Genomic DNA, 60,948 nt, shown 5'->3' with positions numbered 1-60,948 from the left:
CTCCCTAATCATGGTATGGCCGGTGTTAAAGTAAATTAAAAATTTATTAAAAAGAAGTAGTATGTATTTGTTTGAATAGAAGTCAAACGGATGACACCACATGTGCCTTCATCATCATCGAGCACGTGTTCAAGAAATGTGGACAACGTTTGTTTTGTTTTGTTTTGTTTTGTTTGTTTTATCAAAATGATAGGATCCCGATTGTAGAAGAAGGAAAGTCAAAAAGGAAAAAAAAAAAAAAGAGAGACAACAATAAGGATGAAATTGCTTACCTGTATCATACCAATCATGGATTTATTAAGAGCCTTTTACAATAAAATATATAGAACTAAAATAAGTAGGTGGAGTAGGTCAAGTCAGGGTCAATTACTTTTCTTAGACTTCCAGTCTCTTGACAAATGGAAGAACCAAAAATTAAAAAGATATACATCTTACAAACGTAATATTTATTATTAATGAATTTCCTGCTCTTCCATTAAAAAAAATGAATGTAGAAATGTTAAAATTAAGAAATACTTCATTTGTTCCAAATTGTTGCTCCTATTTACTATTTGGAACCTCTCAAAAAGTTGGTTATATCTTTTAATCTATAATATTTTTTTGTATCAAATATGAATCTTTTTTTGATAGATCTCCATTAATTTTATAAAACAAAACTTTTAAAATTATAAAAAATATTATAGATTATGACATATAGACAATTATTTGAGTGATACAAAAAGTAAAATTAGAGCAATAATTTGGAATAGATGGACTAAAAAACATGAATGTAGCATTGTTGTGCTCCCATTTCAGCTCCCTCTTGAAGCTCTAAGATGGTTGTGGATGGTGATTTCACAAAAATCAAGATCATTAAGTAATGTAGATATATATAAATATTCTCTCTCTAAAAAATACCCTTCTCTTTCTAAAAACCCCCATTCTCTCTCCGGTGCTGGCGTGTGTATCCCTCTCTGGTGTGTGTTTCGATCGAGTGTTGTTGAGCGGCAGAGTTCAAGCTCCCAGTGCTTAGGCTCTGGTGCCGGCGTGTGGGTTTGGTTTCTGATCCGTATCCTCCTTATTAGCTCAAATATGGACAATGGTGGCTGACGGTTGACAATAACGACAAGGATGGGGTTTGGGTTTTATTTTACCGTCTTGTTTTTCTTACTTTGGCTCTATCTTCGGCTGGTTTCCCTATATAGTCTGTCGATTTTTCTGGTCTGGTTTTCCCCAGATCCGGTGGGTAATAATTTTTCTTAGTTTGCTTATTTCATGTTTTGACCATGGATATGGTATTGTGCCCGCCGTGGTCGTGTTACACCAGCTGACGTTTGGCTTTCAATAGAAAATCTGTGGAAGAGGTTTTCATTTCATCGGTCTTTTTGATGTTAGCTCTGATATGGTTTCTCTGCCACCCTAAGGCAACTTAATTAGTGTCTAGATTAATTGCTAATTCCACTATTGCTGAATTTTATTCTCAGTCGTATAGAGAGTTTGAGGCTTGCGTTTATGATTTAAACATAAGTTCATCTCTTTGTGTTCATTGTATATCGTTAGTTTATGAAACTTAGTTGTAACTCCTTCTCTCAGTATTCAAATGAAAACCTGTGTAAGTGCCGGAAAGCTTTTATTGAATGCAAAGTTGTGCTTTAGAAAGAAAAAAAAAACTAATGCATGTGGATATTACTAGTAGAAGAGTACCAGGCGGACCGGGCCCACTGTAGGGCTCGCTAAGGCCCTTTGGGTATACAGTATTTTAGAGGAATTTTTCGTTATGAGGTCAGAAGAGTTTCCTAAATTTTTGATATTTTGCAGAATCAATAGGGATGTAAACTGTTTGGTTTGAACCGGCCGTATAGGCATTCTTTTAAATCAAACTGGACATGTCGATTTGGATATTTTACAAAACAAGCCAAATATTAGAGTTTCGGCTTGGCTTGGTTTGGTTTGACCAATTTTTGGTTTGTTACTCATGTCGTATTTTATATAAATAAAAAAAATAGAATTTGGATCACATGTAGGCATGTAAGAAATACCGATTAAACCGCCGTTACCAAACCAAACCAAACCTATGAGTTTTGACTATTTATTGGTAGTAGTATCGGTCGATTTTGGTACTCAATAATTAAAAACTGATTAAATGGGTTTGGTTTATTTTTAAAAAAAATTAGACCGAGCCGAATCACCTATATATATATATATATATATAACATATATATATATATATGTATGTATATATATGTATGTATGTATCCCTACATACAATATAAAATGCCTTACTATATAAAATACCCTATTGGCCTACCGTTTTCTTCACTGATCTCTTGCTATGGGTTTATTAAAGTAGAGCACATATATACATATATATCTCTAGTCTGGATTCATTCCGGATTGGAAGCTGTATGTACGTATGTATCCCTACATACAATATAAAATGCCCTACTATATAAAATACCCTACTGTCCTACCGTTTTCTTCGCTGGTCTCTTGCTATGGGTTTATTAAAGTAGAGCACATATATATATACATATATATCTCCAGTCTAGCTTCATTCCGGATTGGAAGGTGACGAACCAGACCAATTAACTATATTTTTTTGGGTTTTTATTTTAATATAGGTTTTGAGGGAGGGTTTTGGGATAGTAAGTAGAGAGAGATAAAAAGATGGGAGAAATAAGTTAAGAGATATTTATTAAATATATACCATGTAGAAAGAGAGAAAGATTTTGAGACCTCAAAAGTACAAACCTTTCGCAGTAGAGCACTATCAATCTATACTTTATGCACTCTTTCTTAATCGCCGCCTTCATGAATTTTAGTAATTTTAGATGTTTTATTTAGACACATTCACGTTCATGTCACCGATTTTGCTCATGCTTATGCACATGCATTACGTGACTTAGCTAGAGAGGAAAATTAATAGAATAAATATTAATCATGAAATATATGGAACGCATATAATTCCAAACAATTTGATTTAAATTCAAAAACAAAAGGAGCCAAAAAGCAAAAAACACGGTCAATAGTAAATTTAATGAGTCGAGTGTTAAACGAGTAGTACGTTGCATTCTCTTTTACTTGTACGTGGCAATTTCTTTCGACCCGTCCGTATTCGATCCAATCTCCGTCCCAAACAAATTGGCAATTTGGAGATTAGGTAGGATATGGGAATTTTTTTTGAAAATTTTCGGGGATCGGGGTTAGAGGCGGGAACAGACATATCATTTATCCGAATCAGTTCCCCATTTCTTACCCGCCCTTAGACCTGGGTAACAGGTCGAGTCAGGGCCGTGTTAGTCGGGTTCGTGTCACAAATCACCCAACTCGAACCCAACCCAACAAGAATTCGTGTTTCTCGAGTCGTGTCATTTTCGTGTTTCGTGTCAGAAATGCTCAACCCTAACCCGTTAACTTCGTGTCCGGTTCGTGTCGTGTTATCGTGTCTGTTGCCCAACTCTATATAGAATTACAAATATACCATATATTATGTATATACGTTCATGTTAATGGGTGACACAGATTAGTAACCGTGTTAATCATGTCAATTTCGTGTCTTGCGTATTCAACTAGAACCCAACCCATTTAGAATTCGTGTTCTCGAGTCGTGTCATTTTCGTGTTTCGTGTCAGAAATGTTCAACCCTAACCCGCTAACTTCGTGTCCGGTTCGTATCGTGTTATCGTGTCTCGTGTCCGTTGCCCAGCTCTACCCGCCCTGCCCCATCCCCGATTCCCCAAAATATTTTTAGGCTTAGTTTGGATGATAGAAATCTTGAGGAGGAATAAGAGTGTGACACCATACTTTCATGATTCCGTTGAAAGGAATAAAAATAGGAATGTGATGCCACACTCAGAATTTCCATATTTGGGAGAAACAGAAATATGATTGTGATTCATGACAACACATCCAACCAGAAATCACATTACCAGATTGAATGAGAATCTGATTTCTCCCTTACCCCATGAGAATTTTAGATTCCTGGCTCAATCAACAAAAAAAGTAAATATTGTCTTGGATAAATTTCCGAAATAGTTGATTCATGCATAAGATTACTGAATTAATTCAAACACTTGAATGAAATTACTTCAGGCATTGTATTCCTAGGAATTTCATTCCTACTAATCATATTCCTATTCCTATTCCTATTCTCACTCAATAAAATTTCTAGGAATTTGATTCCTAATAATCACATTCATATTCCTGCTGACGATTCTGGTCATCCAAACTGAGCCTTATAGGGTTATTTTTCTAGGGTTATACTAACTAATTATTTCCTGTTCTCATGAGTTTCTCCTCTCCCCTCAACAGACAGAGGTAATTCAGCTTATGTCTGCTTGGAATTGTGAAGGATGCTTAATTTGGATGATATGTTTGGTGGGTCTTTTTTGTTTTTGTTCAGAACTATATATGCAATTCAACTCATCTCTGTGTTTTTTTTTCATGTTTATTATCGTGGAGGACAGTGGTACTATTAAATAGTACTAGTACTGAAAGCTCTTTTGTTTATTTTCTTTGATGTTTTCTTGACTTCCATGAATTTTGATGCCACTGTCTTTACACTTAATGATAAACCGTGAAGTACAGTATCAGTAAACTCCTAAATGATGATCGAATAATTTCGAATGTGACTGCACGTAACAATTCCCGTTGGGGATCGTGGAAGGGTACGAGGATGACTCTATACAAATTAAAAGTTGAATTAATGGAGCTATATTAAGACTGTGTTTGCTTTTGGTCTTTAAAACTAACTTATCTCTTTGCGCATGGTCCCAATAAATTTTCTTTACCCTCATTTTTCTATCTATCTCAGAAACTCAAACCAAACAGATTAAGTCCAAATTACTTTATTTTGAAGGAATATTCTAATTAACTAGAGCGTTTCTACTCCAATCCCCTCTCATATGTCACTCTCCGTTGTAAAAAGATTGTCCATTCCGGAAAATGAGAAGTCGAGAACAAAAATAAAGTATTTTTGTTGGAAGAACTTCAAACTTTTTGCCGCTTGTTACTATATCATTGGCCTCTGTATCTCGATTTCTAATCTTCATTTAAAAAACATCTCATAGGCTACTTTCATACAAAATTCAATTGCTTCTCTTTTTATATTCAAATTGTACGCGGTTAGCAAATCTTTTCTTCATACTCTATAAAGAGGAAGAACTATTCTAGATTGCTTTAGATATCAGAATTTAGAATATATATAGTTTCAGATTCAGCTGCAAATTCTAGATTTTGGATTTTAGAATATTGATTAACCTACCGTGAAAATTGGTGTTGTTTACTGCAAAGAATTAACAATCAATTTTAAATTCTTAAAATGCACCACAAACTCGGCTTCTCTAGAATCATATTTTAGATCCTTCCATCTGATTCTAGATCCCTTCTCGGATGGAAGGAATCCCTAGAATCCAAACTCGGTTGATAAGAATTTTCGACAAATACTCATAATAGCTTTTTAAAGGCTAAAATCTCAATTATACTACTAGAAGTATTCATAAGCATACACTTTTTAATTAGTACATGAGAATTCTTTTATAGAATTTTTTTGATTTACAATTATAGGGGTTGTATGAATCCGGGGTGCGTGTTGTCCTTAGGGACAACATCCATGCGCGTTGTCACTCCCAAAACGATGTAGTTTTGGAACAAGCCTACATGGAGAACACCACCCTGTTTGGCACTCATTTTTTGCCTTCCACCCACCAAAACGACGCTGTTTCGGTGGTACAGAAAAAACCCCCAAACCTGAACGAGAGAGAAACTTATACACGGAGGAGTTATTCACGGCTCTGCACAATCTCATCCGTCCATTTCGACAATCAATGGCTGAGATGTGTTTTTAATTTTGATTGGTAAAAAATATTTTTTACCGGTCATAATTGATTTTCAATCCGAACCGTCCAAAATACTTTTGAACGCGCAAGATTAGGCCCCCGTAAACTTAGTTTATGAAATCCTCCGTAAAAAACTTATTCTCAATCTGAGCACTTTGATTGCAAAATGGAAGATGCCGTTGATTTTATGGTAAAAAAATCTGTATTTCATAGCAGATAACACTTTTTTTCTTTACCAAATCTGAACACTTTCTTAGCAGATATGTCGTTGATTGCAAAACCCAAATCCTTCAATTGGCTAAACCAAAATCTGTATTGCATGCAGTGGTTGTTTTGGTGGTTGGAAGGCAAAAATGAGTGCCAGACAGGGTGTTGTTCTCCATGTGGACTTGTTCCAAAACTACATCGTTTTGGGAGGGACAACACGCATGTTGTCCCTTGTGTGTGTGTGTAACATAAAGTATATATTTCAAGAGAAAAACTATTCTAGTTTTTTTAAAATTCGGACCATTGATTGTCAAAATAGACGGCTGAAATTGCGCAGAGCCGTGAATAAATTTCTCTCATATTTCAAATTTTAGTAAGTCGAATTTAAGAATTAAATAAGGTTTTCATAGAAGTTATCCGTTATATAAGAGAAAAAAGGTAAAAACAATAGAGTAATACTCCGGTAGACAGGGTAAAAGGATCAAAATATAGTATTCCGATTGTACTTCTAACCACTACTCTACTGTTTATGCTTTTTTTTTTTTTTTTGCCACGGCGATATACATCAGCGGGGGTTAGTGGGAGTGTTAGAGTTAGCACGGGGAGACCAGAAGCTAACCATAGCCCTGGTCCCCTAAAGGACCTGCCCTCTGTGGGGCTCGAACCCAAGACCTTCCACAAAGGAGAGACAATAACTGATCAACTGCACTAAGTTTATGCTTGTACACCAAAATACTTTACAGATCTTGATAGTTAATATGGAGTATAATATATAATCAAAATCTATTATGCCTATATAATCTAATCATTCTGAGATTCCGGTGATTCTTCATCAAATTATGATTGGGTAGACAAATTCTAGGAACCATTCATTGAATGATCATATGGATTTCGGATCGATAATGCCTCAACGAGTGCAACGGGAAAATCTATTTAACTATTTTTCAACTCCTTGAATGCATCATATACTATATAAATATATAAGATTTTCATTATCAATAGACGTTGAGAACATTGCAGGGGTAGTGATTTTCATTTCCTTTTATTTTATATCATAATCTTTTAAATCTTTTATCCATTTTGTTAGGTTTGTCTCACATCGCTCATTTAAACCATTAAAACTTGATTAATATATTCTAGAGGTTACTCCACCTATAGCCAATTAGTTTTAGGTTACCCTCCAAGAATTTAACAATCCTTTCTCATTAACAATCCTTTCTCATTACCAATTTCAATCATAATTCCATCTCCTTACGAATATCATCCATCTGTCACTGTTATCAAACGGAGCCTTAAAATCTTTTATTCATTTTGTTAGGCTTGTCTCACATCACTCATTTAAGCCACCTAAACTTGGTTAATATATTCTAGACATTACTCCACCTATAGCCAATTGGTTTTAGGTTACCCCGGCCTCCAAAAATTTAACATGATATTAGAACTAGGACCTGGATGGTTTCACCTCTCATGAGAAAGTCTCTGTCATCTCTTTCACCCAAGTCAATCTCTCAGCTCATGGTCTCTTAGTCTGTCACCTCTACGTGCATCTAGGTTACACGTGATGTGGGATCCCACATTTTCATTTAAGCCACCCAAACTTGGTTAATATTTTTTTAGAGATTATTCACCTATTGCCAATTGGTTTTAGATTGGAACCCTACAAGAAATTTAACACAATTGAAATTATAATATTATCCTTTTGCTTGATCAATTTTGCATGTCTAAAAGAGTATTGTTGAAAATTCACATTGATGAAGACAAAATAAGAGTGCACATCAAAATGAGGAGTATGAAAATCAGTCACAGGGGATGTTGTCGAGCAGCATTAATTTCTATAAAGCAGTGCCAAGCGGTCGATTCAACCGTTCATCTTGGTATAGACGACTCGAATTGAATCTAAGCGCATATAAATCTGAACCGTCCATTGCTGAGATAAATGGCCAGATTGGTTGCTCTGCACCCGCTTTGCAGGATGCTGCTTGGCAGCATCTCCCATTCTGAAGAGGGAGAAATTTCGGATAGGGAAGATGATGTTTCCCTTCCATTGGAGTTCTAGGTCTCGTTTGTTTGCTTTTGGGTTCTGTTTAGATTTTTTGTATTTTGAGTTTTGGCTTTTCGTTTTGTTCGGATACTTCTTTCTGGTTGGTTTGGCTTGGCTGTTGGGGGTTATTTTTTGGTCTTTGGGATAGTTAGGTGTTTTGGTGTGCTGTCTCTTTGGGTTTTTGTTGGATGTTTTGGCTGCGGTGTCTCTTTGATATTTCGGTTGGCGTCTTGCTTTCCTTTCGGTCTTGGGTGGAATCTTGCCGGTGTGCCCTCGATCCGTTTAATTTTTGTAATATCTTATAAAGATTAATAAATTTCTTTTGCTAAGAAAAAATAAATGTATGTCCATTTAATTTTTGGATGAACTCAAAATTTCTTTTTCCCCTTGTTTTTTTTTTGCAATAACATAACTTTTCAAAAACGTTGAAGGGTAGTGTTGAACTATTAAATATTTTTAGGTGTCATCATTGTGTTCCCTAAGACAATCGAATTATCAAAATTGGACAATTAAATCGGGAAGAAGCAGTGGCGGCTACATCTTCTGCCAAAATTTTCTTTTGTCATAAAATACATGTGAAATTTTCAGTTTTATTTTAGTTTAGCCCTTCTTAAACACCCTATCCAAAATATTTGAACATTCAACCCAAAGATCAGGCCACAAAACAATCCAATTTATAAAACTCAAGAATTTGATAAAATTTTGTGTAAATATAGTTGTGATTTTTAAAGACAGTAGAGATTTTTAAACACCTTTATAATAATTTCTGGAGTCATCACTGTGAGGGATTTTCTCAGTAAAGTAGGGTGTTACAGACCTGTTTACGCGTACTTATTTTTATGCAACATGCCTTATCATGCTTCGATAAGTAGCTTCAAACTTAAGCAAGGTCGTAATTACAAGGAGAATACTAGAGACCAGATGTAGATTGGGAACATCGATCGATCAGTTTTCCTGACCAATCAAAATGATGTTTTGTAATTAAGGTATTAAACAAATCAAAGCAGACAAGAAAGGTAAATTTCATATCAACCGCATAATTATATGCCATTAAGTAGCTAATCTTAAATGTGAAGAAGGCCAAATACTAGTAATTAATTAAAGCATATCTGCCCATCATTGTCGAGGTTACATCATGCGAAAGGTCTGAATTTCGATGAAATTTCCCCTGATGCTGCCATCACATGTTGTTTCATTTTACTAGTAATTTAATTCATTTAGTCAATGCTTTCCCATTACTCTATGCTTTCTTCATTTAGATTAATTTAATTTAATTACTGCTGAATCTGTACTAGTACTACGTACTATCAAATGCAGTAGCTACGGACTAGCTAGCTTACATCAATCGTGGAATACTACCTAATAATAATAATAATTTAAAGGCTTTTTAGAAAGAGAAAGTGAAAGTGTTGGACATATTCCATATCAATCCCAAGAAATTTCTTGATTCATTCAAACTTGGTTTGTACGGTTACAATTAAAGAGGTTAGTTTGTAACTTCATATGAATTTCGTTGAGAGAGAGAGAGAGAGAGAGAGAGAGCCCCACGTTTAAAGGTTAAAGAAAAGAGAAGGAAATTGGAAGGGACGGAGAAGACTACTTTTTGTTTTGAGAGAACGACAAGAAAAGGATGGCGAAGTGAATCTATGAGTGAAAAGAAAATGCACATGGCCTCCATTTTATGATTTGAAAATGAACTGACCTCCGTTGAAAGCTATTGTGTGTATCCCCTTTATCTTTTCTTCTGTTTACGGTTGCCATCAATTTATTTACTTCACTTAATTGTCCGATGCATGTCAGCAAATTTTCTCTTGTAAAAGACCATAATATAACCCAACCAATTATAATAATTCGAGGCCAGGATACACTTGACGCGTGTGCACAGTCAGCTGTTCGACTCGAAAGTCCAAGGAAAAGTAAAATACTATGAATCAATTGCGTAGCGGCTACAACTTGGAGTCCCTGTTTTCAACCCTCATTTTTTGGGGACACGTAGCAGTATTGTCTCCTAAATGGCATTCAAGCAATCGCGTCTGTACATTAGAGAAAGAAATTCAGTAAACTTCAAGAAAAACAAAGAAAAGAATAATGGAATGGAAGAAGACGTAATCAAGTGAGAGGAAAAAAAAGACCTTAAGTAAAAAATACTTGAAGACGTGCAGTTATAGAGTGGGAGTTAAATGGAAGTTACAGATGGGAAAGTGTAACTATTGGTATTCCATGTTTATCCCTAGGAGTTGTTAGTTACGGATGAGAGAAGACGTATTACATTGTGAAATTCGTTTTTTGTTTCGGTCAATTTTCGAGAAGTTTAATGAAAAATCAAACTATCTTTCAATAAGACTCAAATGTTTTACAGAAAAAAAAATAAAAAAATTTCTCCAAACACACTCTAATTTCTTGTTCAACAAAAGTTCGATATTCGAGGAATACCCAAGGGTCCTAGTTGCAGTATTAACGTTGATTTTTTTCTATGAACTATTCCCTCCGTCCCAATTTGTTTGTTCAATCTCGAGTTTCTAACTTATTAAGAAAATCAAATATGATCTATTGATTTGGAAATTTAGATAATCTAATCTGTTGATTTTAAAATTGGACAATCAATTTGAGACATGTATAAATAAATAAAAAGGATTAATAAATTGGGAAGTAGGGAATATTACTAATACTCAACCTTTATGGCAGTGGTAGTATTTTATTTAACAAAGAAGAATATTTGCAACAAGAATAAAATCTTAAGCCACTTCCATCTATACTAGTAAAGCTTCTCCTCTTTTTTTTTGATCCGACAAAGGCACGTTGAGCGTACTTTCCATACAGGCCACGGGACAAACACTGCCGACATTGTACTATATGTAAGTAGTGTGTATCTTCTTTCCATCTTCTTGACTTGACCGGAAGTACAATAATAAGTTAAATTAGCATCTCCCACTATAATAACACGCAATCTCCGATAATTGGCGCGCGGGTCTCGCGATTGATTATGCCGTGATCTTAGAGCATCATTACGTGATGATTCAGTGACCTCTATAACCACACTTCTTGAAGAACTCATTCTTGATCTCTTTATATAGCGACGATATACTCCATAGTGGTGGTTGGGGTCTTTAATTAGTATTCGCGTATGTGACGGTGCTTTAAAATCAAATAATATTTTACTCAATTTTCAACCCATGTAACTTTTTCTATAGTAATTGGTTTCAATCTCGTCATTGCATTCGTGGCGGCGCAGGTCATATTTCCCAACAATCGATTTTTTAAAAGATGATCAGCAAGTTGATCAACAACAGAAGATGAAAAAGATGGAGCAAGATTCTATGTAAATTTAACTAATCCCCACAACTGTAAAATACACTTTGTAAACCACCCCCCACCCCACTTTACATTAAGTGTTACTTTGCATCCTTCTCTTTTAAATTTCGAAATTCCAATTCGCACACTTTATGTCAATTTGCAGTATACCTCCTGTTCATAAATCCGTTAGATAAGTGATGGAAAATAATTTTGTTAGTTGCATATGACATATCTAAAGATATAACCGTCTTTATTTAATAATTTTATCGTGAAACTCACTTGATACATTTAAAAAAAAGTTCCTCTTTAACAAAAACAAAAACTAGAAAGCTAATTGTGTATTCATATATAAGAAACATATACTGTAGTAATATATGAAAGTACATTAAAAGGTTTAAAATGTGTATGGATAATTGTATTATTCTTTCATTTTTATAATATAGACACCTCATCGATTGTCAATAACTTGAAAATTTAATTTCTGAACTCTAGCGTACCGTTACTTGTCACAATGATTCACTTTGCACAATTTAGAGGTGTGCTGCGGAGTTATTCATCAAAAATATACAAAATTTTCTTTTCTTTTTCCTCATGGAGAGGATTTAATATATGTACTTGTTGATCTATGTTTATAAGGTTTCAGGTTTGCTTTATCTTAATGTCTCATATTTGACCATAAGAATTAACCCGAAGTGTATGCAAACTGGCCAGCTTATAAACTTTTAAAATAAAGGTACGGGAATGGGGATTACAAGACTAACCCAACATGCATGCAAATTGTCCCAAAACACTTGGATTTACACACACATATAATATATATATATATATATATATATATATAGAGAGAGAGAGAGAGAGAGAGAGAGAGAGAGAGTTCACACACACACACACACATATATATATACAGAGAGAGAGAGAGAGAGAGAGAGAGAGTTCACACACACACACACACACACACACACACACACACATATATATATATATATATATATATATAGAGAGAGAGAGAGAGAGAGAGAGAGAGAGAGAGAGAGAGAGAGAGTTGTAAAGTGCAAGTGAGCCAAATTAAACTTCGGAGAATCTTACTCCTATAAAGATATACTCCCTCCGTCCCGATTTGTTTATCCTCTTTTTGACTTTTACATATTCCAAATTGATTGTCCATTTTAAAATTAATAGGTCAGACTATGTAAATTTTTAAATCAATGGATCAAACTTTATTTTCTTAATAAATTGAAAACTCGAAATTGGACAAACAAATCAAAACAGAGAGGAGTATACCATCACGTTTGAGTTAATACGGTCCCACTTCCTGGTAAAGGGTTTATTTTTATGTTATCATTTAATCTCTCACCTCTCTTAACTGGCCTCCCTATATAAACCAATCAACCCACTTCATTTTCTCCTACAAAAAAACCAAACCAAAGCTGGCTTGTGCCTAGTAAGTACAAGTCTATAATACAACACGAGTACTGAGCTGCTTACTCAAACTCAATCCACCATGACACCTCAAACGGACACCCTCTGGGTTTTCGCTCTAGCTTTCAAATCCCAACCCTTCACTCCACTCAATTTCCTATGCTGCCTCTTTCTAACTGCTTTGTTTTTCCTAGTCTTGTCCTTGATTTACTGGGCTCACCCCGGTGGTCACGCTTGGGGCAAGCACAGGTTCAGAAAAGGCTTGTTGACCATGAAGCCTATGGGCAACCCCATCCCCGGTCCGAGAGGGGTCCCGGTGATAGGCAGCATGTACCTCATGTCTGGTCTGGCCCACCACCGGCTCGCAGACGCAGCCGAGAAATGCAACGCCAAGCGCTTGATGGCTTTCAGCTTAGGGGAAACGAGAGTTATCGTTGCGTGCAATCCAGACGTAGCGAAAGAGATTCTAAACAGCCCGGTTTTCGCTTATCGTCCGGTCAAGGAGTCGGCTTTTGGCCTCATGTTCAACAGGTCTATCGGGTTCTCCCCTTACGGAATTTACTGGCGTACCCTCCGGCGAATCGCGGCCACTCACCTATTCAGTTTGAAGCAAATCAAAGCCTCCGAGAGCCAAAGGTTTAATATTGCTCAACAGATGGTGAAAATGTTGGGTGCTGCCGACGCTGGGGTTGTACGCGTCCGCGATGTACTCAAGCGGGCCTCGCTCGACAACATGATGTGCTCGGTCTTCGGGCGGAGTTACGGACTCGGGTCGAATACTCCGGAAACCGAGGAGCTGATGAAGTTAGTTGACGAAGGGTATGACCTCCTGGGAATACTCAACTGGTCCGACCATTTGCCTTGGTTGGGTGATTTTGACCTGCAGAAGGTTCGGGTCAGGTGCTCCGAACTCGTCCCGAAAGTGAACCGGTTCGTGGGCCGAATCATAGCAGAGCACCGGGAGAGGCCGGGCCATGGAAGCGATTTCGTCGACGTTTTGATCTCCCTGCAAGGACCCGATAGACTTTCGGACTCGGACATGATTGCTGTTCTTTGGGTAAGCATGCAAATACTCCAGTAATTTTCTTTATTTTTACTGTTTAATTTATTTATTTAAAAGAAGAATAGGCTTGCTGCTCACACGCGCTTAAATAGATTATTTATTTATAACTTCCAAAGTAACTACTTTAATTTAATTATGTGTACGAAGGAGTATGTATACTTTGTTTGTTTTCTTTTGGTAATGCTATTGTTTTCATCTACAAGCTTGCAATATTTTTTTAAAGGGCAAAGTTCATTTTCACCTCATGTGGTTTTAGCTATGTGCGGATACACTTACTATGATTTAAAAGTGTGCACATAACCCATGTGGTTTTAAAATTGTGCGGATAAACCCTCTGTTGTCATATTTTTCATCCATATTAACAGAGGTATATTTCACACGCCTCTAGAATGTAATCTAAGTAGTTCATAATGTATTAAATAAAAAATAAAGTATCTCTATAAAAAAATAATCTCAATCAGGTATTAATAACTTAGTGATCTAATTTTTAGTAAATTCAAATTTGAAATTTTTATTTCATAACAAAATCGATTCGACCATAAGTTTTTCATTTTTTGATTGACTTGAATTTTGGCATAGATGTTGTACTCGTCAAATTTTATAATATCAACGTTTTGGATTCAATTTTTGGTATAGGAGATGGTGTGATTAGATTTAAAAAAGAAGAAAAATCAAGGGACATGATGAGGGTACGTATATCGGTCTTTTAATATGGATGGAAAACATAACGGCAGGAGGTCTATCCGCACATTTTCAAAATCACAGGAGGTTATGTGCACACTTTTAAACCATATGGGGTGTATCCACACATGGCTCATACCACAGAGGGTCAAAGTGGACTTTGCCTTTTTTTAAACTTGGTTTGATTGGTTTGTTTGCAATATGCAAGCAGCGCGGTTAATTATTTAAGTTTAGTTTGTTTATAGAATGAGTCAATTCCAAACGAGCTTTACTTGAACAGATTACAACCCCGTCTTCATTAACTGAGAATTTTTAAATATCACTAGTCAAAAAAGGTTAGTAGTAACTTGTCCGAGCACTGTTCTTAATCTTAACGAGCTACAATAACTGTTCGAGTTCAGTTTGTTTATATTATAATAACAACCAGATATCGAACAAGCTTTTAATGAGTGCGCACTGTTTGGTTCGTTTATCAACTTTAATTTTCTAACAGTAAAGTCTATGAGTAATGCAATTATTCTTAATAGAATTTTGGTATCGCATTTTTTTATACTTAATTTCGAAAGGAAACCCTTATTATTGAGCTATTATATTAAAATACCAGTATAATTCTAGTTGAAATATTCTTGCGTTTGGATTACTTTCTTTAATGAAAAACAAGGGAGTAAGTTTATTATTATTAACATAAAACAGAGGAGAATATAAAAAACTTTGTAACGTAGAAAATGGTCTAGTTGACCATATACAACGTACCTTTCATTTGTCGGAAGCTATTTATTACAAAATTACAAGTAGTAGTCCAAAAATATCTCTAAATGTCAATGTTATATTATCATTCTGCTCTGTAAAATTTAAAATTGAATTGCACCTTTAAACACATCTCTGAGTGTCCAAAAGAGCTCACGCGTTCTTTAAACTGAATTTGAGTGTTGCAGGAGATGATATTTAGAGGAAGTGATACGGTGGCGGTTCTGATAGAGTGGATATTGGCAAGAATAGTGCTTCATCCCAATGTCCAATCAAGGGTCCACGATGAGCTAGACAGAGTCGTCGGCCAATCACGTGCCATATCGGAGAATGATATAACAAACTTGGTCTATCTACCCGCAGTAATAAAGGAAGTGTTAAGGTTACACCCTCCAAGCCCGCTGTTATCTTGGGCGCGCCTGGCAATAACGGACACAACCGTTGATGGCCACCACATCCCTCAGGGGACCACAGCCATGGCCAACATATGGGCCATCATGCGGGACCCAAATGTGTGGTCAGACCCACTTGAATTTAAGCCAGAGAGGTTCGTCAATTGCAGTACTACCACGGGGGTTGAGATGGAGTTCTCGATTTTGGGATCAGACCTAAGGCTCGCTCCCTTTGGATCGGGTAGTCGGGTTTGCCCCGGCAAGGCCATGGGGATGACCACCGTCAGCTTTTGGGTGGCCTCGCTTTTGCACGAGTTCGATTGGTTGCCGTTGGATGAGACGACTGGTGTTAATCTAACGGAGGTGCTTAAGTTGTCGTGCGAGATGGCGGAGCCGCTCACTGTTAAGGTGCGCCCAAGGTGCATAAGAACTTTATAAGAAATTGTTCTTCTGATCAGTATTTAGAAGTGCTAGGAAAATCGAATAAGTTAGAAATGACTGTGCTTTAGAAAAACCTTCTAAGTACTCTCCCCCTACTAAAATGCCCTGTCTAGGCTTCTGTTTATGCTTTTCTATCATAGGTTTTTTCTCCCTCTAATAATGTCCTTTTTCATACTTGGCTTTGAATGTATCATATTGTGCAGTTGTATAAACAGGGTGAATGCAATTGAAGTTTCGGTTCTCTCTCTCTCTCTCTCTCTCTCTCTCTCTCTCTCGATATTTTACCATTGTTTTATGTTCGGTTTATTTTAATCCAATGTGCTGGTAATCCTTACGAGAAGCAAAAATAAACTGCTCTTAATAAAGCTTGTCAGAAAAGAGACACAGTATGTTTATAAAGAAAATTGATTTTAACACCATCCTTTTATCTAAGTGCAAGTTTTTTTTTTTTTGGTCTTTATTCACGTAGAAGTGCAGAACTATCTTTAATATATTTTCCCCTTCACACGTAAAAAGGATAATCATGTAATTTTACACTACTACAAAACAAAATAAAAAGTACTCCCTCCGTCCCTTTTTAAATGTCCTACTTCGTAATTTCAACTTATTAAAAAAACATCATCATTATACCTTTCACATCAACTTTTTCATTCACTTTCCCTACTTACCCATCATCATTACACTTTTTACTCACTAACTTTTCAAAATGGAATCTACTTTTAGGAAAAAAATAGACAATGTACCAACTTTTACCCACTAACTTTACCAAATGGACATTTATTAAGGGACAGCCCAAAATGGAATACTGGACTATAATAATGGGACGGAGGGAGTAATGCATTTGGATAAAAGAGGAGTATGAAAATCAATTCCTTGATAAAATAGAAATTTATTTTTAACAAAGCCAACTCCATTTCAAAACCTGAAAGGAATAAAAGATTTCATTAAAAAATGCAGGAATGAACCAAAATTACAAACATCTAGACGTGAACATATACTCTAACAAGCTCAATGACGCATAATGCGAAAGCAGACCAACAACAAAGTCGGGCATAGGGCCAGTTAAAGACGCGGTAGTTGAGGATCCTAAAAAACAATCCGCTCAAACCATGAAAAGGCACACAAATGAACCAGAAGAGAGCCACTCCACAAAGGGAAGGGAGGGGAATGACATCAATAACAAAAACAAAATAAAATCCAACACCACACTTATTCAATAATCTCCGCCCAGAAACCAAAGACTCAAAAACTACAGCTTGAGTCACCGGTCCGGAAAAGAGCGGAGGATGGGAAATCTGAAACCCAAGGTGGGAGGAGGAGATTCCGACACAGGGGAAGGAGGAGCGGCAAGATGGTGGAGGCGATCAGCAAGGGGAAAGGGATTGGAGTCGAGCAAATTTTTTAATTTCCTTCGGATCCCTTGAAATTTTTATACTACTGGAGTATCAATCATTTTGACTACTGAAATTTCATTTTGACTAGTGAAATTTGAAAATTAAAATTATGACCAAAAAAAAATGCTAATGAGTAATGACTAGAGGTTTTCAACGAAAGCATATTTCCCACCTTTCTTTCAAAAACTCCTGGCAAACAAAGTTCCTTGGACGCTATTCACATCTCTCCATTCAATTTTTAAGAGAATCACTATTGTCTATTCCATACTCCATAAGAGCAAACTGTGTAATTTTCTATTTCTCTTGCTCCCTCCTCTCCTCTCCTCTCCTTTCCTATCAACACCTCTCATCCACTCCGCCTCTAACTGCCTCCCAAACGTCTCTTTTCCACCATTCCTACCCTTTCCCCCCCTCCTCCAACCATAGCATCTTTTTCCATCGCCTCTCCTCTTGAAATTTAGAGGAGGTTTGTGCTTTGAGATCAAGAATTCGTAGCATGCCTGCGCAAATCATATTTCACTTGAAATGACAGCTTGGTATACGATTATTCTGCTGCAATTTTACCAAAGGAAGCACAAAAATATGCCCTCACAATTGGACCATGAATTCACTCAGCAAATTATGAAAATTCAGCCAATAGTCATCTTAAAATACAAAAACAAGCAGGTGGTCCATTACAGCAAAGCAGAAAGCAGTTTCAAAACTTTAAATCTCCAACCAATAAGCAGTCAAGCTGTTTAAATTACCAAACTGAACTAGTTCATCAATCACATCTACTTGATCTTCTTCTTCGGCCTCAACTGCAATTTCAAAAATAAATATAATTTGCTAAGAAAGATGAGCAACCTCAAGGAAAAAAATAATACAAGTGGAAGGAGATGGGTGTAAAATATGTCATAAGCACCTGGTTGCTGTGTCCACACTTTTTCTTCCTGCAGTTAACAGCACGTGGATGCAGGCGAGCGTAACACCTGAAACACACAAATCCCGAATTCATATCTGTTTTGATAAGTGCAATGCATCAGTAATTATGACAACTCAATACATAAACAACATAAAAAGAGAATGTGACATATGACTGTTTGGTAACCTTAGATTTAGGACTAGCTGACTCGCTGTCATTGTATTTTGGAAAAAGAGGAGTCCACTTAGACCATAAGCTCTAGACGATGTTCTGTTCTGCGTAATAAAATTGCAGTCTACAAGAAAAGAGCAGATTTCTTGACAATAAAATTCGATTGCTCAGCAGAACCCAGAGGCAACTCTTTCCATGAAACATTGTGCCTATACCATTTCAAATTGGAAGGAATGCAGAGGACAACAGAAGATCAAGTGCTTCTAGGTACAGCTTGTATTAGTATTGGGCGGGTTGGACCGTTGAAGTAAGGCCTTTTGGGAAGTTGGTAGGCACAGAGATTTGCTCAAGATCACCGAAGTAGAAGAGGTCCAAGCAAAAACAACTACAGTTGAGGGAAGGAGTGGCAGCGGGATACTTTACTCTTTCCACAGATTGGGAACTAAGAAAGAGATAAAGAGGAGTTTTACTCGAGCAACGGATCATTTGACTAGCAAAAGGGTTGTGGAAGCTTCCTAGAGATATCTTGTAACCCAATGCACACAAAAACTCTAGGAAAAAACATCATCCGACCACTACCAATCTACCATTTGGCCACCATCTTGGTACATATCGACAAAGAAAGGCCCAGAGGAAAAAAACATCATCCGTCTACTACCATTGCCCATGAGCTTGGTACATATCAAGTCATCAACAAAGAAAGCCTCATAGGAAGCTTGCGTTTTGATAACAAATCGCCAATCGACGTTGACCAACAACCCAGATACTAGTAGAGAAACCCACGAGCTTCCCATGTGAAAGGATGTAAAAAAAGGCATGAAGAGTAGAACAAAATTTCTTATACAAAATACACAACCACCCAACAGAAAAAGGTACACAAGACTAGACACATTGGCGACGCCAGTAGCTTGGCTATAAGGTCAGCCGACACCATGGAAATACAAAGAATTCATGAGATTACTAAAATACATTAAAACAACTCTTTAGACTTGCACAACTGCCTCTCATTTCTCTCCTTCATCTCCATTTAAATACTTCGGTTTTAATTGTATACCACCCTGGTTTGTTCCCTCCTTTTGAAGCTATGTCTATTTTGGTAAAGGTCATAACAAGGATAGACTGCAACATGATTGATGCAATGTTCCAACCACTACCAACAATTTGTGTTATAGTTAGAGAATCAAGCAGAAATTCTTGGTATGAAAAACATACTTGCGGCAAATCATCTTGTCCTGGTTGTACTTCCGTGCCAACGCCATCAATGACGGCTCGATAATCCCACCGCGAAGCCTCAGAACCAGATGCAGTGTTGACTCTATAGAAAATTGCAATAAATGATTCCATTACGTAAACCCCTGAATAACAATATAAATCTAATTTATAAATCTGTGTATATATTATACCTTTCTGTATGTTGTAGTCGGCAAGGGTACGGCCATCTTCGAGCTGTTTTCCGGCAAAGATCAGTCGCTGCTGGTCCGGCGGAATACCTAACAAGTTCATTAAACCATAACCCGATTCAAGAAATAGAAAAATGACCACAAACAAAACCCTAATAAAAAAATTTGTGATTCATGTTCTTGGATACGAACGGAAGACGAAATGAGATTAACAATAGTAGTACCTTCCTTGTCCTGGATCTTGGCCTTGACATTGTCGATTGTGTCACTCGATTCGACCTCGAGCGTGATCGTCTTCCCGGTTAAGGTTTTCACGAAAATCTGCATTTTCACTCTTTCGCTCTCTACGCGGCGCCTGCTCTCACAGCCTATCGACGTTTATACGTGCCTTCGAGATTAGGGTTTAGGTTAAATATGGGCTATGCGGGTTTTTCTTGGCATGGGCCTGTCCATGGTGAATCTCTTCTGGTCATTCAGGCCCACCAAAGGTGGATCTATTCGAGTCTTCCGATGGAATTAGGTAAGGGTGAGCAAAATAACCATGAAACCGTGAATCCAGTTCAAATCAATTCAAACCGAATAGTTTGATTTGATTTTTTAATGATGTGGTTAGGTCTTGGTTTACAAAAAATTAAAACCGTGTTAAATGGTTTGGTTTATGGATTTACACTGATGGTGCTGATTTCAAATCAATCTGAACCGTATGATATATATATATATATATATATATATATACAGTTATTTTCAAATAAGGAAGTCCTTATTTTAGTTAAAATAAGGACCTCCCCATTTCTCCCATTTTCCGATTGAATTTCGATAATCCGAGCCGCTCAATGTGTTCAGAACGTGATTTTAAGGGTACCCGCGAGAAATCGGCAAAAAAAATGACCGGGAAGGGCTTGATTTGAGCAGTTTTTATTTGAACCGTTTGATAAAAACATAACAAAAACTGCTCGGATGAAGCCCTTCCCGGTTTATTTTTTTGCTGATTTCTCGCGGGTACCCTTAAAATCACGTTCTGAATACATTGAGCGGCTCGGATCATCAAAATTTGATCGGGAAAGGGAGGTCCTTATTTTATTAAAATAAGGTGGTCCTTAGGAGAATGGGACTCTATATATATAGACACACACACACACACACATATATATATATATATATATATATATATAATTTGTTAGATATACTTAATAAACTTAATTCCCTTATCTAATACTCTATTTCACCACCCTATTTTTTGGGAAAATGACGGTCCGTAACGTGTTTTGATAATTAATACCCGCCAAGGACATGCTGAGAACATTTGTTAATGCTGAAAATGTCATTGGAGCGTATTAATTATCAAACACGTCATCGGCCGTCATTTTCCCTATTCTTTTCTTTCACTTCCAAAATATTAATTTCCTAAACTTTCTATTCTTACAATTCCATTACGCTAAACATACACGATTTGGACTTAGTAAAGTGATTTCCTACTCTCTTTTCTCGATAACTTATTTTCTAATGTATTCTATTTTTATTTAGTTGGTTGATGTTAGTGAGTTTTGATGATTTTAATATATTAATTTCAATATAACTTTTAGCTTAAGTTATCTATGCAATTTTAAGTACTTAAAATAGTTTATAGTAATGATATCTCAATTTTAAGCAAACCGTGATTCAAAACCGAACCAAACCGCCTTTGAATGGTTTGGATTTGTTTGGTTTTCTAAATTCATAATCCGTAAGTAGTGGTTTTGTTATTGAATTACTATAAAACCAGACCAATCCGGTCCATACTCACCCCTAGAATTAGGATTGCAAACGACCCAATTCAAGCCGAGTTTTGAGCTCAGCTTGAACCAACCCTAAATAATCGGGCTTGAGCTCTGCCTCTGCTCGTCAAATATTGAGGTGTTCAAGTTCGATTTGTTAATTACATCTATTACAAACTAGCCAAGTTTTTGTAAACGACCCGAGTTACAACTAACTCCTATGCGGCCTGTTTCCTTAATGAGTTTTAAACTCGAGTTCGAGCTTAACTAATTTACTAACAATTGTACAGAACACATGATGAACCAGACCTCAAGTTGCTCGCGAACAACATTGTTCGTTTACGACCTTAAATATCAAAAAAACTATCTTATGTGTTATGTTGAAGGAATAGATTTTAAATTTTTGGTCATTCATTAGACTTTTATGGGTGGGGTTCTGTATCAATTGAATTATTGGACTAAGAGTATCCACAATACTATAATCAAAAGTAAAACTTTTTTAAAGTTAATAATATTGATGCAAAATATGACTCACAATGCTATAATTAAACTTAACAACCTCTTTAAAAATAATCAAATTTTGAGTTTTGATTAACCAAAACTAGCAACCTTTTGACAATAACTAAATTTACTAGACCCTATATATTTTCAATCAAATACACCAATCATTATACAAAAATATTCTATCTATCTTCCATTCCTCTCTCTCTTTCTTTTCGAACAATATTTGTAGAAAAAAATTGTTTTTTAAGAAAACAGCTTTTCAAAAATAGTTTCAAAAACTATTTTCTATTTCTTATAAATAGTTTTATTAGTTTCAAAACTATTTTTAAAAAAGCTATTTTCTACTGTTTACAATTTTTAGTTTGAAAAGATGATGTGACAAATTTTGGTTATCCAATTTTAATTATGCCATTCTATACATCTACACTGCTAACCTTAGCAATCTCTTAAATGAATAATCAAAAGCTGATGTAATAATTTTTGGTTATCAATTTTTGATTATAAATTGTGGATATCCTAAGAGTAGGATTGCAAATGAACTGAGCCGCTCGCAGCTCGGCTTTTTAGTCGCTCATTCAAGCTTGGCTCAGAAGTTAAAAGAACGAGTTCGAGCCGATTTTTTCAGCTCGTTTTGTAAATGATCCGCGCTCGAGCTAGGATAAGCATGGCTCAAGTCGGCTTGCGAGCCGGGATATGTATACTTAAGTTTACGATTTTTATTGTTATTTCATAATTTGTTCTTTCCGCTTTCACTTTTCAGTCAATCAACGGAGGCGAGAGCATACGCACACCAGTTCACCCTTACTCCATAGGAAAATGAAAGATATGTACCTTCACAATCAAAATATTTTTGGTTGTATTAGGCCTATGCGAGAATATATATATACATTTTTCGTTGGTCCGTTGAGGCTCGTGAACAAGCTCGAGCTCAAGTCAAGTTAAGGCCCGTTTGGCTCGAGCTCGACTCATTAAGTTTTCAATGAGCTAGAGCTCGAGTTCGGGTTTGTTAAAAACTTAAAAACAAGCTTGAGCATTGTAAAACTCGGCTCGTTTGCGGCCCTACCTAAGAGCATATTCTGCAAGGGGATTTTTGAACTTTTTTTTTGTTTTGTTTTATTCAAAAAAATCGCGTTTGTTAGTTTTGTACCTAACTTTAGTAGATTATTTATTCACCTCGTTAAGATGAATCGAAAAAATTAAAAAATTATGACTTTTACCCAAAAAATTTTAAAAATATCCAAGTAAAGTTTTTTGGGTTTTATCTTGGACATTTCATGTATATAATTAATGTTTTCATAGTTTGTGCATGTATATAAACTTTTGCAAGTACCATAAATTGAAAATTTTAATATGTTTTTTATAATATTATATGTATGAACTTATTTATGTACAAAATATATTTTATATATATATATATATATATATATATATAGAGGAATTTTCAAGTGAGCGATCCCTCATTTTGTTAAAATGAGGGACTTTCATTTCCTGATCAAAATTTAAAAATTCGAACCGTTCAATGTGTGTAGAACGTAATTTTAAGGGTCCCCGCGAGAAATCAGCAAAAAAAATGACCGGGAAGGGCGTCATCCGAGCAGTTTTTTTTGAACCGTTCAATGAAAACTGCTCGGATGAAGCCCTTCCCGGACATTTTTTTTGCTGATTTCTCACGAGGACCCTTAAAATCACGTTCTGATCACTTTGAGCAGCTCGGATCATCGAAATTCAATCGGGAAGGGGAGTCCCGCATTTTAATAAAATGAGGGTTCCCTCACCGGAACCTAACTCATATATATATAGCCCCATTCTTCTAAGGACCACCTTAACTTAATAAAATAAGGACCTTCCTTTCACATTCAAATTTCAATGATCTAAGCCGCTCAATGTGTTCAGAACGTAATTTTAAGGGTACACATGAGAAATCAGCACAAAAAAAAAATGACCGAAAAAGCTTCATCCAAGCAGTTTTTGTTTGTTTTTTATCGAATGGTTCAAATAAAAACTGCTCGGATGAAGCTCTTTCCGGTCATTTTTGTTGTTGATTCCTCGCGTATACTCTTAAAATCACGTTCTAAACACATTGAGCGGCTCAGATCATCGAAATTCAAACGGAAAATGGGAGAAATGGAGAGGTCTTTATTTTAACTAAAATAAAGACCTCTTAATTTGAAAATGATTGTGTATGTGTGTGTGTGTGTGTGTATATATATATATATATATATATATATATATATATATATAGTTTTGGACTTGTATGAGAACATAAATTAATTAATATCTAATATTTTTGACTCTTTAAGGCTCGTGAACAAATTTGAGTTCGACTCAAACCTAGACAAACTCGGCTCGAGTTTACTTAAAAACTTAACGAACAAACTTGAATATGCTAAAACTCGGCTCGATTCGGCTCCTTTGTAGCCCTAATTGAAAGGAGTTGCAATGAGCTTTGAGCTACATGATGATTTCAAGCCGGAATTTTACAAAAAATAAAATAAAACTAACCTGATCATTCGACATAAAACATCGAAGGGAAAATGCTAATTAAAGAATAAGTTATCTAATCCTCGATGAACGCATAAAAGGTACAAATATATGTGCATGGGCATGCTAAATATGTTATTATTTCTGTAGCTTAATTAATCGCAACTCATTGGGCGATGGTTAGCATGACACTGTAATCTTCTCTGTTATAAAACAGAAATGTGTGGGGACAAGTTATTGCAACGGCTCAGATTTGTTTGATTTAAGGGTTGATGTGTGCTTTCCAACTCTTTTAAGAAAATGCCTACAATCTTTCAAATATTTCACAAAAATGTCATCTTTTCTTTTTAACTAGCATCTATCATTGGCATAATTAAAAAAAAAATTCCAGCTCCTATCGTTTGGGTCCCTCCCCCCGGCACCTCTCGCTCGCTCTTGTCATCTTTCAAATCCCTACCAAGATCTACAAAATACCATCAGAAGCTAGGCTAAGAAACATTCCTTTCGATTATAAAAAAAGAAGAAGAAGGAAACGTTCATTTGAGAATTTTGATTTATTCTGGTGAAACTGGTTGAAGAAAGCTGCGTGAAGGCTGAGCCAAAAAAGCTCCGTGAAAGTAAAGGTAATGGGTTTAACAAAGAAACCATTCTTTGAAAACCGTGTGAAACTTTCCTTTGAAATTTTTTATGGGAGTTTTTGGTATCTATTTATTTCCATGGTGTAAGTAGTGTTTAAATTTCAATCTAGCTGCTATTCCGGGTGGAATTTGTGTCTGTTCCGAGTGTTGAAGAAATTTGAGTGATTTTTTTTGATGTGGGTTGGTGTTGGTGTTGTTAAATGTTACACATAATCAAATTTGTTACTTTGACTCATCTTGACGTTCCGTTTTGAATGATAGTTTAGTAGTGTAGTCCGCGTCCAAGTCCATGTGTTTTCAGACCCTTCTTTTTCTTTTTCTCAATTCATTTTTCTGTTATCATCGGGTTGCCCGTACCTACATGGATAGAAATTGATGCAAGTCTTGGAAGAAAATTGAACTTCAAAATAGTAACTCTATAGGTATATAATTTTCAGCAAATTAAGTCAATTTCAATCGGGGTGAGTAGTGCCATAGGTACGGGCAAGTACTATGCCTCTGGTGATTGCTTACATTGCGGTATTTCAATCAAAGCCTGAGTTCTCTGTAACTTTTTTCGATAGCCTATTTTTTTCTCTTGGTTTGAACTAATTTTTTTTCCCCTTTATATAGTTAGTTTATGGCGTTTGATTACTATTAGTGATTGAAGCTATATTGAGGTTTTTGATTTTTGGGTTCTAATATTGTAACGTCCTTTTTAATTGAGGTGCTTAAATGTTATATTTAATAACCTAAAGGACTAAAGTGCGATTTTTTTTTATTAGAGTGGTGCATGTGTGCCGTGTGTTTGTGTGAGGTGGTGTGTGTGTGTTTCTTTTTAAAACAAAAGAAAAGAAAGAAAACCCATCAGGAGAGGTTCCAACGTGAGAGAGAGAGAGAGAGAGAGAGAGAGAGAGATCAGCCGGTGGAAGAAGGAGAAGAGAAAGGGGAAGTGAGAGCTAGGTTGAATTGGAAACTTTGTAAGGTAATTCATGATCTTCTTTACTTGAATTTATGATTTTGTTGTTCAATTCCCTACCTGGCATCTAGTTAGAGGTGAATTGAATTCATGGGAGAAGGGTTTTTGAGGTTGGAATTGGGTTTAATTTCAGAAAATTCGGGGTATGATATGAATATGCATAACTGTGTTGAATCAAATTGAAACTGTTCTGTTTTTGACGAATTTATTCAAGGTACCTAGAAATTTTATAAATTCTTGAAAAAAATCCTGAAGGTTCATCTGTGAGTCTATTGCATCGTGTTAAATTTTCAGAAAATAACTCGAAGTGGTTTGGCCTACAAAATTCGTGGACTGAACTGGTGTCTGATTCGCGTCTGTGCAGACAGCACAGACACGTGTTGGAAAAACGGGCATAACTTCTTGCTCGGGTATCGGTTTTACGCACCGTTTCTTGATTCCGAAACTAGACTCGTATATCTTTCTGAATATGCATGGGTTGTGTCGTGGTTCTTTCTAGATTATAGCAGTTTTTGAATTAAAGTTCAGGTTTTGGTACTTCTGAAATTCTGGACAGCTTTTGGCTTGTGTTCGTCATGAAATTCCTCAAGTTTAAGCATGCTGGGTGGACATGGGTTCTCATGAGTCTTAAACATGGACCAATTGGTGATGTTTTGGTGTTGGAATTATTGGAAAATATTGAGTATGTGATTTTTAATGAGCTTTCGATCGCAGACTGTTCTGCTGAAAACTGTGAATTCTGCTTTAGATATGTAACTTCATTTGAGCGTATCTTGGTCATTCAGACTCTGTTTAGGACAAATTTTATATCAAAATTCATGTACCGGAGGTGTACTTTCTAATGGTGGTGGTTTCATAATCTGGTTTTAACCCTATAAGAAGTTATGGTCGAAATACAACAGGATGGTCATGGTTTCAAATCGATTTTAAGAGTTATATCATATTTATACTCTTACGTTGAATTGGGGGCACTTCTAAGCCTTAAGATGGACATATTTGTATTCGTTGGGTATTGTCTAATACCTTATTAGTTTTATAATTTGGTATCAAATGATTGTTAAATGGTTTAGGGGTGTTGGTGGCATTGTTAACCTCATTTGACACTTGTTAGCATGGTGAATGTATTATGGGGTGTATCATATATTTACTTAAACATTCCAAGGGATTCATATGCTGATATGGTAGCTTGTGGCTAGGTAACAAGCCGGTCAAATAGGAGGTGCCGAAATCGTAAGTTTGGTGTATATCTCGGTCGATGCAAAGGTGAGTGTGTCTGATATGATTATCTTTAATGAGATATTGCTGTAATGGTGAATGTATATCATACTATTGTTGTTTAGCTTATGATATGTGAGAGTTTGATTCATAGATGTTGTTCTATATTGAATTGAACTTGAATGTTGGCTTAGTGCCCGGTGATTGGCTTTATGCCAAAAGGCTTTTATGCCTTAAATTATTGGCTGTGTGCCCGGTGATTGGCTTTATGCCATATGGCTTTATGCCTTAAACTATTGGCTGTGTGCCCGGTGATTGGCTTAATGCCAAAAGGCTTTATGCCTTAGATTATTGGCTATGTGCCCGGTGTTGCTCTTAATTTCTTGATAAACTGTTGACAAGTTGAGATTATCTTTTTAGCTGTTGGATATTACTGTTATGTTGTAATTGGAGGATGTGGTGATTATATCTGTTACGTACATTTAAGTATCCCAGATATGTTGAGAATTTATATTTTGGTTGTTATTTATTCGGTTGTTGCTATATTTTGTTGAGCATTTCTATATCTCACACACTCTGGCTTTCCTTTTTGGTCTGCCAGGTAGCAGGTTGCGTAGAGTGGGTCCACTACCGGTCATCGTGTTGAGAAGTGTTTGGGCTAGCATTAGATGATGTGGATGAACGAGTTGGTTGTAGGTAGTAAACTAAAAAGTTGATTTATGTAAGTTATAAATAAGTCGTTGGTGGATGTATTAAAGTGTAAAATTTTTAAAGTATTGTAAAACTATATTGTTGTTTAGTTGTGCGAGATCGTGGTTGGTTGGTCGATACGTCGACTCATTTTTATGTTAAGGTGATAAGTCTTCCGCTGGGTGTTATTCTGACAGGTTGTGAGGTGTGGTTCGGTTTTGGTGTGGAATGTCACGTGGTCGCGTCGACTCGGGCCCACATTGGGTGCCGTTTGCGGGGCGGGGCGTGACAAATATGTTCTTTCATTTCTGTATATGGGTTTAATATATGTGGTGGGGGCTCCATAGTAGTGCTATATATTTTAACTTTTTTATTTGGTATTTACTGGCATTCCATAAGCAAATTGATATTTCTCTATAGTTAGCTTAAAAGTTTAGTTGGAGGAGTACTGTAAGCATGGGTAATTCTCTTTCGTGCCACTAAAAAGAGAATAACATACTATACACTAATGAATTGATTTAGTGTTTGAGCCACTAGCTAGCAAGTGCCATAGGTACGAACAATTCTAACCAGTGTGCGTAGTGGCGTAGGTACGGACAAGCTCTAGTCTATCTTATAAAACACAATGGTGTTTAGGAATAATCCTTAAGAATATTCTTTCTCAACGGTTCAGATTTCTCATTGACATAAATTTTATCTGCCCATACAAACAAATCTAACGGTCTAAATTTCTCTACCCTTCATATACAAACCAATGGTATCTTCGCAAATAACTTTCATTGTTTGGCCAAATTTTTTATGGCATGTTTCGAAAATAGTGTGCATTCAACGCCCGGATCCCAAAGAGTTTTATATAGTAAAAAATAGTTAAAAGATTAAGTGTTCCAATTTTTAATCCGTTTGAATTAATGCGAAAATCTTATTTTTCTGATTATTTTATTCTAAAGATTAACTGTTTTAATTTTCAATCCGTTTGAATTGGTGCGAAAATCTTATTTAATCATTTTATCCCAAAGGGTTATTATTAATTTTTGATTATAAGGTTTTCATTTTGTCTTAATCTTTTAACTATATTGATTCTATAGTTATCTTAGAGTTCTAACAGGAAAGCTTTAGAATCAAAAATTAATTACGACCCTTTATGGTAAAATAATCAGTTAATTAAGATATTCGCATCGGTTCAAACAGATTGAAAATCATAATACTTAATCTTTTAACTATATTTTTAATATATAAAAGTCTCTTTGGACAGCTCAGATTAATTTCAGATCAATGACTCAGATCACTTCAATCCTATTCTTAACAAAGTGCCCATACTTTCTTAGTTTATTACACAAACGCCATCAATCTTACTCAAACCCATTTTTAAATTTCAAATCCAGGTCGGATCAAAAAAATAAATTTCAAACCCAGGTTATCTAGCAGAGAGGCGAGAGGCAAATCCCACCAAACTCAGGTTATTACTTCACCCTCCATCCCTACCGCCGCCTCCTGATCGCGGCCCACTAACGTTCACCCACCACGGATTATTGCTGATTCAAAGCCTAGATCTACCTCCACCTGTATAAGTTGGGGGAGTGCCGTAAGCACGGGTAATTTTTTTTCGTGAATCAATTTAGTGTTTGAACCACTAGCTAGCAAGTGTCGTAGGCACGAATAATTCCAACCAAGGTGTGTAGTGCCGTAGGCAAGGGCAAACACTAGTTACCTATATTACATGATTTTGTAACCACATCTTTCCCTACGTCCTTATTGTAGCAATGACTCTTTCCAGTTTACAGATTGAAATCTACCATGGGTTAGTAAAGTCAATTTCCACAATATTAGTACTTTTTGTATTCCAAATTTGACCCATTTTTTTCACTTCTACTGGTAGAATTATCGTATAAATTATTTCGCAACTTGTTCTACATGAGATTGTAAGGAAATTAAGAAGCTATGCACATTGGTGCCAAATAAAAACACTGTACACATTAATATACTAAGATTTAGCGGCTGTACTATCAGAAGGCATGACTATTAGAGCATATCCAATGCACCCTTTATTTCTCCATTTGAGAGGACCATTTTTTGGACGAAATACAATTTCAACCTATCCTCCATTTCCTCCTCCATTTGAGAAGATCAAGTTTGGTACTTCAAGTTTGGAGGATGGAGAAAAAAATTGGAGGATCTCCACCATTTCACTATTCACCCTCCCCAAATCCCACTTTGTTCATCAAATTAGTGTTGATCCATTTATTTTTTTATAAAATTGGTACCAATCAAAAGATATTTTCAAAATAAGACCAATATTAAGTATGTTATTTCATAAAATTAGAAAAATGAGAATTTGAATTTTTAAGGGAAAGTGGTGAAGTTTGAGATTTGGATTGAGTTTTTAAAGAAATAAAGTATTGGGATGGAGGAAGATTTCCTCCAAAATTATTTTTGTAATAAAACACATTATTTCGATACTCTCAAATGGAGGAATAGAGGCAAAAATGAAATACTGGATTGGAGATGCTCTTAGGTGCCGTTCTAATTTCTCCGAAAAAAAACTTTTTGAAAAAGAAGGTAATTTCAAGGTCAAAAATTATGTGTTTACACAAATAATTTTCCTACCAATATGGATCTTGTTTGATAGATCTCATTGAGATCTTTTAAACGGTGCAAAAAAAATTAAAAACATTAATTTTTATTTTTGTTATATTTGAGTTTGAAATTTCCTTTTTTTAAAAAGAAAATTTTGGGAGAAAGCGGAACGGCGCCTAGACACGTGAGCCAAATTCCTCAATAAATGAAGTTATTCCTCAATAAACTGCAATAATAGTACTTCAAACAACCATTCATGTTGAGAGATTTGCCCGTTCCCTGTTTGACTGGTGCACTATAAATGAAAACGGTTCTTTGGACTCATAACTAGGCCTGTCAATAGACTGGATCCGATCCGAATCCGACAGATCCGGATCCGGATCCGATAAGACCCAATCCGATCCGGATCCGATAAGACTCAAATCCGATAGTGGTAATCTGGATCCGAATCCGAAAAATCTGGATCCGATCCAAAAATCCGAATCCGATCCGGAAACTTTTTTTACTTCAAAAATATATATATTTTCAAAAAAATACAATTTTTTTGAAAAAAAAAATATTTTCCGAAAAAAATTAAAAAATAAAAATAAAAATAAAAATACAATTACTATTTTTTTAAAAAAATTTAAAAAAATTTAAAAAATAAAGTTCGGATTCGGATTGATAACGGATTTAATCCGATCCCATCCGGATCAGATCCGATCCGGATCAGATCCGATCCGGATCCGTATTAAATTATCGGATTCGGATTATCGGATCGACTTTATCGGATCCGGATCCGGATCGAATTTTTCGGATCGGATCCGGATTAGATCCGGTCCATTGACAGACCTACTCATAACAACTTCATTAATAAATACTCCAATGAAGCAAGATCAACAGAATACCTAAAAAACTATATTTAAAAAAAATTAATTCGAAAGAGAACCATTATAATATAGTACTACTGTTGAGAACTTAGGGCGCTGTCTCGGTTAGCTTAACATGTTAGTAGTATATTGACATATATATCGATAACAAAAATATATACTACGTACAAAGTTTTAATGAATGAAGAATCCACATATCTTTTTTTTGTTTCGTTGACATTTTGTAATGGTTTGGCTATACTATTGACTAGTTTACTCGCAAATTTAAGTAGATTTTCACTTCTTTTGGCTTTGTATTTGTACGAATGACCCAATATAGACAAGACTTTAAGAAAAATATAAATACCAATAATTTATTTATTTTTTTAACTCGAGACATTTACGTGAACCTTTCAACTCTAATTAAGTACAAGCGCGCCCCTTTCAACCGCTAGTAGATCGAGCCAGCTTTTGTATTCAACTATATATTCCTTCCTGCCTAACCCTTGGAGTACCATAAATCGTAATTTTGTATTCAGTTTAAGTTACTTGCCAGTCAAAACTTTGATGAGGGAGAGGTATTTGTCTTTATGTGTGGTATATAATATAATATATATACATCGATACTTCACTTTATTCCTGTCTTTTCATTTTATGACTGGGAGGATAGATATATGCCATGTCGATTACTCCCTTTCAAGTCTCGACAGTAATTTCAAATTAGAAAAGTCGTACGGCATCAAATTTGTATACTCTATATCTTTTGGAATCTATCAGATTTAATTTGGTATTTTGTATAAACCAATTGTCATACATTTTCAATCTTATATATATTGTTTAATTGACTTTTTGAGTTAGATATAAAATTTTCATACGGTATAAGAGTGGGGCATATTCCACCCTACATTTTAAAAATTCATAATTCATACCCCACAATAATAGACCACCGAAAAATGCTACACGATGATAAATCCAAAAGGAGACTAATGTTAATTATGAAGTGATCTCATATTTCATACCTAAGCAATGTGGGACAACTACTCTAACACCCCTCCTCAAGTGCAGCTGCATATATTTAGGTTTGTCACGCGTGATCCCTTTTTGGGTCTTATCATCGTGTGACTTTTTTGGATCTGTTATTATGGAGTGCGAGCTTGATTTTATTTCTGTCATAAAATCGGGGTCCTATCACTTTTTTTTTTGGGTGAGATCATGAGATTGTCGTCAGTAATATCACCTAAAGCGATACATCAGTATAATGCTTCAAAAGTGTATTTCATTATACATAAATAGTAACTATGTAGCCGTACATGTTCTTTTAACCTTGGTCTAAAAATCCAAAATTCGTAAGATTCGGGTCAAAAAATGATGAGTTGATCATATGAATCCCAACTCGGATCCTCTGTCCCCAACTCCCTGTCCCTCACTGTGTCCCACCCTTTTTCGGCTGCCACGTAGTTCCATTTCACAACCACGTTAACTCAATTACTTAACCAAATCTGTGCCGTTACTTATCCTCCCAAAATTAATCAAAAAATTAGGGATAAACATTCCTAAAATTCTAAACGCTCTCTTGCGTTATTCTAGGGCACGAAATCTAGAAAGATTTTGGAGGGAAGAAGAAGTAGATGACGAAGCAATGATCTGCCCCCAAACAAGCTCTCAAGCGATTATCCGATCTTCTCCCTCTGGTTGTTCCTCATTCACGATTGCACCGCCGACGAGGTACGATCAACCAAACCCTTATGGTTCCTTGCAAAATTGTCTTCTTCTACAGTAACAATGATGTATATAGACACAGATATATTTATAAATTAGTGTATACACACACACCAAGCTTCTCTTGAGGGTGAGGGATCCATCATTTAGCTTAGATGCAGACTTCCCATTTTTTGGTCATAGTTTGATAATCCAAACTGTTTAACTTATTTAGAACATGTTTTTAAGGGTACTCATGAGAAATCAACTCAACGTATGACTAAGAAATGCTTGATCCAAGCAATTCTTCATGGAACAGTTTTATGCGGACTTTATGAAAAATTGTTTAGATCAAGCACTTTCTGGTCATATTTAAGCTGATTTCTTGGAGTACCCTTAAAAACATGTTCTAAACAAATTGAACTATTTGAATCATCAAAATATGACCCGAAAATGGGAGGTCCGCATCTAAACTATTTCGATTGTGGAGATAAACCGGGATGTGCTCACAATTAGACAAAGTCTAAGAAGGAAAAAGAACCACTTGAATAATCTAGAACTTCCCACAAAAATAATGTACCGAAGGGTCCTACACTCACATACAGTGTGTGTTGGGCGACAAACAAATAAATTGTTGGTTTCCTTTATTTTGGCACTCAGAAAAAGAGAGTCAAATTTGGCAACGTCAACAGAGAAACGAACCATGGATAATCAAATTGGAGGTGAAGTTGTTTTGAGTTCTTTGAACGTAATGCCCATCTCAGTTATGGAACAGGAAGAATACAATGCTATGAAGAATCCGGAGGAGGAGGAAGAGGAGGAGAAGGAGAAGGAAATGCCTAAATGTGTCACACCGCTCCTATTTAAGTTGTATTGAGTGGTGCCAAACTCATAAACTAATGACATAATTTCATGGAAGCATTTCGGGAATTGTTTCGTGATTGAAGACAAGTTCAAGTTTGAAAACGTTTTGTTGCTGAAGTGCTTCAAGCACGGGAGATTCGACAACTCAGCTACTATGTGAGTACTATATACTCCACTTCTCATATCATAATATCATAGATTAATAATTATAGCGTATATGGGTTGGGGAATTCTATTTGCAACCATTTATTTACGTACATACAAACTTTTGCTAAATAAAAACCGCACCCTTATAATAAATTGCTAGAATAGAGATAATAATTTTTCCTTATTTTTCTCTTTCAAAACCTCTGTATAAAGAATTGAGCCTACTATACGTTTTAAGATCAATCTTCATGCTTTCTTCCAAATGTACTTCTTGTCATGTTCTAGATGGAGCGCCCCACAAGAAAACAAACAAACCACCATACGAGTTACGGAAGGTATTTTTTGGGTTGTAGTTAGCAAATTGTTATAAGGGTGTGGTTTTTATTCAGCAAAAGTTTGTATGTAGTAAATAAGTGGATGCAAATAAAATCTCCCAACCCATATAATCTATGATATAACTAGTGTTTGCCCGTGCCTATGACACTTGTTAGTTAGTGATTCAAACACTAAATCAATTCATTAGCGTGTAATATGTGATCATCTTCTTAGTGGCACGAAAAAGAATTATCCGTGCTTACGGCACTCCCCCAACTAAACTTTGAACCTAGCTACAAAAAAATTATCAATTTGCTTATGGAATCCCAATAAATATAAGTAAAAAAGTTAAAATATCACTACTATGTATCACCCACCACATACATTAAACCCATTTGCAAAAATGAAAGAACATATTAAAACTCAGAAATCAAATACCTCAATGTAATTTCAATCACTAATAGTTATCAAACGCCATAAACTAACCATATAAAGAGAAAAAAAATTAGTTCGGACCGCGAGAAAAAAACAAGCTATCGAAAAAAGTTACAGGGAACTCAGGCTGTGGTTAAAATACCTCAGTGTAAGTGATCACCGGAGGCATAGTGCTTGTGCCTACGGTACTATCCACCCCGATTGGAATTGGCTCAATTTGCTAAAAATTATGTACCCATGGAGTTACTATTTTGAAATTGAATTTCTGCCAAGACTTGTATCAATTTCTACCCATGTAGGCATGGGCAATCCGATGATAACATAAAAAGGAAGGGAGAAAAAGAAAAAGAAGGGTCTGAGAACACATGGACCTGGGTGTGGACTACACTACTTAACTATCATTCAAAACGGAACGTCAAGAGGAGTCAAAATAACAAAACTCGATTATGTGTAACATTTAACAACACACCCACCCACCCACACCAAAAAAATCACCCAAATTTTTTGAACACTCGGAACAGACACAAATTCCACCTGGAACAGCAGCTAGATTAAAATTTAAACACTACTTGCACCCGGAAAAGAAACAGACACCAAAAACTCCAAAAAAAATCTCAAAGGAATGTTTCACACGGCTTTGAAAAAATAGTTTCTTTGTTAGACCCATTACCTTTACTTTCATAGAGTTTTCTTGGCCCAGCTTTCTTCAACCAGTTTTGCCGGAAGAAATCAAAAATCCCAAAGGAATATTTATTTATTATTATTATTTTTTATAATCGAAAGAAATATTTCTTGGCCTAGCTTCCGATCGGATTTGTAGACCTCGATGGGGATTCGAAAGATGACAGGGGGGGTGGATACCCCAAACGATAGGAGCTGGAATTTTTTTTTATTATGCCAACGACAGAAGCTGGGTAAAAAGAAGAGATGACATTTTTATGAAATATTTGAAAGATTGTGGGCACTTTCTTAAGAGGGTTGGAGAGCACACATCGACCCTTGGATCAAACAAATCTGAGCCGTTGCAACAACTTGTCTCCACACACTTCTGTTTTATAATAGAGATTATTAATCTATGATATGAGAAGTGGAGTATATAGTACTTACAAAGTAGCTGAGTTGCCGAACAAAGTTGTATGTTGAACCTCCCGTGCTTGAAGTACTTCGGCAACAAAACGTTTTCAAACTTGTCCTAAATCACGAAACATTTCTTGGAATGCTTCCATGAAATTATGTCATTAATTTCTGAGTTTTGCACCATTCGATACAACTTAGATAGGAGTGGTGTGACGCCTTCAGGCATTTCCTTCTCCTCCTCTTCCTCTTCCTCATCCTCAGGATCCTCCATAGCATTGTATTCTTTCGGTTCCATAGATGAGACGAGCATTACATTCAAAGAACTCGGAACAATTTCACCTTCAATTTGATTCTCTATGGTTCTTTTTTCTGTTGACATTGCCAAATTTGACTCTCTTTTTCTGAGTGCCAAAACAAAAGGAGGGAACCAATAGTTTATTTGTTTGTTGCCCAATACACACTGTATGTGAGTGTAGGACCCTTTAGTACATTTATTGTGTGGGAAGTTCTAGATTGTCATGTGGTTTTTTTTTCCTTCTTAGACTTTGTCTAATTGCTAGCATATCCTGGTTTATCTCTATGATCGAAACTGTTCATATTGCAGAGTTTGTCGAGAAGATAAACTGTCGAAGATCATATCAATTGAATTTTGTTCGGTACATAAGTGAAGATGATTGGAGTGGATTCTTTTTATGAAAATAGGTTTAGCCACACTCGATTGAACCCATTCTATCAAAGCACACCAAATGAATGGGGGACTCAGTTGTCTCTATGGTAGGGTCAAAAATCCGTCCAACCGCAAATCCAGTTGAAACCAAAAATGGGTTTAATTGGAACCCCCGCAAGCGAAAGGTGAGATTGACCCCCTACGATTAGTTGAGGCTACATACCTGAGTTATAAAAAATGAGAGTACCTGAACACCCTTGGTTGTTACAAAAATTAAGACATTAACAAGTGTCTCCAAAAGGACAGAATGGAGCGGTGGAGCTGATATCAGTTGCTACGGCACCTATTTTTATCGACGCAATTTTAGGGTTATTACTTGACAAGGCGAAAAATCCCGCTCCAGATCCTCAGAATCGTATGAATTATAGGGCTTCTATCTCCAAAGACAACATTAATCTCAAGTAAGTCACCGTCATCTTCGAAATTCAATTTACGGCGAGATTGAAACTCATCTCTTAAAGAACTAGCTTCAGGATCCATGCCCTTCATATTACAAAATAAGCTTAGGAACTAATCATAACTATACTAAGAAAAAGGGAAGGACCATGATGATTTTACTAGATTTAACAATACCAGCATTTGAAAATTAATTAAGCATATGGAAGCAAGTGCAAAGAGAACAGATATTGATGAAATCCCTTTGCAATTTTCAACCAAAACCAATTGTTTTATACATACATGCACACACATACATATACATAGACATAGCTGAAGCGTCCATATATATATATATATATATAATGGCACCCATTTGATTAAGTAACAGAGTTAACGTGGTTGTGGAATGGGGCTACGTGGAAGCCAGAGGAGGGTGGGACAGAGAGTTAGGGACAGAGGATCCGAGTTTTCTGAATCCTCCAAATCATTGACGTCAAAGAAATCACTCTCATAGACGTGAAAGTTGAAATAATAATTATAAAAGTAGATACTGACCAATATACAAAAGGCATATGCCGTGTTTTGGTGAACGAAAATACTAATTTTTAACTGGCAGAAACAGGATGGAAAAGAGAATGAACAGATTGTGACCTTTAAGAACAAATTACACGGACAAATTTTCTGCCTAGAATCAAATCGTTTTGCACCCGATGAGGGAATATATCATGCTTTGAGCTCTTAGATTTTGCTTTTTTTTCGACATCCAATAATGTTCTGCTTTCTTTATGCCTCAGCATATTTAGCATTGGTCTTCTGTTTTTCTATTGGCATTTCCGAAAGAACTCAAAAGACAAAAAGATAGGTGCTCATTTAAAGTAACCGGCCCCCACATCTCCTCAGTATTCTAGCTAGACTCATGTCTTAACTTTAATAGTGTGCCTATATCTGGCCTTCGGGTTGGACTTAAGGGTCGTGCCTGTAATCCAGATTCCAATTGTGCCTGTAATCCAGATTCCAATTCTATTCTTGCCTTTCTTGGGTAACTAGCAAAATTCATCCTCATAGTGTTGTCACTACTTGCAAACGCTTCAACTCATTTCAACTTTTAATCTTCTATTAGTGTTTGTTCTGCAATTAATGAAAGAACGGTGTAAGTTAGACACAAGAGAACACAAGGCCGCACTTTGAATTGCGTGCTTTAACATTTGCAACCAATAAGATAGACATATACTATAAGACAAACTACACAAGACACTTCAAGGCACTTTAATATTGGGCCAACCTAACTAAAAGTTTTTAGCGAGTCAATGTGAGGTTTGACGCTTTACATGGTATCGAATCTTAGATCGTCTCAACATCCAAGTGAGGATGTTAGCATCCCACGCGAACGAATCGAGGATGTTGATATCGTATTGTTTTGTAATATATGATGAAAAACTGTGGAGATTAGCACAAACCAACTCTTTCCTTTTCAGGAAACGAATCAGTACCTTCTTTTCCAAGTGCGCATATCAGAGTCTACCGATTTCATGTAGGGCTCCAGTCCACGACCCATTTTATAACTCAAAGCTCCCCTGTTTGATGCTTCTCTTTTTTTGGTCAAAGCATAAATGGCATAGAAAGGCCAATCCAAAAGCAACTTGTGCAATGCCCCGAAAGACGTGCTTTCCAAAGGACCACGTTTGCAAAGCTAGAACAAATTCATTCAAAAATTCGTATTTCCAAAAGACAGCTGAACCAAAAATATTTGAAACAGAGGAATGTCTGTCCCTTATTACAATCAAGCGGGCTAAGCAATAGCTTCGCCAACTCGAGAAAAAAACAAAAGGGTAAAGAGTTTTATACTTTGCAAGATTAAGGAAATCAAAGTCTTCTTAGGTGTCCCTCAGTGCAGTTTGTGTTGCATATACTGTTGTTTTAAATTATAGCCGTCACCACCAAAGTTTAACTGTATAGGATGTTTGACTTAGGTGTTCCTCGGGCGTAGTTTCCAAAATAAGCCTGAGGTTTTTTTTTTAGTCCTTATTTAAATTTTTTTCGCATTGGTTAGTTTTGTACTTTGTGTCAGTTTTTTCATGGATTACTGGTTCATCCCGATGAGAGGAATTAGAAAAGTAAAAAATTATAAATTTTACCCAATTTGTTTTGGAAATATCTAGCCTTTAACACTTTTAGCGAAAAAATTTGGAAGCTGAATATTTCCAAAAAAAATTGGGTAAAAGTCATAAATTTTTTTTTTCTGATTTCTCCCTTCGAGACGAACCTAAAATCCAAAAAAAAACTTATGCAAAACTAACAAATGCTACAATATGAAAAAAGTCGGGGGCTTATTTTGGGAAACTAACATTTTGGCTTATTTTTTGTATATTGGGAACTTCTTTAACTATTGAGTAGTATTTTCATAACTAACACAAATATTACTAATAGTTTCACTTTACTTGATAATTCAAGAGAGCATGTGTCCACTATTATAGTGAAGGGGTGTTATGAAAATTTGATTAATGACAGGAGATGTAATCGCAGTTTGGTCTTGTTTGATTAGAAAGAAATTTGTAATGGAGAGTGAAAATTAGAGAAAGTAAAGTAAAAGAAAAGAAAAGAAAATGAAAAGAAAAATTATTTTCTTACATGTGTTTGTTAAAATGACAAGTTTTATAAGTATCTTGCAAGGAAAAAATATATTTACTAGCTTACCCTTTTACATATACTATGGATCATGATAGAAAAGGAAAGTAGTTATGGACATAATGGGAAGTGTCTTAAAATGTGGCAACTTTCACATGAAATTAAAATTTCCTTGTGTTTTTGCCAAGAAAGTGAAAGCTATATTATGACTTGTACAAGAAAATTTAGTTTCTTACACTTTCTTATATTTTCATGCTAATCAAACACCAAAAAGGTGTCATTATTTTTTCTTTCTTGCATTTTCTATCACTTTCACACTATTCAAACAGACCCTTAGAGTAAAATTACGCACTTGCACGCGATTTGATTATTGAAATTAAGATTTTTTAATAAGATATAATGCATAATGAAATTAAGATTGCCTAAAATTTTGCCTCAAAGCAAACCCTCAAATTCTCAATCGCCTTCTCTACTATGGAGCCTCGTTTCCAATATCAAAATTTTATTTGCAGCCTAGACTTGTACATTTAGACTCATACCTCGAGCATAAATATATGATGCATCTTTTGCTCATTAAAATTCATAAACAAATTCGAGCTTGACTCAAATTTAGGTGGGCTCAAGCTTGGCTCATAATTTTTATTAGGCTCGAGCTCATTGAAAACTTAACAAACTGAATCTAAATTTGGCTCAACTCGGATTGTTTGTAGTGCTAATTATACTTTTTTGCGAAGTGTAGTGATAATGACAAAACTATTTTTTTAATGCCAAAATGTTAATTGTGCTTAAAAGACTTTACTATACAATGTGTGAATACAACTGTACTAATATTTTGGCGCTAATAGAAACAGTTTTGACATTATCGTTTTTCGTATTGAGTCCCTATAATTGAAAGAAACCCCGACAAACCTCATAAACATCAAATGCGAAACGTCAAGTCCAATGCAAATTTACTTGTTTTTGCCATAATAAGCTTTTCTAAAGAATATTTGATATTTCAAATGAAAACGTAAGTCCAAATTAACAAATCCAGTTGAATTTGGTTGATCTGTGATTGGTGTGTTACGCATCCTAGCAAATCAAAGCTTAACATGGAGTAGTAAGCTCGAACCTGCATTTTTACTCGAGTTTGAAAATCAAATGCTCCAATCTTTGGTTGATCTAAATTTTCTTCTCTTTGACACCAGTGTCATACCCAAAACATTTCCGTTCGGGTTTCCCCCGTTCAGTTGTATGAAAAGGACAAAAAAAAAAAAAAAAAAAAACTTTTTCCTAACCTTTTAAGTTTTCAATTACCCCAAAAAAATGTGAGACCCACTAAAAAAACACTTTCTCGCAAATGAATCTTGCAAAAAGGAAATAATTTTCTTTGTCATGCAAAATTCTTTGTCATGAACATATATCCCACAGAGAAGAAAACCATTTATTTTTCTGTTACTTCACTTTTATTGAGAATGCATTTGCTTGGCAACATTCACGCAACTTAACGGAACCTTTGTAAGTTTTGTTGTTAGAATTTTACCGAGAAACATAATTTTCTTCTTTTTTTGCAGAGAAATATTTTTCAGTAAAAATGTTGACCCAAAACTTTCTTAGTAACTGAATATTAAGAAAGGTATAGGAAATATAATTTTTCCATTCTTTTCTTACAACTCAATGGGGCAATCTAAATTCCGTTTGGCAGAAGAAATAAAATTCCTATGTCAGAGAAAAAAAATATTAGCGGCATAATTTCAACTAACATAAAAGAATCAGAGTGTATCAGTATTACAAAATAAACCACTGCTCAATACCACACCAATAACAAAGGAAGCACAAATTATAGAAATTCGCATAGTTCAATACCACATATACACGGCAATCTAAGAGGCAACAATCCTTGGAAAGAAAATTATTTCATGACAACCAAGAGAAACATTTCCACGAAAGCAATCCATGACTTTTCACACGTACTGTCGGACAATTGAATCTGCATCAAACAGAGAGAAACACATATATGTATACATCAATGATCAACCATGTATGGACGATGATGATGTGGAAATTGTAAAAACTCTTGCACAAGACAAGATTGTCTATGCTATATACGCACAGTGGCGCGCGTAGTCAAGATTTCAAATTAATTAGTAGGAGTACTATATAGTATATATTATTTGGTTTGCGAGATTCAGTATTCTATAGTCAAGATGTAATCAGGTGAGACACATTTTGTATTTCTGTAAGCAATTAAGATCGATCGGTTCATAATCACTTATGCACTTTGAGTATGGAAACGAAAAAGGAAAAATTTAATAAACCAACCATAAGGAAGAAATATCAATGCTCATCAATGGTTGAAAAATAATTACTAAACATGAAAATTTATATACAAAACAGGATCGTAGAAAAATAAACTTTGGAGGGCTAAGCAATGGAGTTGTGTTTGAGTAACAGAAAACAACACATGATGAGTTACAAAGAACATTGAAGATATATATATACACACACGGGGCGGTTCCGCAGACAACCAAATAAACATCTAAAATTAAAGAGGGCAAACTGAAATAGTTTCTAAAAATCACGGGCGAAATAGTAATTAGGAAAAGTTGAGTGGGGGACAGTGGCCCCTGGTCACTAGGTCAATCCGCCACTGGTTATGCCTATGCACAAAGTGCACAGCATTTCGGGCCCACCTCGGACCCGAATATTTGATCCGAATTGTTCACATTTTTTTTCAAATGAAAGTTTTCAATTTGATCAGACATCTCTAGCCATGATCAAAGCACATTTACTCCAGAGTTCCCTTTCAAAACTATTTGATCATGACAAATGTATTTTGATCATGTAGCTATTAATGTCCGATCAACTTAACAATCTGAGTTTTTCATCAGTGACCTACGTGTGTTGTAGACCCCTTCCACCCATTATCATATAAGCGCACAGAATAGGGGAGAGCAACAGTATGATAAGACGGCATTTAATACAAGATTTATGTCAGGTCACAAATTTTATAGAGTGGTACCAAAAACAGGAATCATGATATCCATATATAACTTAGCTTATAACTCTGTGAAAGTCCACACTTCATAACAGTTATTGACTAAATACTGAAAAATACTCCCTCCGTCCCATATTATTTGGACTTTTTCGATATTTGTGTCAGTTTTTAATCATTTGTATCTTCCAATATGAATCTCCAACAATATGCAATATGGATCTTGTTTGATAGTTTTCGATTAGATCTATAATATAAAGTTTTCAAAATTATAAAAAATATCATAAATTGGGAGATATAAGAGTTTAAAGAACGACGCGAATATCGAAAAATACCAAATATTTTGGGACGGAGGGAGTAATAAAAACCTGATGGACACAAGCCTGACCCTAGGACAAGGCTCAAGAAGCAACGGCCTTGGGCTCCCATATTTTAGTCCAAAATAGGTATATATATGTATATATAGTTCGGATCTCCTAAGGGATTCTGCACGGTCTTACCGTGCGGGACTCTCCTTTTCCGATCGAATTGCGACGATTTGAAACGCTCAAAATGATCAGAACGTGATTTTAAAGGTACCAGCGAGAAATCAGCAAAACATTAGCCCTCTTCGCGTAAGATCGGAAGTTGGAGTTTTGCGCCTTTAATCTTCCTTTTTAATGGTTGTATGGTTGAAAAAGCTTCTTCATGGGACTTAACCTCTTAAGATTCGAACCCAACCAAAACGATTTAGTTTTGAATCTAATACTAAAACTAGATGGGCCCGTGTTGCAAGTTCGCTTATAGGGCCTCCAAACATATAGGGCCGGCCATAGGTAGACATGAGAGACCCTTAACAGCAAGGGACGAGTTCCCAAAAAACAAAAAATAAAAAACAAACCAAGGGACAAGAGGTCTCGTAGTGCAATAATGCACTACAAGGTGTAGGATAACTATAGTGTTGAGCAAACTCTCCAAAATGAAATGTTCAACTCACAATAAAAAGATGTCATGGATCGAGTGTATCGAGACACATTACACTCTAGAGTGCAATAACCACGTAATCAATGTATATTAATATGTCTTACAGTTTAATTTTTAGATTATACTAACCATCCATTTTTGTATAATTAATCTTGAAAGACCAATTGGGGCTAATAATTTATGAGCAATTTAATTTTCTTTTGAAATGATCCTCTCACCAAACTCTACAAACTTAACGGTTTATATCATAATAATGAACTGTAAATTAGAAATGTACACGTAGCAATAGAGGGGGGCCAAAATTTTTGAGGTGACTGGTGGATGGGGCACATGCCTAACACCTGGAAGACGAATAAGATGGAAAGGAGTGAAACTAAGAAGAGGTAGCTAACTACTCCATTGAAAAGAAAAGCATGTGCGATGATGATTTGACCAGTTTCTCGTTGGAATTTTTTGTACGAGTGTATTATTAATCATACTCCATATATCTACAGTATACATCATAGCCCCTAGCTAGCTAGCTAGCTAGAAAGGAAACAAAGGCATAGTATATGTGTGTCCTGGCAAATTGACCTAACCAGTGTCTAGTCATGTTTGTATGTACGTGCGTAATAATGGATCGCAAGCAAATTAACTGAACAGTAGAAGAGCTAGGAAGCCAATTAAATTACTCTACTGGTATATATTTTGCCTGATCAATAGAATATATATATATATATATATATATATATATATATATATATATATCATCTCGATCCGAAACAAAACAGTTATTTGTATTGCAACTTAATTAATTTACTCCACTATCGATCTGTCCAGCCACAATTAACTTATAGAGCATACCCAGTGATTAATTTCTAATGGATACCCGGCCATTCTGTCCATAAAAGTGTCCAATATTTCTCATGCACATGCACACAATCAAAGCAGCGCTTCACGTGCTGCACTAATCACTAGAAGTAATTAAAATAGCACTATTCCTCCTTGCAAATTACTAATACTTTCTTCTCCGGTTACACATCTTTAAATAAGTCAAACATTAATCTTACTAAATTTAAGAATAACTATATATAAAATCTCTTCATTAATTTCGTAATCGGTTTAATTAATTTAATTAAGCCCAACTACGGATGTGACAATTATTATATAAACGCAACAAAGTGATTACAACTACATTTTTTTTAAATTGGCAAAAGTAACATCTATTAGGTATAGGGAAAAAGATTTCAACCAAAAGTTGAAAATACAACCAAATGGACAAAGCCCATACACTTGAGAGCCTAAAGGCCCAAATCTATACAATGAAGCACATCCTTAGTGGGCCTAAAATGTCAACTCACTAGCTCATCCTTAGTGAGCCTTACATTATTAGATAGTGTTCTTTTCAAATTAACCAACTCACTAGCTCAATCGCACGTTATGTTGTATTTGTCATTTCTATAACATTATCCCGTTGTGGGCACTGTCTCGTGGTGCTTTAGAGCCCTCTAGGCTTTAACACACATTGTAACATGGATTTATATGACAGTACTGTATGTATGAATCTCCTATATAAATATGTGGTATTGGACTTTTTCATACGAAGTACAGTTAGCTATATAGCCGTAGATTCAAGAGAGATATTTGTAGATTTTGGTATGTAAGTTTACCAATTTATGAAAATGAGAAGAATATATAATACCTGCAATTGGTAGAAGGGAAACTGATTCATTGGCTCCATATTTATCAGCAATAGGTCCAGGCTTGATCGGGGCATCATCGCCAGCTTTCTGAAATTCCTCTTCCATGTCCGGGTGGATCTTCCTTTTGGTCATCCTTCTCATCAACTGTAAATATTTTTTATGTACCCCAAAATTTTTCAACAAAAAAATAATGTAGACTCAAATCTGATGTGATGTGGCTTGGATTATACCACAAGAAATATCGTCTACATTCAACATTTCTTTTTGTGCGTCTACTCGTCTTGTGTCGTTCAAACTTTATTAATTAACACCGCATATCCCAAAAAATTGCGAAATCTATAGGTTGTATCCGTTTGGGATATGTCTCAAAATTAGATCAATTCTCTTCAACCAATCGTTGCGTGAGTGCATCCTTTCTTTCTTTTTTATTAGCAACAAAAGATTTTCAAATAACTCGACAAGGGTATATCGAGATAAGAGGTCAATACACAAGCCACAATACAGCTAAGCATGAGACCAAGAAAAAAAAAAAAAAAGCAGATACAATGTGGACCATAATCAGAGCTTAAGTCCAAATATCCAAATATATATCCAAAAACATTAGGCATTCGATCCATAAAAGCATCATATCCGTGCAAAATCATCCACAGAGCAACAACCAAAAGGGTAGTGAGTGCAATACATCGTTCACTCATCGTTTCTTACGAATAAGTGAATGACGTAAGTCTCTCTTTTTTTTTTTTGAGTGATGATGTAAGTCTATTTAAAACAGTAGCGTTGGAGATGTTTGGTCAATAACACACACAATACAACCAAAGATAAAAGTAGTTTGATCAGAATGCCCGCTCTAAAAACATTATAATAGTCACTATCAATAAAAATACTAGAGGCGTATAAACACTACTTGACAGCTGACACAGTCTCCCCCTCTCTCGTACTGTCAGGGGCAGCTCCACCTTAGTTTTAAGGGATTGGAACAAACCTCTGAATATAGGGAATGTACTAAAATTTTGAATTTTGTTACATTAAAATTTATTTTCTTCAATATTGCCTTCACTGGATCATTCCTACAAAGATAGAGAGTAGATGAAAATTCACTTAAAATTGTGCGTAAATAGATAATATAGCTCAAGAGAATAAATAAACTAGGTCCGGCCGGTAAACTTTTAGACAAGATAAATATTTTAATTTTATATAATGTTTTGTATATCATGAGATCTTTTATGCATTTTTGTTACTACTAAACTAAAATTCAAATTCGCCGCCCATACGTACCAATCTTGTAGTCAATACAAGTGCATGGGACATGAGGCCATCCCATGGCCCCAAGAAACACAAGACTAAGCCTTGAGAACCACAGGGTCGAGGTCAGGGCAAACGAAGGGGATGCCGGGAGGGGCCTGGTTAACTGCACAACTCCAAATATTTTCCTTTTAAGTGTACCAGTTTTTCAGGTTAATTTTGAATAGTTCTAGTATATGATTGGCCCCTGCAAGTAGGGGTGATAAATTGAATCTAAACCCATTAATCAACTCAAACCCAACCATTAGAAAATAGACTCAACTCAGCTTATTTATTAGTTGGGTTAGAATGGGTCCAACTCATCTAACCCATTTAAAAAGGAAAAATGACGGCCTAAAACGTGTTTTGATAATTAATACCCGCCAAGAATATACTGAGAACATTTGTTAAGCGGTGGATGATGTTTCCACCGCTTTGCATTTGTTGCTTCTCTGCTAGAGAGAGTGAGCCACTGTAAGTCTAGGCTTTCCCATATCCAGGCTTATACTAAAGTGATAGGATCCTCTCTTTTTTTACCAAAATTAAACTCGATTTAGACTTAGATTTGGATTAAAAAGTTACTTTGACTTAAGTATTTTTTTTTGTCTTTATTCAAATTTTTTTTCGTATTTATTAGTTTGGCGTCAAGCTTTTGTGACTTATTGATTCGTCTAAACCAGAGGAATTAAAAAAAAAAAAAGTAAAAAATACTATCTTTTTTATTTATTTTTGTCTTTATTCAAAAAATTATGAGTTTCGATCAAAACTTTTTACTTTCCGATTCCTCTTGTCGAGACGATTCAATAAGTCACAAAAGTTTAACGCAAAACAAACACATACAAAAATTTTTTTTGAGTAAAGACAAAAAAAAAGAGAAGAAGTCACTTGACTTTTTAATCCAAACCCATTCTCTTAATTAACTACTAGAAAGTTATGTGTGACGAACCGTTTCAATAATCGAAACTGTCTATTTTAGTAAAGCTCATTGAGAATATCAATAGCTTAAGAAATCAGGTTAGTTATCGATTAAAATGTTTTCGAAATAGATTTATGTTAAAATATATTATCATTAATATGGTAATTTTAGTGTACATGGGTATTTTAGTCATTCAGATGTACAAGGGTAATGTATTTAGTTTAGTGAACATGGGTGTTTTAGTCATTTTAAATTTTAATGTATATGTAATTGGGTTAATGGGTGGGTCGGGTTTAATTTTAAATAAATGGGTCTGGTCGGGTCGGGTCGGGTCGGGTATGAGTATGAGTAATTGGCCTCATAATTAATAGGTTGTAGATGAGTCAATAATCCATTAAAAACCCAATCCACTTACAACTTACCCAATTTGGCCCAAACCCGCCGCCCATTTGACATCCCTACATGCAAGCAAAGTTATTAATCTCATAACAGCGAGCGTGCCGTTTTCTCTACAAGGATGGTACGTACCAATACCGATTTGTATCTAGGTACGGTTTCGGATTTATCGCAATAAACATTTTTAGATATTATTAATATACTTATGTACAATTGCAAAACTTAAAAAAGAGAAATAAGATAACAAATTAACATGATTAATTAACATGATTAATATAAAAATGGACTCTAAATTTCGTTAAAATGCCTTAAAATTTATGCCTTTTTATCAAAAGGAAAAAAAAATACACTAGTATTTGTGTACCGGCCGATATTTTGGCTGATATAGAACACTAAGGTATGTGTACCATTTTACTGGTACTGGCCAGGATTGACAACACTGCCAGCAAGTCCCTTGATGTAGTATTTGTAAAATAAATATGTGTGGAAAAAATAACTCTCTATAATTCTAGGTTTTTTTTTTAAAGGCCTTTAATTCTAGGTTATCAACACCTTTTTCATCGCGTGTGTGAAATAAAATAATTGCTACGCATATACAAAAACTTGGATCTACCAAGTAGGAGTAATACTATAAAAATAAAATAAATTTTTTTTTTGTTGGCACTGTAGAAATTCACTGATTTGGTCCCAACTTTTTCAAATCTTGCGTTTGTCGCTGTTGAGGGTTTGCAACCCATTCTATGGTGTGGGCCCAAACAAGTAGACCTTGAAATTTTAAATAACGGAAAGTCTATCTGCACAATAAATGTGTACAGATCGCGGTGTGAGGCCTATTTTGGAATTAACACAAGCAATCTGAACCATTCATTTTGTGAAAAAATATTTTACATTTAATGTTTGGCTTGAATTGCTTGTGTGGAATCTAGATTGAGCCCTACACTATGATCTGTTCACAATCGTTGTGCACATTTGTTGTGCAAGTAGTGGGGTTTAGGACTACTCAAAAATTCAATGAATCGTGAAACCGGTTCGGACCAAACCGATCCGTACTTTTTGAATTTTGTCGTGGATTAATGGTCCGGACACGGATTGAAAAATTAGAAAATCGTAACTCGCGGTTCGGTCTACAGATTTTTATTACGGAACTGTAGATTAACCGAACCGGACCATGAGATATTTAATTTATATAAATATAAATATGTGTGTGTGTGTATTTATTTAGTTAATTGTTATTAATGTTAAAAAAAAATCTACAAATTTTAGTATTTTATCTTAATAATGGGATATAGTGTAAATGTACATAAAATATATGGGGTAAATCGTATTTTTTTTGTATAAGTTACGGGTAACCTTAGTTCAGTTTCAGTAATTCGTTTCTTTTTCAATTTTTTTTATATATTATGTATTGTAATGATACAATCTACTAGTATTTAGACTCTTTTGAATTTGATTTTTGAAGTAGGCCTTTGATAGTTTATGTAACACGTACTTTCTGGTTGTGTTAAATTTAATTCTGAGGGTAACTTTCTTCTCTTTTAGTGTGGGATATATGCTTGAGCTTTATTTTTGCTAAAATCTATGGATAAAACCGTAACCGATCCGCGAGTTACGGATTGAATTGGAACCAGACCGTAGGACTTTTGGTCCAGACATGAATTTCATTTTGTAAAAACCGTGACTAGCGGATCGGTCTTCGGATTCTTAGGAATTTGAAGCGAACCAGACGACGAGCAGTCCTAGTGGGGTTGTTCAAATAATTAGATATAAGTAGGCCTGTGCAAAAAACATGTACACCCGACCCGACCCGACCCGACCCGAAGGGTCTCGGGCAGGGTCGAACATGTGGTTCAGACGGGTGTAGGTTCAATTTCTGTTAAAAATCAGAATTCGGTTCGGGGTTCAGTTTGGTGTGTTTCTTACCCGACCCGATGTAAAGAATCGGGCTCGCGGACGATTCTTGCACCAGTTCAGTTCGGTTTGCAGGCCTAAAATATTTGTTACCCAACATGTAGGATCGGGTTCGGGGTCAAACCCGACCTGTGCACACCCCTAAATATAAGTAGAAATTATACACAGATAAGGTGGGCGAATGACGATCAAAAAAATTTTTAAGATTGGACTCGATCTCAAAATAGCATGTCACATATGACCAATCCATTCACTCCACGCGAGGAATTTTTCTGGGAAAAAATCTGGCCAGCTTCTTTTGCAATTAACAGAGAGAGAGAGAGAGAGAGAGAGAGAGAGGGAGGGAGGGACTAACTTGGTGCAGTTTTTTGATAGGGCGACTATCCTCTCCAACGCCAGGAATGAGCTTCTTGGCAAATGAGAGGCCTTTCCTTTTTACACCAACAACATCAGTCTTCTTCTTGTAATTGGAATCCTTCTCCACCACTCTCCCATCTCCCTTCATGTGCTTGACATGATCATCAGAATCATCAGCTACAAGCAAATCCGCAAGTGTAATCCTTTCTTTCTTCTCCTTCCCCTTCCCCTTCTTATCCTCCGAATCGGTTGAATCGAGACCGAGTTCATATATTTCCACATCATTTTCATCAAAACCACTTCTAAATGAATTTGACAGCAATGGGTTCACTTCTTCTTCATCGAATTCATTCTCTATTTCCTTCTCACCTTCGTGCTCTTTTTTCTCATGAGTTTCTTCTTTTTGAAATTCCAAACATTCGTTTTGTTTGTTCAATTGGGCCAATGGACAGAACCCGAACGTGCCAATGGTGAGAATGCTGTCGATCGTGACGTGTTCAGGTAGCACTTGTGTCTCCATTTCAATGTTTGTGACCAACTCCGCAGCTTTATTCACATATTGAACGAACCCATCTGCACAAAACACCCGTTTGGGTCTCTAAATCTCGACAATTGATTGAAAAGTTTAATACTCGGTTTAATATTATTTGGTATTCATTCTCAAGCTAGAAGATGATTGTTTTCTGAAAATTCACTAAAGAAATAAGTTTCGAAAACTAGTCTCGGGACGAATCCAAACCTTTGTGATGGAACTTCCGATGAACCCAATTGAAGATCTGCAAACAACGGAATGAAAAGAGTCATCACTTACATATAATATATATAACAAGTATAAATAAAGATAAAGGCATATAAGAATCAAGAGAGAGAGAATATTGAACTGGAATTGAGAATTTGATCAACGAGTACCGTCATTGTTGGCAAATGATTGAGATGTGTCAGAGACAGAGTGAGTGATAAAGGAGGCAGAGGTACTACATATAGAGAGGGGGCCAATTTAGTCTGTGCTCCTTGAGCAATATGCTCACAATTACTGTACTTTTTTTCCTTTTTCCTTATAAATTCGGTGGAAGGTACACTAGGGTAAGTCGGATTTTCCACGTGGCTATTTCGATTCAATAATAAGAGGACAAATGATCGTCTTATCGATATAAAAATATACTCCACGAAATGGTTATGTGTCGAGCAGTTCCAGCTACTATCCGTTTGAAAAGTTTAATAAACTTGACACTTCGCTCTTTTGAACAAATCAATGACCAAGATTGCTCTTTCAAAGAGAGGATTTAAAACGATTTAGGTTGTGTTTGGTTAGGAGTTTAGTTTAGTTTAGTTTTAGCAGTGGGTAGAGAGAAAAATAGAGGTAATGATTGGAGAGAGATAGAGAGAGATGAAAAAGTATTAATTGAAAAAATAAGGTAATGATTGAAGAAATAAATAGGATAATGATTGAAAATAAAACTAAAACTAAAACTAAACGGTGAACCGATAGTAGTTTTGAGTTCAGTCCTGCTATACACACAGCATTGTGCACAGATTTCGTTGTGGGGCCCACCACGGGTCCCACACAAATCATCCGAGCCGTTCATTAAATGCAAAACATTTTTTCAAGGGTTCCCGTAAAAAATAAGCTCAATCCAATACCTATAGGTGCTTCATCCAACCATTTAACTTTTCATTTAGATTTCTGGATAATGAAAAGTTATATAATTGGATCGAGCACCTATAGGTATCGGATTGAGATTATTTTTTACGGGAACTCTTGAAAAAATGTTTTACATTTAAACGGCTCGGATGATTTGTGTAGAACCCGTGGTGGGTCCCACAATGAAATTTGTGTACAATCTGTGCACAGATTGTATGTGTGTGTAGACTTTCTGTTTTGAGTTTGGTCTGAACTCTGAAATTCCAAAAATCGTTGGTATCTCAAAACCCCCAAACCCCCTTGAGATGGATGACTGAGTCCAATGGGATGGACTAAAAGAGTGAATTACTTCAAGAAAGTACACAAACCTATCTCATTCTCAGAATGGGTTCACAGAATATGCTTGAAAATCACCTCATACACAGTCAAGTTGTCAATTTTGTATAGTTGTTTTCTAATGGAGCGTCATTTAATATATAACGAAAATGCAGTTTTATTAGTTGATGTCCTTTTGATTAAATAAATTAGTTCTTGAGATGCAATGATAGGAATTTGGTTTTGTAATTGACTTCTCAAAAACAATATGATAATTTGTTTTTGAGGGTCTTGGTATTTCTAATTGTTCTAAAAAATGAAATCTTAACAAAAGATGAACTTGAGGGTCTTGGTATGTCTAATGACGGGGGAACAAATTAAGAAATATTTAAATATCCTTCATCTTTATTCATGCCATGTAAGAATTCATCCCGACATATTTTCATGCTTATGTTTTAATCATTTTAGTATGTAAATTACATTTCTTACCCTTTTCACTATGATATACATATATTATGTTATATTGTTTTACTAATTTAGTGGGATTGGATTGGATTGAATTGGATTGTTTTCCCAATTTAGAGGGATTGGATTGGATTATTTTCCTAATTCAATGGGATTTGGTAAATTTCAATATGATTGATTACTTCTTCTTCTTTTTATCATGGAATGTATTTGAGGAATCGATGTTTTTAGGAATATAACATGATAAGTTGACCATATCTTTGCATTTTTTCTTCATTCTTCGAGTGGGCCAACCAGACAACAAAAAGTCATATTTTCCAGTGATCTTATTACACGGAACATGGCTAAATTACCACAAAAAAAAAATAACTTGACATACTCAAATCGTTACATGGTTAAATTGCCATGACATTACATGGTTAAATTACCATAACAATTACAACATGGACACAATAAATATTCCATGATTCGAACAAATATTTCATGGTAAATGGTTCAAATTTTATCATGAAATGAAAATAACAGAGAAGCATATTTCATGGTAAATGATACAAATAATTTACCATAAAAACTAAAACCTGAAAAAAAAAATCAACCATGTGTTGACAGAGCCGGTAGGGGATGGCATGGTGGATTCGTTGGGCGGAGCTAGCGATGGTCTCAATCAAGAGAAAGATTAGATTTCATGATGGCTTGACTGTGCCAATCGGCGACGATTTGGTTGACGGTGACAATTAGGTTGATAAGCAATGGTGGGTCGGATGATTGGGCGGCCATAATTGCAGAGGACGCCATTTTGGGATTTCGATTTCGACGGTAGTGGACGTTGGGACGTTCTAGGATTTCAATGGGGTTGGATGAGGCAAACGGCGACAACAGAGCGGAGGACGTCGGACGATGACGAGTGGATCGCCGCCCACCAGAGGACGTTGGAGGACTAGTGAATGGCGGCAGCTGTTTATGGAGAGAGAGAGAGAGAGAGAGAGAGAGAGAGAGAGAGAGAGAGAGAGAGATGCTTACTAATATATAGTCCCACCAAAATTTTTGGGATCCAAAATTTTAGGGATTGAACGGAAATCGTGGGACGGGATGAGAAAGCTTATGTTTTGGTCTCATTTTCCGGTGATATACACACACACACACACACACACACACATACACACAGTCCACTTCTCGTAAGCACCACTTTAATTTAATAAAATGCGGACCTCCTTTTTCCAATCAAATTTCGATGATCTGAGCAGCTCAATGTGTTCAGAACGTGATTTTAAGGGTATTTATGGGAAATCAGGAAAAAAATGACTAGGAATGACTTTATCCGATTGAATTTCGAATGAGGAGATCTACTCAGATCATCGTTCTCCAAGATAATATGGAATAATACCCCAAGCATAGGGTTTAACACGTCGATTGAAGCATAATAAACCGGAAATCCGGGATCGTACCCAAGGGAATAATTATATGGCTTGATCGGATTTGTAGAGCAAGTAAGGGCTTTCGGCCTTTAGACGGCCAACTTTGTTTTACTTTAAAAGGTGGAAATAAAAGGGCTAAATTAAAGCGAATTAACTAAAGAAAAGATAGGCTAGGTCTAGAAATTATTAGCACTCAAGACTCGAGCTAGATCACACTCTTCACCCAACTACACAATTTAAGATACTTGATTATAGTCCTCAAATCGGAAAATAAAATGATTTGAGAACCAAGCTAGCTCTAGAATTCATTTGGCAAATACCTCGTGCGAAAGAGCTCTAAGCATCTTATGTGGTGGGTAGACAACGCTCCCACCTACACAAGATCAAATAGGTTAACACCTCGGTGATTTATCAAACAAACCCGAACCCCACATCAATTTTCAAATCAAAGTTTAAAGCTTTATTGGGTGCAAAATGCAATTTTCGCCCGAGCCATGAGATGCTAATCATCCCATGACCTAACCCTTGAAACTACTCACCCATATCTAGAGAGATAGGAGCAAGCAAAAATCTAGCTAACATAATGAAATAACAAGACTTGAATTAAACTAGAGACTAAGATAGATCGGGAGAAAATAAACAACTTTAATTAAGGCAACAATAACAAAAATTAACAACTAAGGACAAAAAATTAAAATATGAGTGCTGGAAAAATGAAGAACAGCAAGAACAATTTGAATTGCAATCAAATCTAATCCTAGATCTAGAAAAGGTACTATTGAATCTATGCTACTCGTTTTTGTACAATAGTGACATAAGCTTTATACTCCGGAAGACCCGCGCCTGGAATATTCCCAAGATGCTCTGAAAATTCCCTACTAAGACTCTCGGTATCGATGGCCATAGCCTTACGCCACTGAGATAAGAGCTCGGTACCGATTGAATAAAATTGTCTCAATCGATACCGAGGTTGATAAGGCTGATTACTATGTAGCTGGGCCTTGCTTATGCTTTTTGCCTTGGTGTTGCCTTAGCAATCCGGCTTCTGCTTATTGCTCGGGCAAATCTGGTGCTGCTCGGGCAATGACAACTTCTGCTCGGGCAATCAACCTCTGCCTTGGCCATGACAGGTTCTGCTCGGGCAAATCAACTCCTGCTCGGGCAAAGACATGTCTTATGCAACGAACACTCCCTTTTGTGGCGATTTACCTACAAAATAGAACTAGAACACTATACGAGCAAACAACGTTAATAATAACTAATAAGTAATTAAATTAAACTAAAACTAGATACTAGCGCACCCTACATTACATTCTGGGTGCTTATCACAGGCACCTTACCTATAGGGTGGTCCTGAAGTATCCAATACGAGCATATAACTCCAGTCGAGCCAATTAAAGGACCCCGATGTCCTCTGCCAGACACTCACCCATCGATGAGTCCTGAATGTTTTCGTCGCGTTCGTAAAGTTTCAAAATCATGTATCCGTCATGTTCGTACCATTCAAATTCAACTTTGATATATAAAATGATTTTCCTGATATCATGTCCAAATGAGCATTAAAGTCATGGATACGTTCAACAAAGTCATTAAAATACGAGTAACGAAGTTAAGAGTCATTTGGCAGGTGTTTGGGTAGGTTGGAAGTGATTGAAAACCAAAACGGTGAAAAATGAAGCAAAACAGTGAAAACTGGAGATAAACAACAGACATCTATACCTAGGAAAATGGTATCGATACCATTTGACCAAAAGCATTCCAGACGCAACGGTATCGATACCTAGGACAAATGGTATCGATAACAAGTGATTTTTTAGGTTGTGAAACACAAATGTATCGATAACAATGCAAATGGTATCGATAACAATTCACTTCGAGCAGATTTTCATGGGTTCAATAACAACAGCCACCACAACAACATCAACAACGACCAACGGCACGAATCAAGGCAAGAAAACAAGTCATAAACATATATTGAAATTTAGAACTCCCTACTTCAAGATTGAAGGACAATTTCAAAAGTTCCTCCAAACCCTAGCTCCAAACCTTGAAATCGGAAGGGATATGCCTCCACCGAGCTCAAACCAGCAAAATACGGACTACACTACGCTTAGGAATAAAAGTTTGAAGGTGGGTTTAAGTGGGTTTTGAGGTGGTTTGGGTGAAATTGTGAGAGAGATGAGAGGATGGGAGAGTGAGAGGGGGAAATGGGAAAGTTATTCCCTACACATACATATATGATACATATATACACACATCACACACTTACCCCTCAAACATATCACTTCAACATTTTAACCCCAAATTCCAATATTCCAAATCAATTTCCTCCTTTTATTTTTTGTAAAACATTTAAATCAATTTACAAATTTACGGGTCTCTACAAGTTGGATGAGATTTGAGGATGAATTTTTAAGTCTCCCAAAAATTAATGAGGGAGATCAGGAAAATATGTTGTTAATTAATCATGTATGAAAATGTGATTCATGTCCTAATTTTGGTGTGTGTGTTTTTCTCTTTTCCTATTTTTATTGTGACGACCCATAGCTAGAGAAAAGACCCGGGTTGAGGCCATGGTAACCCTAGTGCTCGACAGGAGGGAAATTAAAGACTCAGATAAAGCTATGGTGACCCTAGACACGAGTCCCACATCACTTGGTAAATGCAAAATTTAGTGTTATATATAATAAATCATGTTTCTATCTTGTATAAGACCTCTTTTAAAACCGTGAAGGCGTCAACGTGCTTGCCTTGAAATAGTCGCGACATTTATAGTCGTTTTGGACTAGACTCAAAAAGAAATCGTATTGGATCCTTTTAAAGCAATCTCTTGGCTGTTGATAGTATTTAAGGGAGATATATATGTTAATTAAGCTTAGGGCGTCACATGAGAAGGATTACATGAAGATTCTTGCATGAGAGGATCCAGACTTAGAGTTACTATAATTTAGTCATGTCGGAGTAATTAACTAAAAATTGGCCATGGGGCGTCACATTTGTACTAGCGCGCACATATTCTTTTTAGACCAATTTTGAGTTTCAAAAAATAATCGGAGTCGTTCATTTTATTTAAAATATTTACTTTACAGTCCTCAAAAAAAAAAAAGCTCAAATTCGGTATCGGTTAGGACGTCTACAAAACATCCAATTTTGTTCTAGAATTCAAGCCTGATTTTATGTTCATTTTATTTAAAATACTTATTTTGGACCTGCTTTGGATTTTTAAAAAATGAAAAAAAATTATCAGAACCGTTCATTTTTTTTTTAAAATTCAAAAAGGGCCCAAAAAAATTTGTGCGCACTTGTACAGATTTTATATCTGTTACCTTTATCCTTTCTGCTTTCCAAAACCCTCTATATAAAGTTTACCCCCACCGCATGATTCCACCGCTCCACTCGCTGCTATGCCAAAACAGAAGACCCATTTCCTTTGGTCCTTGCTTGGTGCTCAATAAATGGGCATGATAATTGATGATTTTGTGGAGCCAGATTTCGGGGTCTCAAAAAAAATGATTCAATCTTAAATTTTTTTTTATGGGTTCTTGTAAATAAATATCTCAATCCCTTATATGTAAGGAGTTTTTCAAAATTTGTAAGCTATTTTAAGAATAGCTTGCAAATTTGAATAATTTTTTGGGACTCGAAAATGGGCCCCACAAAATCATCAAATCAATAATCTAAATTTGAGTGTTTGGTCGCTTAGATTAACGATTTATGCCGATAAAAAAATAGATGAACGATTTATTGATGATTTTGATTTTGTGGGGCCATTCAAATTTTGAACAAACCCTTACGAATATCGGATTGACATAATTTTTTTTTAGAAGTAATAAAAAAAATACTGAGTATTTAAAATATAACTTGCGTTTTGAATGGACCTCATAAAATCATAAAATCATCATACCCATTTATTGGCCAAAACGAAACAATTTTGGCATAGCAGTGAGTGGAGCGGTGGAATCAAAAAGTGAGTGTAGACATTTTGAACCTCAAAAGTTGATATTTCAATAGAGAATAAGGAGGTGTTTCCGGTAGTAAAAAGATTTGTAGATTTTTATTTGTGGTTGAAAAATTGTTAGGTGTTTTCAATAGTGAATAAATTGTTGGAAAATGTGAAATTGTTTCCGGTAATGAATAAGTTGTTGATGGGTTTTTTAGTAGAGTTACTGTAGCAAAAAAGTTTTTGTTGACAACTGTTTTGTTAGTAGAAACGGAATGGTAAAATGCTGAAACTTTTTTATTAGTGAAAACAAGATGATAAAATACGTTAAATTTTTAATATTTTTTTGTTAGTGAAAACACCCCTAAACATAAAACCAAGAAATTGTGGTTTAGAATTTGTTGAACCCCCAAAAGTTCTACGTACTGTCCTGATTTTGGTGTATTTAGAAGAGATACTAGTATTTCAGTAGAGATTGGGAACAATAAAGGGTAAGAATGTCATCATTTACGTGCACATGGTAAAAGTATCACTGCACACACTAACATTGACATCTAAAAGGTTTGAAAAGTGCGAGCTTGAGGTACACAAATCAGTGCAACATGGCGTTGGTTAGTTTTGCCTTGTTTCATTAGTTTTTTTTTTTTTTTACACCGTCAGTGCAAATATTTGTTTCTTTCAAATCAATTACATTACATCGTATTGCAAAATAGTGATCCCAAATAATAAAACATGTCAACGTGGTGCAATATAATTTATTTGAAAGAAACAAATATTTACACCGGCGGTGTAAAGAATTTAATCTCTTTTTTTATACCTTGTTTATGTTGTTTTAAGGTAAATTACCAAAATCTCCCCCAAAGTTTCTAAAAATTACAAATTGCCCCCCAAAATATGGCACAAAATATTACTTCCTTGTTGTGATATAGCTACTAGGAAATTCAATAGAATATGTTGAACATCAACAAAACCTAACTATAATGGATCAAACTATCTTTTTGTAGCATGTGGAAGGCTATATATTTTCACATCTCTGCAACTTTTCACAAGCTACAAAGGAAAATATGGTCCATTATAATTTGGATTTGATGATGTTAGATAGATATCGTCAAATTTTCTACTGGCTAAATCATAAATAGGGTGATCTGCTGTGCAACATTGGGTAATTTGTAATTTCTCAAACATTACAAAGAAATCAACAATTTGCAGAAACCTCTGGTTTGGTTTTGATAATTTGCCCCCTTTTTATATCACAAATGGTAGGAGAACGCAAATATTTTAAGGGAAAATTGTTGACCGGTCCCAAATTTTACAGGGGGTTCCATGCAAACCTTATTTTAAAGTGTTATCCCATCTAGATCTTTTTTAAAGATACTTTAACTATTATGCCCCTGTCACTTTTCATACCCCAAGAATTCACAACTCCCATAATTCACAACTCTAAAATTCACATATTTTTTTACAGAATTCATGCTCCATCTGCATTATTCATACCCTCAGAATTCACGTCCTCTTTAGAATTCACACCCCCTTCAGAGGTGTGAATTTGTACAATTTTGTAGAATTCACACCCCATCTACACTATTCACATCCAGAGAATTCACACATTTTTTACAAAATTCGCACCCCTTAGAAAATTCACACCCCAAAATTCATACACCTAATAATTCACATCCATCTGCACAATTCACACCTCTAAATTACGAGAAAATCTCAACGCCCCATCATTAACAACAAACACCATGAACACAAACCATATCAGTGAGTCTCCACTGATAGAACAATAAAAGGTAAGCAGAAGTTTATCAGCATTTAACTGCCACGAAGACAAACCATATCAGAACAACAAACACCAGAAATCCAAATTTGAGCCACCAAAACAGAATTACTTACATAAAACATCTATATGTATATATCTATAATGTTCTTCTTATCTGTGAAATTTTAGCCACCAAAACTGACCAAAATAGAAGATCCACGGTGACAACTGGCAGAGGTTCCTCTGAAGAGCAAGGCGACAACGAGCTCCCTAGTGCCAATGTTTTTCCTTAAAGAAGTTCTCGTCAACGAACGTGGATCTTACATGGAATCACCGTCACCGTCCCAATCATCAGCATCGTCATTGTCACCATCCTCAAGGTCGTCGGCCGCGTCGGCGATCGTGGACCAGGAGCTAGAGTTTTGAACGATCTAGACTGGACAGCGGGGGATGACGACGAGGATCAGGTGGCGTTGCGGCGGAGAGGGCGCATTAGTACCACTGGAGGAGGTCACAGCGGGAGGAGAGGGAGTTGGGGGGGCCGGAGAGGGAGTCTGGTTTGGAGGTCGTCTTCGAGGCTTTGGGCCTTGTGCTCGGTGTAGTTGTAGACGACGTAGTTCTGGTGGGGGCGGTAGAGGTTGAGGGAGAGCGGTGTATTTTCGATAATTTATCTAAAACTAGGGTTATGCAGGATAAGCTTGACAAAATAGTGGGCTTGGATGGATAGACGCAAACAAAAAGGTATCGGCCAGTCAGAACCCCAAAAAATTACATTAAATCAGACATAAGCCCACAATCATACTAATCCTAACTAGTAGCCCCATTGAGTAAACAAATAAGTAAACAAAGAAACACACATTCATGGGAAGAAATAAACAACCTTTGCTTTTGGCAAGAAATGAATTGCACTCGTAAAAGGGTGGGAACTGAGCAAACCTCAATTGATTAATTAATTCCCGCTACCCAGTCGATTCATAGTAATTAGAGAGCTGTTAATGGTATAGTAAAAGTTGTACAGCAGTAGAGTACAGATAGTT

The 60,948-nt window shown here is 35.8% G+C and overlaps 3 protein-coding genes across 3 annotated transcripts; 1 reads left to right on the top strand and 2 right to left on the bottom strand.

Moving 5' to 3' along the window:
- Window positions 1-12,769: 12,769 nt before the first annotated feature.
- LOC131307455 (cytochrome P450 78A3-like) lies at window positions 12,770-16,348 on the top strand. The gene is made up of 2 exons (XM_058333960.1): window positions 12,770-13,834; window positions 15,457-16,348. Exons 1-2 carry the CDS (start codon window positions 12,860-12,862, stop codon window positions 16,096-16,098), a joined length of 1,617 nt encoding a protein of 538 aa, XP_058189943.1. The 5' UTR covers window positions 12,770-12,859; the 3' UTR covers window positions 16,099-16,348.
- A 1,730-nt stretch (window positions 16,349-18,078) lies between these two features.
- LOC131307448 (ubiquitin-ribosomal protein eL40 fusion protein) lies at window positions 18,079-20,390 on the bottom strand. Its single transcript, XM_058333946.1, has 5 exons — window positions 20,195-20,390; window positions 19,974-20,060; window positions 19,783-19,885; window positions 18,400-18,466; window positions 18,079-18,295 (listed from the first exon to the last, which is right to left on the bottom strand). The coding sequence occupies exons 1-5, from the start codon at window positions 20,295-20,297 to the stop codon at window positions 18,269-18,271; spliced, it is 387 nt and encodes a 128-aa protein (XP_058189929.1). The 5' UTR covers window positions 20,298-20,390; the 3' UTR covers window positions 18,079-18,268.
- A 21,227-nt stretch (window positions 20,391-41,617) lies between these two features.
- Window positions 41,618-51,405, bottom strand: LOC131307438 (protein TILLER ANGLE CONTROL 1). The gene is made up of 5 exons (XM_058333937.1): window positions 51,285-51,405; window positions 51,115-51,151; window positions 50,374-50,948; window positions 45,517-45,661; window positions 41,618-41,867 (listed from the first exon to the last, which is right to left on the bottom strand). The coding sequence occupies exons 1-5, from the start codon at window positions 51,288-51,290 to the stop codon at window positions 41,842-41,844; spliced, it is 789 nt and encodes a 262-aa protein (XP_058189920.1). The 5' UTR covers window positions 51,291-51,405; the 3' UTR covers window positions 41,618-41,841.
- Window positions 51,406-60,948: the final 9,543 nt, after the last annotated feature.

Source organism: Rhododendron vialii, chromosome 1a, assembly GCF_030253575.1.
Source record: "Rhododendron vialii isolate Sample 1 chromosome 1a, ASM3025357v1".
Classification (NCBI taxonomy): Eukaryota; Viridiplantae; Streptophyta; class Magnoliopsida; order Ericales; family Ericaceae; genus Rhododendron; species Rhododendron vialii.
Note: the sequence above shows the minus strand (reverse complement) of the source record. Positions and strands in the feature narration are given on the sequence as shown.

What these genes read in the sequence shown, in the direction of transcription:
- LOC131307448 (XM_058333946.1), bottom strand. Translation starts at nt 20,297, where the DNA reads ATGCAGATTTTCGTGAAAACCTTAACCGGGAAGACGATCACGCTCGAG. An exon ending in CAAGATCCAGGACAAGGAAG is followed by an intron (nt 20,061 to 20,194) that starts GTACTACTATTG and finishes TGAACTTGTTAG; the next exon opens with GTATTCCGCCGGACCAGCAG. An exon ending in CGACTACAACATACAGAAAG is followed by an intron (nt 19,886 to 19,973) that starts GTATAATATATA and finishes AATTTTCTATAG; the next exon opens with AGTCAACACTGCATCTGGTT.
- LOC131307455 (XM_058333960.1), top strand. Translation starts at nt 12,860, where the DNA reads ATGACACCTCAAACGGACACCCTCTGGGTTTTCGCTCTAGCTTTCAAA. An exon ending in ACATGATTGCTGTTCTTTGG is followed by an intron (nt 13,835 to 15,456) that starts GTAAGCATGCAA and finishes TGAGTGTTGCAG; the next exon opens with GAGATGATATTTAGAGGAAG.
- LOC131307438 (XM_058333937.1), bottom strand. An exon ending in TCGGAAGTTCCATCACAAAG is followed by an intron (nt 50,949 to 51,114) that starts GTTTGGATTCGT and finishes TGTTTTGTGCAG; the next exon opens with ATGGGTTCGTTCAATATGTG. An exon ending in TTCCCTTCTACCAATTGCAG is followed by an intron (nt 41,868 to 45,516) that starts GTATTATATATT and finishes TGTTTGATGCAG; the next exon opens with ATTCAATTGTCCGACAGTAC.